Here is a 59,873-nt window from a genome sequence, read left to right on the forward strand (position 1 = left end):
CAAGAAACTCCTCGGAGGCACAAAGGTTGGCTGACAAAAACTGTAACATAGGCCGTCAACTCTGGGCCTGGTCACGTGCCTGCTCACGTACATACATAATATAAATAGTGAGCGAAAGCCTAGTGAATAATAAAGAGTAAAGATTTTATTGAATGATGTCCATACATAAACAGATTCATAGGCATAGTTACATTTGTATTCAAAGCTCGTACATATATCAAATCATAGCACGTGGCACATCCATTAGCATTAACAAATTTGATGACCCACAAGGGACGGTCGTGAAGGCTTTCTGATGACTCATGTGCACAGAGACGTTTCTGATGACCCATAAAGGGACGCATATCATATGATGCTAAGAATGCCACGAATACATTTCAAAATCTGGGACAATCATTCATTTATTTCAAACATAGCGTAGCATTTCAGGAAACTAATCATTTCATGTCATAATGTTCAGAAAATATTTAACATTGAACATAACTTTATAAAGTTATTACTCACAGATAATCAGTAGCTCCAAATAGATAGCAGAGTGAGCAATTCACTTATCTTGAGGCACGTGACCTACATAACATGGCAGATTCATACATTGAAACATATGCTCGATTGTACATAACTTATTTCATTTGTTCTTAGTGTGTCTCTAGCCTTTAACCTCATTATGGAGTCTTAATCATGGCGTAGGAGTGCTTAGGATGGAATGAGGATGCTAAAATGTACTTGGAACACTTAACAAAAACTTTGCTGAAACAGGGGTCTTGCTCGAGCGTGGCTTCCTTCGCTCGAGCGGACATGCCAAATGTAAGTGGTTGCTCGAGCACGCACTCTTTCGCTCGAGCTGTCCACAAAGTATGAAAAAGTTTTGGTTGCATGCAATCTCCGCTCGACGGTCGTTCGAGCGTGAGACCCAAGTCCTCGCTCTAGCACAACTTTTGTCGCTCGAGCGGACTGCAAAACACGCAAACTTCTGAGAGCATGCAATTTACGCTCGAGCCACACTTTTGTCGCTCAAGTAGAAATGTGAAAATAAAAGTGGTCGCTCGAGCGTGGGAACCTTCGCTCGAGCATGGAAGCAAAATTCTGGATTTTCCATATTTGCTTCCAAAGTTCAAAACAAGAATTTAACACTTCAAAACTCATCCTTTTGGGTCAAAATTTTGGAAAACATTTAAAAACTCACAAAATATCATGCTTTAAAGATCATTTCATGAAATCAAGGCCCAAAAACATGCCAATCGCTCACAAATTCAACTTAAACTTCATGAATACTCCAAGAACATAACATCCATGGAATGATTTGAGCTACAAGTTTTCAAATCATAATAAAATGAAATGAAATGATGTAAAACATGATAAATTCCTACAACTAAGCTCAATTTATGACATACATGAGAGAATTCCTAGCAAACATGCTCCAAATGTAATGAAATGTACATGCATGTATGAATTGATCTTCCTTCCTACTTCTTAAGCTTGATTCTTACATCTCCTAGCTCGATTCACTTAAATTCATGGATGAGTCAACTCAACTTCTAGACTGAAGGTTTGGTTTCTTACCTACAGTCTTCAATTCTTTGAACTCTTGGTGAATCCTAACTCAATTCTCCAATTCTCCTTTAATTCCTAGCAATTCTTCCCTTGCTTCTTGAGATCAACTCTCACTCTCCAATTCTCTCTTCCTCTCACGTTTATGAGCTCAAGGGGTAGGAAATGAGGGTGTAAAGTAAAATAAAGGAGTCAAAGTAGCCTTATATATGCTTAATTAAAGTAGCTTAATTAAAATTGACTTAGGTTAATCACATTGACATTAATTATTCTAATTTAATCGTTTCAAATCGAATTTCAATTGAACCTACCATAAAATTCTAAAAATCTCACATAACACATATACCAAGTCAACTTCTGAATCAGATACCGATAAGGCCTTCAATTCACAAAATATAGCAGAATCTCAAATAGATATTCTTACAATAAACAGATAGGAACACAAATAATGCAATACATATGTAATAAATCCAAAATTTGATCTTAGTAATTTATTAGGCACATGAAATCATTGATTAACGTTAATCATGGGTTGGGGTTGTTACAATCTTCCCCTCTTAACAGAGTTTGGTCCTCCAAACTCGAATTACCTTCATTCTGGAAGAACATCGGGTCCAAAGGGAACAGTTCAGGATATCTTTTCATTATGTCTTCTTCCGTTTCCCAAGTTGCATAAGTCCCTCCACGGTTTTGCCAATCAACTTTTACTAATGATATTTCTTTGTTTCTCAATCTTTTGATCCTTCAGTTGACAATTTGAATTGGCCGTTCTTCGTACGTATAATCATCTTTCAAGAGTACATGAGTCGGTTCAATGACATGGAATGGATCTCTCAAATACTCTCGAAGCATAGATACGTGAAAAACATTGTCCATGTGTTCCATTACTGGGGATAAGGCCACTCGGTACGTTACCGGGTTGATCCTTTCGAGAATCTCATATGGCCCAACATACCTTGGGGCCAACTTGCCCTTAACACCAAACCGAGTTTGTCCTTTTATAGGGGTCACTTTTATGAACATGTGGTCCCCGACTTCATATTCTCTGTCTCTTCTTCGAACTTCTACATAGCTCTTCTGACGACTCTGTGCAATTTTCAACCTTTGCTGAATCAATTTCACATTTTCGGTTGTTTCTTGAACAAGTTTCGGTCCAACAAAGGTCTATCACCTACCTCAGCCCAATATATCGGAGATCGGCATTTTCTCCCATACAAAGCTTCGTAAGGAGCCATTCCAATGCTTCAATGGTAGCTGTTGTTGTACACAAACTTAGTCAATGGCAAATAGGTCTCCCAATTTCCTTGGAAATCTAACACGCACATTCTGAGCATAACTTCCAAGGTTTGATTGGTTTGTTCAGTTTGACAATCTGTCTGTGGGTGATAAGCACTACTCAACCTCAGTTCTGTCCCCAAAGCCTGTTATAAACTCTGCTAGAACCTTGATGTAAACTTCGAATCTCTGTCAGACACAATAGATACTAGTACACCATGTAATGTCACAATTTCATTCACATACATATTGGCTAACTTATCCGCATTATAAATAGTTTTCACAGGTAGAAAATGGACAGATTTAGTCAAACGATCAACTATAACCCAGATAGAATCCATACCTCGAGAAAAGCAAGGCAATCCCACAATAAAGTCCATGGTAATGTGCTCCCATTTTCATTCCGGTATTGGAAGCGACTGTAACAAACCAGCGGGTCGTTGATGTTCAGCTTTAACTTGTTGGCAATGTAAACATCTAGTCACAAAATCTGCAATGCACTTTTTCATTCCAGGCCACAAAAAATTCTGTTTCAAAGCATGATACAAATTCTTTTTCTCTCTCATCTCTCATTTTCAATCATTTTTTCTCTCACACACACATCTATTCAAGTACAACAAAATATTAAATCATTCCAAACTCCCAAACTCTAAAACTATTTTCAAAATATACAACCAAACAAACTAAAAAAATTTATAAACTCTTTTCCCAATTATTATTATTATTTTTTAAAATTTATCTCAAAATACAAACCAAACACACCCATAGGCATCGAACTCAATATATAGGTAGGTTGGTCATTTTGCAAAAAATGTCCTTATAAATATACTGGGCTTGCTTGGTTTGTATCTCAAAATATAATTTTTGAGAATTTTTTTTTAAATTTTGTTTAGTTCAAATTTTTTGAATTTTTTTTTCAAAATCACTTTCTCTCTCCTATATATTAATTAATCACTTTTTCTCTCTCATCTTTCCTTCTCAATCACTTTTTCTCTTACATGCATCTACTCAACTACAACAAAATATCAAATTATCTTAAACTCCTAAATTCCAAAACTATTTTCAAAATATACAATCAAACAAACTTTTTTTTTTATTTTTAAATTCTCTTCCCAAAATTTTTTTAAAAAATTTATCTCAAAACACAAACCAAACACACCCACTATTTTCATGCATAGACTTTTTGGGTAATAAAAAATTCAAATTTAAATTTATGGTATGAGAGCCTAAATTTAAAAACATGTGAGAGAAAAAATGTGAATTGATTTAAAAATTGAAGAACTGCAAACGGAAACGGCAAACAGAGGTTGCTTGGTGACAAGGATGCGTTGGGATCCTCTAGAGTGATCCTCCTAAAGTGATCTCCTCGAGTGAATGTGATGGACCCGACACGTGTCCTACTAATGGAATCAAGGGTTGAGATTAATCCTCACCAAAACGACGTCGTTTTGGTGGGAGAAATTAAAAAAATAAAATAAAAGGAAAGAACAACTCGAAGGAGGTCTTTCAGATCTGATTCAGAATCTATTGAGGAACTCTAAAATTTTTCATCAATGTAAACTTAAAAGAAAAGAAAGAGAAAAGAGGGAATCCAAGTGAAAGAACAACTCGATCAATACAAAATTTCTAAGAATATTACAACTCCAGCCAAAACCCAAAAACCTTATTTATACACAAAACCCATAAGAGATAACTGATCTAGAATTTAACATTAACCATCACAATATCAAAGACAAGAAAAGAAACCATGATATTGAAATGAAACAAGGGTTTAAAAAGACTTACATAGAAATAATGATGATCACTAATAATGATGATCACTAATATTCCATAGAAATTTTAGAGTTCCTCAATAGCAACATAATTAGCAGATCTGGTCAATGAACATGGAGATCGGCGGATGAGGTCTTTCAAATCTCCGCAGTAGCGGCGAAGCCACGCCTGTAACAGGGCTGACTTAAACAAGGGCTGTTTTAATCATCATCATCATCATCAAGGGCTGACTTGAACAGATCTACCCCCTTCAAGGCCTTATCAGAAAACCAACTATCACTACTATTCAACTGTGAGATTTCAAGAGGACATGAAAGAACAAGGAAAGAACAAAACAAAATCAAAACTTTGGTCCCTTCTCTCTGTCTAACCCTCTTCAGAACAGAGTAAAAGTGAACCCAGATATTTGATTTTTTTTTTGTATTGAAATTCCCCCACCAAAACGACGTCGTTTTGGTGAGGGATTAATCTTAACCCTTAGTTCTATTAGTGGGACACATGTCGAGTCCACCTCACTCACTTTAGGTGATCACTCTAGTGAGATCACTCGAGAGGATCCTAACGCGACAAGGATGCCAACTAGTCTATTATTGAATTTTGATTGGTGGGTTACACCATATCATTATTGTGACATGGATTACCACTTTTTCTCCTCAAGCCCTACTCTTGTCTAGCTTCCCTCCTTTTCGTCCCTGCCTCTCTATTCCCTCTGGTTTTATCTCTCTCTAAACCCTAAACCCTTTGGATCTCTCTATCTTGGATCCAAGCCAGACTGGACACACAATTGAAGTGATTTAGGGTTTTAAGGATTTCCAGAACCAATATTTGCAACGATGGAGGTTGATATGGAGATTTCTCCCAGCTACTTCGACCCCGAAGATCTCAGCACCAGAGAGCGCTATCGTTGTTATGGGTATTCTATTTACCATACCATACGCTTTCCATTTCAGTACTAGTCACGTTTTTCCCTCTATTTCTGCTTCATTATCATAACAAGCCCTTTGTAGTTTGTATCTTTCATTTTTATTTAAAATGCCCAATTTTAACCAGAATCATTTGGGTTGTTCACATTTATTTCCATCAATTTGGTCTAACCACATTTATATACAAATACCATGTTTACATCTGCTAGTGGAGTTACACCCATATAATTGGACACTGTTGGTAACCAATTGCACTTTAGTTATATTTCATATTTTACAACCACTGTAAATATTCATTATTTAATTGAGTGTTTTAAGGAGATACATACATGTAGGCTTGATGTTGCAAGTGTCTTTTACCCAGATCAGTAAGTAATCTGTTTCTATTTCAAGTTCATGACTTGTGGTATAGAGCCCCCTTTCCTGCTATTCAATACTTGTTTTGGTAGTGCTATAGAGATATTTGTTACATTACCTTGTTACACTGTACATTGGCAAAAATCTGTGACATTCTTTAGATCCTTGTAAATGTCAACTTACTGGGTTTAACTCACTAGGAAAACATGGGGAAATGCACGGTTTTATTTTTTTGTCACAAGTCACAGTAGCTTGAAAACATTTGTTTTCCATTCTACACTTTTTTCCCCCCGTAGTATTAGTGCATTGTGCTCTCAAGCAGCGTTGGTGAAAAATGAATTGGTGAAAGCGTTATGCACACTTGAATGCAAAGGCCTCTTGAAGCCTAGGTGCAAAGCTCAAAGAAAATAATATATAATGATAATGATTCATAATATAATAAAAAGTTCAAAAGTCAAATAGCAATATATTTAGCCTTTTAACCGACACTGACACTAACACTCGTTGGATACTTTCCGACATGTGTCCGACTGTTGTCAAAACGTGTCATATTTTTTTAAAAGATTTTTAGATCCAGACACTGTTCGAACACTTGGAGGACACATGTGTCCATTGCTTAAACACAAGTGTCCACCAATTAGACACATATGAAACTAATTATAAGTTTGAACTAAATCAGTGTTTTAAAAGACTCTAGGCGCACCGAGGCGATACGGTCTGCTATAGCCTATGCGCGAGGCGAAGCGTGTGCCTCACCAAAGCGAAGCGCAAGTAGTAGAAGAAAAGCAAAATTATAAAATAGACAAATTTTCAACATAACAAATATATATATATATATAATATTTAAAAAATCACAACCATTTTCGATAATTTTTAAACATAACATTCAATCTTTTAAAAATTAGAAATATAATATCCAACAAAAGATATAAAGTATAACATTCAATCTTTTATCACTTTTTGCTCTCTTTTGACTACATTTGGTCATTTTATATTGAATAGTTTTGAATCCCTGTGGGTATGTCCACAAAAAAAGCACTTAATCAACAATTGGAGTAGAAAAATGGGTAAAGCCCATGAAGCCCACGCCTTGCGCCTCAAAAAAAGCCCTCGCCTCAGCTGCGCCTCGCGTGTTGCGCCTTGCCTCGATCTGTTCGAAGCGCAAGGTTGCACCTCATTGTGCCTTGCGCTTAGGTGCGCGCCTAAGCGCGCCTTTTAAAATACTGAACTAAATAACTTAGGATACAATAATAAAAGAAAAAATGAAGTAAATTTATAAAATAAGTGTTATATTGCATTTTTTATTATCTTTGAATGACATATTCATATATGTGACGTATAATAAATATATTAAATTATATATTTCGTGTGTGTCCCCCGCGTGTCCTACATATTTTGAAAGTTGGTATGTCCGCATGCTTGTATAGTATGTGTCGTGTCGCGTGTCCGTGTTTGTGTTTCTTAGTACATAGGTTTTGATTGCATCACACAATCCATAAGAAAGCTTCAAAGCTCCTGAAATTCTCTAATATCAACTCTGTTAACTTAGAAGCATTACACGACTTTATATAAGCTTTAGAGATTTCCTATTCCAACTAGAACTAAAAAAGAAAACTACTAAAAATATTTTAACTTCCAAAACTAATTTAAAGCCAAATAAGAAACATAAATTAAAACTAATTAAATTACTTGATCCCCAAGACAACCCATGGGTAACCCCTATAGCCCATGTTAGCAAATATAAAAATTACCAAAATACCCCTATGCTAAAAATTCTAGGAAACTTAAAAATAATAATAAAATAACACTCTAATAATACTAGAGACATGATTACATATGGTTCCTATTGGTTTTTCTTTGAAATCATGCAATTTTTCTTTGAAATCATGCAAACTTTCAAATATCATCACTTCTTTGAATTTATGCTTCCTTGAGCTTCTTATACTTTGCATCACTTGCCAATATCTTTAAATTTGAAAACAATTATTGGTGGATAATATAACAAAGTGTCCAACTAATCATATACCATTTAAGCAAGTCTTTTTATATAATTTCTCATGTGCTTTACCAAATAATCACAATTACAAAATATTTACAATAATGATACTTGATAGTCATGATCAAAATGAAGTATGTGGTTGAATAAAAATATATCTAAAAGTCAAAATCGAAAAACACTAGTGGTCCATGCCTAACATAAGCAACGCAATACGATCCTCAAGTGTATAATGATCATTCTCATTAAGCATACGACCATCATCATTGTAATCTAAAGGTAGAGCTAATAAATTATATATGTTAAAATATAAAAAAAAGCTCGATTTAAGCTTATCAAATAGAATGTTTTTAGTGTAGTGTTGTAAATATGCTTCGTTTTACCTACTAAACGCTCTTCTGTTATTGCACTTTAAGTGCGTTTTTACCAGCTCTGCTTTAACGAATTACAGAATTTACTGTATTTCGCTTGTGCATACCTGCACTAAATGATTATGCAATGTGTAGGAAAAGGCACTCAACTTCCAATCACGACAATTCAGTTTCTAAGTTCAGTGGAACCAGGATTTTGTATGATGGGCAGAGCATTGAAAGGCGGCCAAACGCTGCACTTTTTCTTGAAGATATCAAACAAGAGGTTGAGAGCTTTGATGTTGATCAATTAGAAGGAACACCTGCAAAGACACAATCTGGTTTGTGGAGAAAATCATTGGCTGGCAGTCGTGGTGTATCTGAGGTAGATGTTGCTGCTGATTCGATACATCGACCTGGAAGTTATTCATTAAAATCTTGCAAGCATGAGGATGATGCATTGTCAGATGGTGGAGATACAACTTTTACTTTATTTGCTTCTCTACTTGATTCTGCTCTCCAAGGTGTTGGAAGTAAAATTTCTTAATTAAAATCACAATTTTCTCACTGTTTTTGCTTATGGATTGGTCTCTTGCATCAATGGTTATAGATTTTGACCAGGTTCGAAGGATGTGTTTAAGTTGCATTTATTCATCTAACCTATGCCAGTTTTTGTAGGTGCGAGATCACAAGATGTTTTATTGAATCTAATTAATGTTTATCAATTTTGGAGCTGTGTGGATCATTTAAAAAACAAAATTGAACTTTAATTATTGTGGATTCATTGACATCAAAGAGGGCAATTCATCAAGTGCATTAATCTTTTGGAGTTTCATGAACTATTTGATTATGCTTTTGTATATGTGATGCCTCTATGTTTTTGTGTTTAATTATGTGTAAATCCAAGTTCACCCCTTTTAAATATATATATATATATATATATGTGGAGTTTTTCTGTTTGTGTCATTTATAGCGACCCCGGTCTTTTCTCTTTAAATTATTGTATCCGGACTTAGGTTCCGTGGATCCTGTCATTACTTATTGGTTGTTGTTGTCCTTTAATCTCTTTGTATTTGAAGTATAGGTTGTGTTGGACGGGTCTGTTACAGGTTGGTTGATTTTAGATGCCGATAGGTGATGCCCAGATTTTGGCCTTCACGCTCGAGCGGAAGTTTTAACGCTCGAGCGGTCCCTTCGTTGTTGCTTCTCCGCTCGAGCGGGATTTTTGACGCTCGAGCGGGATTTTCCATCTCCCAGTATTTTGCTCTGCAGTTCTTCCGCTCGAGCGGTAGTTTTTGTTTTCGCTCCTCCGCTCGAGCGGGGAGTTTGACGCTCGAGCGGGTGCAGCGCCTGCAAAACTTCTGGAAGGGTGCAATCGACGCTCGAGCGGCTTTCTTCACGCTCGAGCATGATTCTGTGTCTTACGCTCGAGCGGGGCTTTCTACGCTCGAGCGTAGAGTCGATTGTATCAGTCCGTGATTTCACTTTTTGACCTACTTTTCCTTCATAACCTTCTAAAAACCGCCCCTGGAGTGTTTTTATCTCTCTCTCTCCCTCTACACACCTTCTCTCTTACGATTGATCTACTTAGAGTGAGTTTCTACCTTAGATCCTTTATTAAAAAGTTAGAGTAAGTTGAGGGCTTCGTTTTAATCTGAGAAACTTGGGATTTGGAGCACGTTGGTCTTTGGTCTTCATCTCCATCTTCTCTATACGGATTATTTTCTTCGAGGTAGGGATTTTCCTACTCCATTTTATATGCTTTGTTCTAAGTTTGGTATTTTGATAGGTTGGGGACACTTTGAAAATTTTGAAAACAAACCCTAGTTGAATTACTAAATTGATTTGAGTAATTAATTTAAGGAAATTGGGGAATTTGGTTAAATCCATGAAATTGGGGAATTTATTGATTAAATGGTGTAGTTGGATAATATAAATCACTCGCCTATTGAATTGTTGGTATATTTATTTTTTCGAGTCTAGAAATAACTGTTTTGGGCTATCGGTGGAGGATAGTCGTGCTTGTTGTAAACATTGCATGCGGATTAGGGAAAATTGAAACTAATCAATTTGTTAAGTCATAATTTTAGACTATTGAATTAATACAGAAATTACATGTATTGATTGAGCATTGCATATGCATATTGTTTGGGAGGAGATAGGGGATGTACTCCACGGTTTAGGGGAAGATAGGGGATGGACCTCTAAACCGGATTTTTGTTTGGGAGGAGATAGGGGATGGACTCCATTAGCACCATTTTTATGTGTGCTTATTATATTGAAGTGTTTTTACATGATTATTGATACAGCACTAAAATGTGTATCAAATGGGAAGTATGAAGTGTTTTGATATGAGCATGAGTCTCGTTTGTTTTGTTGATATTGGAAGTAATGTGAATATGATATACAAATTCACTGTTGTAAGTTTGGCCAGGTTCTGAGCCATGTTGATAATAATGGAAAGTGAAATGTGTCTTAGACATTAGTGTCATGAGACTGTTTAATGATAAAATTGATTATCTTAGTTAACCATCTATTGAATGCTATAGCTTTATTCAATGCTTATATTTGGTTTAGTATTTTTCTACTGGGCTGTGGCTCACCCTTTATGGGAACATCATTTTCAGGTTCAGGTGATAAGCTACCTCCACGGACTTAGCCTGGAAGGATTTGATGTTTGGGATTTTGAAGACTTGTCTTTAGTTATATGTTTTATTTTGTTATTTTTGAGATTTCATGTAAACATTCAAGCCTAGGGCTTAACTTGTAAATGAGTTAGTACTCATCCTTTTTGTGTCCAAGTGTTAGCTTGGAAAGATGTAAGCCCTTAGGGCATTTATTTTGATGTTGCAGGATGTTACATGTGATGTCTTTCAATAAGAATACTCTGATGAATAACTCAAATGATTCATTTTCTTTTATAAATGCATGTTAATGTTATGGTTATTATGGGTTTATTTTGAGGGCGTGACATCATTCATTATGGTATATATCCATTTAGGATTGCATGATGATGAAATAGTGCAATGCTACTTGGTTTTTCGTTGTTTCACCGATAAACATTTAATTACTTGCTAAAATTGGCATGGAAACTTTTCAAATTGCTTGATGCTTATGATCTTATGTAGAAATGAAATTTGATTTTGACCTCAAAGCTTTGTAGTTCATTTTGAGTCAACTTTGCTATCCTCTAGTTAAATTGTTATTTTACATATTGCCAAATCTTAAAATTTTGATGTGCTTATGTTATTCTGACCCATGTTGGATGCTGATCTAGTAACTGTTTGGTGCTAACCTAATAAATATTTCCATTCCATAACTCTTGGAGAATGTTTTGGAGGATTTTGGACCTAAGATGGTAAACTTGAGAAGCTTACAAAGATTATTGATTTGCTTCTTTGAAAGTTGAATGAATGTTTTATCTTGTTGCACATTTTAAATTACTACACTGGTGTTCATAATTTCCTTTCTGTGCTCAAGTTTCTTCTGCCACAAAACTTATTATGAATAACATTTATGATTCCCTTGTGTATCTTACAGTTGACATTTTGTGTATCACAGGGTTGATGCCTATCCCTGATCTGATATTGCAATTTGAGAGATCTTGCCGCAATGTATCGGAGTCAATAAGGTGGGTCTCACACTTCTCATGTATTTGTATTTCTGTTGAAGAGTCTTCTTTTGGAATATGTGTGCACATGTACCACTGTAGCATGCTGAGTATTGTGAATATTATTGTAGTATTTTACTGTGCATGCACGGGAAACATTTCTTTATTAGGATGAAAATAGGAGGTGGGCAGATAAGGGAGGAGGAAGTCTCATTTCTAGTTTATAAAGAAAGAAGCAATGAGAAAGGTCTTTGCCTAAAATATTTTGTACAGTGCACCTTTTTTGTGTGTAAATACTGGCTTTGAATCATGCTGAATGAGGTTCTTAGGATGCAATTATCATGAATATTTTGTTTTGATTTTTTCATATTAAATTTGGTAATGCTCAGCATCTTGGTTGGTTGTTTTACTGTGTCCCTGTGCTCTACTTCTGTTGGTATGGATCCAATGAAAGACATAGAATTGTGGAGGACAAGTTGATGAGGCAGAAGGCTCGACTCTTACTTGATGAGGCTGCTTCTTGGTCTCTTTTGTGGTACCTATATGGGAAAGGAAATAAATCTCTACCATTAATGTTCCTATCATAGAATTGATGTTTTATATAGATAAAGTGGACTCTACAGTGTCACTACAACAATGTTGAAACTTCTTGAATGCATGCTCATTGAAGTTTGGCAAGTTCATACTTAATGATTTATGTACTGAGGAGTGAAGTATTTGTGTAATTTATCCATTCTTTGTTGGTATCAAATTATTTAGTTGTGCTTAAGAAGAAATAACATTGTGACATTCAAAAATTATTTTAAAGTAGTTCCATGTTATTAGATTAAAGCACACTTGAAGTTTATATTTGTCAATTACATCCCTGCTGAATATGAGCATATAAGTGATCTGACCGTTCTCTTAGACATTTATGATTAATTCTTCTCTCTTGGTCAATGTAATATTTGCCCACTCCTCTCTGCACCTCACCTTTTAATCCATTGTTTCAATTCGGCTGGTTATGCGGACTTCTGAGTATCTTGTTGGTTCATGGTGTAATGATCTTGATGAGACAACATTGGTATATGCTACAATATCAGATCATGAATCAGCTAGTATTAGAAATCTTGGAAGATTTTTATTCCTGATTGTTGGTGCATGTCATACCTGATACCATGTCTAATTGAATACTTAGAAAGCTTTACAAAGTGTTATCATTTGCCTTATTAAACAAATTTCTATTTGATGGTGAAATCGGTCATTCTTTTATATACATTTCTCATCTCGTAACTTCCTCCAAATTACATATTTGCTCACATAGTTTCCTGGTTAGGAATAATGATGCATATTGAAGTTACTTAATGTACTTGAATGTTTAGACAAGGTATTCTTGTTGGCTCCTGCATGTTTATGTTGGCTTGTTTGTGAAAATTATTTTTTTCATCTTCTTGCAGGAAATGAAGAACTCCCAGAAGATATGATGCTGGTGACGCATCTACTATTGTTAACTCTCTAGTTTTCCATTATGTTTTCTTGCTCTTATATTGTGAGTTTCATCTAATGCCTTATGACAGTCCCCAACAACTTCGCATTTGGAGGCTTGCCAGTTTGTTGTTGCAGATCATACAGCGCAATTAGGCCTCCGGATTGTTCAGTGGCTTGAAGCATTAGCCTCCAAAGTTCTTGATTTGGATAATGAGGTGATGAGTCTGCTACTTTCTCCTGTTTTGACGGTCTAATGCTTATCCATGGTTTGTTGTTTCTTTAACTTTTAAAATTTAATTTTGATTTTGAATGCCTTTCTTGTTGCATTTCAACAGATAGTCTGAAGTTGCCAACTATTGTGAATTGATACCATTATCCACCATATACTTGAATTATTTTTTCCTTTTTCGATTAGAGAAATTATCATAGTTGAAGGTGGCAACTATTGAATTGATACCATAATCAGCCATTGTTATTTTTAGTTTATTTGAGATCTATTTTTGTAAACAAATGATTTAGGTAGTGAAAATTAACATCTTTTTTCTTTAACATGCACATCAATGAGGTGTAAGGCTTGGAGTGCTGTGCCTTCTCCCAAATTAGCAGACAACTTAGTGATCAAAGACTTTTTTCCTGGAGAGATTTCAGTGTTTGATAATAAATCAAATATAATATCAAGATATTGGGTGGCAAAGAAGATAAAATATGCAATAGGTTTTATGTGCTGAAATTTGAAAGCAAAACATTTAAAACTTTTATTTTGTATTAGTAAAAGGAGAATGTGATTTGGTAGAAGAATCAGTGACTTGCAAAATGAGTTGTCTGGTTGTGTTAGGAGAGTATTGATGATGGGCCCTTGGAGGGTTGAACAGGAGCAATTGTAAATTGTATTCTGAAAGCAAAATTTTGTTTTAATACATTGTAGTTCAGAAGGCAGTTTGGTGGGAAGGTTACAAAGCATGATATGGTCCTGGAAAAGGGAGAACTTCAGTTGATAATTATATTTAAATGGTGACTAGTAAGTCTAAGATATATATATAAATTCACTTGATGATCCATATTGTAAGTTTACAACTTCGGTGTGTGGTGATCAAGACATGCATGTACTTACTAGAATAAGTCATTTGGAAACTAGAGATGGATTACATTACATGCATCATGGGTGAGGATCAAATGCTTGTGTCATGAAGAAATTAAAGGATGTGGAACAGTGACAACTTTACATTCATTATTTACCCAATAAACCACATAGGGGAACACATTACAGCAAAAATTATTAACTTCCCTGTTTTTAGGAACCGTATCTATTTTTTATTTTATTTTATTTTTGGGAGCAATTTACAGATATGGGCAAGTCATTGGGGTTTTAATTGAGGGCTTTGAAGGTAAGAAATTAGAATAGTCTCATTGTAAGATGAAGCGTAACAAAACTGAGGCTTGCACCTATTACAGTGGAACAAATTATATTCAACTGGGGAGTATTTATTTAATTGTTTTTGATAAGTAAAAGAATTGATGATAGCTGCATGTGGAATAAAGGAGGTATTTTATATGATGAGAGAAAAGAGAAGGAATAAAGAGGGATATAAATGCTGCATCAACTACTATGTGAAAAATTTATGAGGTGTGCTGTGAAACTAAGAGGGTGACTGAGCAAAGTTCAAGAAATGAGACAAGAATAGTAGTATATTATTTGGTTTAGTATTATGTTGGTTACCCATGGAAGTTATTGTTATGTTATGCAACTGAAGGAAAGATGAGCATCTTCATATTGTTTTGTGGCTTTTGATGGAGTCATGGGGGGTGTGAAGTGATTATTAATTACAATAGGTTAAGGTTGCATTGGGAAGGTCTTCTTTTGGATTGATTATGGTTGGATTGGTCAGGCCACTTCAGGGAAGAGATCCCATGTTGTATGCCATTTGTGATCACTAGTTTGACTAGTACCGACTGTGATAGTTTAGAGCTTGATTGCCTTGATTTAAGTTGAGATGCTTTAGAGTTCAATGGGTATATATGAGAAGCAAGACTAGAGTTGGTAAAAGGATTTTGTAGAACTGGGGGCAGGTGGTGAGGGTGTAATGATAATGGATAGCCACTGTCCAACAAATTACTAAGACTACTGATTTTATCTATCAATCGTTAGATAAAAAACAGCGTAGATGTAAGGAAATATCCATAAATTAATTGCATGATGAAAGTAGAAACATTGTTGTGTGGGATCAAGCATATGTATCGAATTGGAAAGAAAGTCAAGTAGGACAATGGGTGTGCTTTATTGATGGACAAGATCCAGGAAGTGACGGAATAACACACTCATAAGGGCGAGCTTTAATTAAAACAGAGGAGGCTGAAATGGATGATTGATTGGTATGGATGGATGCTGGAGATTTCATTAATACCACCAGTTGTGGGATGGGTAAGCAAATGTTGACTAAGCTTTCTGGTCATGCAAAATGAAAATGGAGAGGTCTTAATGAAAACATAGATTATGGGATGACAATTTTGTGGCTATCATTCACATTGTTTTTTTCAGCCCAGTTGACTTCCGGTTTTCATATTTGAACATGTGGTTGGCCCGAAGCAGAAGGATCAAGCTATGTTGGGTCCTATTATCAATATCTAGACAGAATACCAAAGAACCATTTGGCAGCCATTTAGTCATTTATTTTCTTTGAAGAAGATTGTATTTAACAATAATTGTTTGATTTCCTTGGTTCTTCCCTGATAGTTTAAACTTCACAATAATTTGACTGAAATTGTATTAGGAGTTCTGTGGTATGGTTGGCATAACTGTTGGTTGTCTTCGCAGGTGAGAGGTTCTCATGTTGGTACTTATCTCCCCAGCTCTGGGGTCTGGCATCATACCCAACGTGCTCTAAAGAAAGGTGTCTCAAAACCAAAAACTGTTCATCACTTGGATTTTGATGCTCCAACGTGTGAACATGCTGAACAACTACCTGATGATAAAGTACTTTTCGATGAACAACTGTCTCAATATGTATAATTTTATTTCACCCATGAACTGCTTGTGGTCTGTTGTAGTACATTTTGAATATAATTTTGATTACATTTCAATATATTAAAGTCCTTTTCACATCTGTTCAGCTTTGCAACCACGCATTGTATCTGCATCCTATGCCGTTCATCTTGTTGGATTCAATTTTGCTGAAACTAGTAGATCTAGAAGATTTTTAACATTTTTTGAAATATATTATTTGTCTATTTATTTTTTATTTGTTAGAATTATGTAAACTTATTTTTTAATGAACAGAAACAAGATGAATCTCTTCTGGAAGATATCTGGAGTTTGTTAAGGGCTGGCAGACTATAGGAGGCCTGTGATCTTTGCCGGTCTGCTGGACAGGTATGCAAAATTTTTTTGGGGTAGTAGTTGTAAACTTCCTGCCCCATTGTGATATTAAATTCCCTTTGGGCAGCCATGGAGAGCTGCAACTCTATGCCCATTTGGAGGGTTGGACCTATGTCCATCAGTTGAAGCGCTGGTAAAAAATGGAAAGAATAGAACTCTGCAAGCTATTGAACTCGAACGTGGCATTGGTCACCAATGGCGCCTTTGGAAATGGGCTGCCTATTGTGTGTCAGAGGTACGGGAAAAAATATTTAATCATAGTACTTTCTGTGAGCGAACTTTCTTATGCAGTTACAATGATTTCTATAAATGTCGCACACATTCCTTGTGCTCCCTTTTTCTCAATATTTTGTGGTTCTAATTTTTCTCTTCGGCAACTCCCATTGATTGATAAATCAAATCTTGTTCACTTTCTCTTGTAAGATTGGTAGACAATTGACGTTATTGTAAATTGTTTTCTGCTCTTCTTGTTTGGAGATTCTCAATATTCGTAGCTTAATAAGATGCTGCCATTTCTCCATTAAAAAATGGTCGTTCAATTAAGTGATTTCATTTCTTCTATGCCTTCTTGTATTGAAGAGAATTGCTGAGCAAGATGGTGGGAAATATGAAACAGCAGTATATGCAGCCCAGTGTAGTAACTTGAAGCGTATTCTTCCTATTTGTACAGACTGGGAGGTAATTTTTTGCTCCTTAATGATGCTACCTTCTAATTTTTTATCAGTTTTTTTTGGGTGAATAAATTTTTTTTTATCAGTTTTTGTTCACCCATAATTCGCTTTGATACATCTTTTGAGCTTTTTGTAAGAACAATCAACCACTTATTCCTCCTACCTATTACCTGGTATAAAATGCATATGAGCACATGTAGAAGCTCTCCTAGTTGTGGTTTTGATTCTAAGCATGTCTATTTAGCTTCTACAACATGGATTGCAACATATATATATGTATAATATATATTGAGGAGGCTGTTTGGTTAGGTTGATTTCGAAAAAGCTCAATGGGGTTTCCACAAATAGAAGTATGTGTGATTTCGATTCCTTTATAAGAGAGTGTGAGTTGATTGGTCTACCCTTGAGTAGTGCTCCGTTTACTTGGTCTAATCTTCAGGAGAATAGTGTTTACCGTAGGTTAGATAGATTTCTTCATACTTTGTGTTGTGAGGAGTTGTTTCTTGATTTAAGGCAAGAGGTTGTGCCAAGAGTTGTTTCAGACCATTGCCAGGTGATTTTTGAGAGTTGTCCCTTTAAATGGGGTCCAACCTCCTTTAGATTCGAGAACATATGGCTGAAAAATCGCTCTTTTAAAACTGATTTCGAGGAGTGGTGGGAGAGTGGAAGAGTCCATGGGTGGGGAGGGTTTCAAGTTTATGTGAAAGTTGAGAGGGGTCAAGGAGAATTTAACGATTTGGAAGCATAAGTTTTTGGTGATCTAAATGAGTTGAAAGCAGAGTTAGTTTGAGGTATTGAAGATTTGGATGCAAAGGAGTCTAGGGAGGGTTTATCTAGGACTTCGAGAGATGAGAGATCATTGCTCAAATTAAAGTTGGAAGAGCTTGTTTTTTGGGAGCAGATTTTTTGGGGACAGAGCTAAGTTGAAATGGGCAAAAGATGGCGACATCGATTCAAGATTTTTTCATAGGGTTGTGTCGGGGAAAAGGAAGAAGAATTTCATTAAAAATTTGGAAATTGGGCAAGGATTGGTTGGTGAATAAGGAAAGAGCAAATCGTTAATGAGATTTTCTATTTTTACTCAATTCTCTATTCTAATGGAGTGGACCGTCTAGGGATCAAAGGTATTTTTTGGGCTCCTATAGATACCTTGAAAATCAGTTGGCTCAAGAGACCCTTTGAAGAATGTGAGGTGCAGTAGGCTGTGTTTGAATGCGAGAGAGATAAGGCTCTAGGCCCGGATGGTTTCTCAATGGCAGTGTTTCAAGATTGTTGGGAGATCGTGAAAAGGAATCTTATGAAAGTGTTTGGTCAGTTTTTTGAGAGTGGGGGAGGTTAACTTATGCACCAATGCATCCTTCATTTGTCTGATTCCCAAGAAAGAGAAGTGGGTTAAGATTGGAGATTTCAGGCCCGTTAGTTTGGTTACGCTACTTTACAAAATTTTGGAAAAGATGCTCCTTAAAAGGGGCTGTCCTTGGGAAAACCATTTCTCCTTCAAAAGGGGCCTTTGTGCATGGACGGCAAATCCTGGATGTGGTCCTAGTGGCCAATGAGAATGTTGACACTTTCGGGGACACACGAACACGGCGGAAACATGTATGGGACACACCACATGGCGTGTCTCCTTATTTATTTAATTTATTTTCGGGGGACACACTGGAAACACTTCGAGACACACTAGGGACATGCCAAGTTGTCTTTTTTTTTTTTTTCCTTTTTATTTAGTGTTTTTGATGAATGTTAACTGTTTATTATTATTTTTTTCCTTAGATTTAAATACTTAATAGATCATCTATAAAAAAAAGATGTGTTAATTTAAAAGTGTTTATTTTATTTATTATTATAAAAAAAAGGAAAAAGAATTAGAGTTAGTTTTTGTTAATATTAATTGTTTGTGGATGTAATAGTAAATGAAAATATATAAAAACATATTTTATTGTCGTGTTCCCGTTGTGTCCGTGGCCCCATATTTTGGAAATCGCCATGTCTCATGTCCGTATCCATGCTTCTTAGTTAAGTAATATAGGGGATTGCATAAATAGGGCATTGTTTTTAACGTGGACTTCGAGAAAGCATACGATCATGTGGATTAGGGCTTTTTGGATTTTGTGTTGGAAAAGAAGGTGTCACGACCCAAACCCGCTCCTAAAGGTTTACGCCATGACTGGCCTGTAATCAGGCCTTAAAGACAAAATTTCGAAAATATTTAATTAATATCGAGGCTTGAAGCGGAGGTAAAACAAAATGAATAATGTCCATTGCGATGTGCATACATGATGAACTAAAATATTTAAAACATTCAAACATACTTTTATCATATACATATTTAAATCTTAATACATCTCACACACATATATATAAGACTTAAAAAAAAAAAATACAAAGCTTAGCAAGCTTGACAAAATAAAACTAAAGCCTCATCATGGAGGCACTGCTTGGGTGGCTTGACAAGGGGCGGACTTCGAGGCAAACTTTAATGCTGATATTCCACTTGCTCACTTACATATATATAAGGGGAGAGGGGTGAGTTAGAGCCCAGCGAGTAATACCAAAATAAAGAGGTTAATGAATGAAGTCCATAACAATTTATAACAATTTAAAAGTATGTCTTACAATTTTCAAAGTGAATCTTATATCATTTTCAAAACAAAGTATTTGCCATATTTTTACATTTCCAAATATCATATAACATCATTTTCAAAGCGAACATTTATCGTATCGAAATCCATGCTTTTTCAAATGAAACATATATCTGGATCAAACAAAGCATTTTCCATATTGAATCCATTAACAAAACATTATACGTGGTACATCTAGTCGAATACGAAGGGCCCAAAAGCATACTCAAAGGGACCATGAAGGTCAACAAAGGAATCACATGAGTCTAAACGACAGGACCATCTATGTCAAGCAAAAGGACCACTCGGGCCAACATTAGAAATCTTTGTAACCAAATAATGAAGGGCCTTGGTATTATTTCCCCCAGGCAAGGGCCTCATCAACACAGGGCCATGGTATTGTTTCCCCCCAGGCGAGGGCATATTTCGTTAATCAAAGGGCGATGGTATTGTTTCTCCCAGGCGAGGGCCTTTTAATGGATGCCACGATTACATTTTAAAATGGGACATTCATTTGTTCATATAAAATAACATTACATAAACATGATTCATATAACAATTTACAGAACACTTTTCGAACATATCTTTATAGAGATATTAATTACAGTGGGCTTGACTCGAATATAACTCCTTGGACACCCAACCTACATAGAGCACACAAACGAACATATCGAAACACAATATTACTCTCTTGATCACATATAACTTCTCTTATTCTTTTCTTCCCTAATAAACCGAATTCTTGTTTCATGTATTCTTACTTATTCTTTCTTTTCAAATAAACTGATTTCTTACTTTGCTTCATAATCAATTAACTTTTGTTGGTTCTTAACTTATTAATCCTCAATGAGTCATAATTTATGCCTAAGAATGCTTGGGAAGAGATGAGAATGAAAATATGAGAAAGATGTAATTTTTCAAAACATGTTGAAACTGCCTAACCGCTCGAGTCACCTCTTGGTCGCTCAAGCGGACTGCACAGTCTGCAGAAATACTGGATGGGTCAAAAGTGCGCTCGAGCTTACACTTTTTTGCTCGAGCGACTAGCAAACATAAGGTGGGTTCGCTCGAGCCACCAATTGGTCGCTCAAGCGGTCTGGAAAGACTGCAAAAGTTTTGGAAGCTTGTAATGTTCGCTCGAGCCACTAATTGGTTGCTCAAGCGGTTTGTAAATTTTCTGGGTTTTCAAACTGAAGATTTAGCTTCCAAACTTCATTTCAAAACTTGGGGTCATCCATGGCTTGTTTGAAATCATGAAAATACTTTGGAAAAATACCAATACATGACCCTTCAGGAATTATTTACTTAAAACCTCAATAATTTGCAAAAACTTGAATTAAATCTTTATGCATGTAAAGATTTTCCATACTTCTTTTCTTTAGAGAACAAAACATGAAATTGAATATGGAAACTTAATTTTTTGAAATAAATGCAATACAAAAGCTTTCATGTAACAGTATTTCAAAATCCAAACCCAAAATCAAACTCATAAACTTAAAAACATGACATAAAATTTCATGGGGAAGAAAACATTTGTTTAGAAGGACTTTACAAATTAATTAAGTTAAGATATAATTCAAATGTTCGTCTTAGTTCTCTTCAAAACATAGAATCGATTCTTCAAAATTCTTGAAATCTAAAATGCATGTAAATTTAAGGTATCAAAACTTATAGCATTTGTTCATGTATGTGAAAATGAAATTCTATATCATGCAAGCCAATATAAATCAAATCCAAAATGATTAATTTCCAAATAACTTCCAAAACCATGAACCTAGCTCAATTTCCTTCATTTTCTTCTTAATTTCTTCCAATTGCATGATGTTGATTCCAAACTCATCTTTAATTTCAAGTGTAATACAAAGATTCTACAAAAATCAAGCATGATTCCCATACCTTAAGCTCTAATTTCAGAAATTAAAGTTGATTCCCCCCTTGGGTCTTCTTCTTCTCTTCCAATCTTGAACTTCTCTTGCTAAAGGTGAGCTCTCTCTCTCTCTCTCTCTAAAATTGCCCAGCAGAAAACATGAGTAATGAAGTTACACCCTTGAACTCATCAGCAATACATGTATACACACCCTACTTTTTCATTAGGGAACACGTGCACACACACACACACTGGAATTCTTCCAGCACATCACTCACACACACACACACACACACAGATTTCTCAGCGCGCACACAGAATTCTCAGCACACCCACACCCACACCCACACCCACATACACCCTCAAATTCTAGACCATTCCACAATTCTATTTATGATTAAGATTAACTTAATTAAGCAACACAGAGTCTTAATAATTCTTGATTAGCACATAATTTAATTAATCATAATTAATTACAAATCCCACATAATTTAATTAGTCGAATTAACTTTAATTAAGTCTCGATTAAATATATTTAATTTTTACCAATCTGAATCAGATTTTTAATCAAACTCCCAAAAGGCTCCAAATATCAAATTAAACTTATTGCCATCATCAATTTTGGTTTCTCAAATCTCTAAGGCCTTCAATTTCAGATTAAACTCAAAATCTCTGTCAATAAATTACATATTCAAATTGTACACCTCATAAGTAAATTTAATTCATAATAATCATAATTCCCAATCCTCATAACTTAATTAACTTCAATTCGGACCCAATTAATCAAATCTTAATTTTACTAAACTGAATCGAATATTTATTGAACTCCCAAATGGGTTAATACTTGAAATTAAACTGATTCAACTCGTCAATTTCACCTCCTAGGTTTTCAATTTCTAATTCCAAAATAAATCCTTAATAGAATCATATAAAAATCAGGCTCCATAATTCTTATAAATCCCAAACTAAATCAGAATAATAACTAATTAAAATCCAAATCTCCTTAATTAATTAAATGCAAGATATTATACGTGGTGGGTCATCACAGAAGGGCTTTGGGTCTAGGTGGAGGAGGTGGGTTTCGGGGGGTGTGTCGTCATGCAATATGGCCATCATTGTGAATGGTAAGGCTGGGAATTCTTTTAGGTCATTGTGAATGTCGTCATGCAATATGTCACCATTTTGCTTATTTTAGTAGTTGATGTGTTGGGTAGAATCATCGTTCTAGCTAAAGAAAAGGATATTATCAAAGGATTTGTGGTGGGCTATGTAGCACGGGTGCGGGTACGGATATTGGTACGGGTACGATACGGGTATGCCAATATGGCAAGACTTAAAAAAAACAGGATACGGGTACGGCTGGGGTACGCCAATAAGTTTTTTATTTTTTTATAATTTATAGTTTGAGATCCAATCTATAAATTAAAGTTCAATACCAAAACTAAAAGGAGAAATTATAAAACCAAAAGAGAAATCATGGTTCAACAATACCAATACCAAAAACAAAGTCTATAAGCTATTTTAATGCCATTAAATGGGAGAAATTACAAAATAAAGTTTCATTTCAAAATCAAGCTAAGCAAAATTTAAAAACTTGAAGCTTTGGTTTTCACTTTTATCAACTTCATCATTCAATAATATATCTTTCATCTCTAGCATATTATGTAAAGGATTTACAATTTCAAGTAAATAAGAACTCTCTAATAAATTAAACGTATCCCCACCAATGTCTCATAGCTTGATGTACTCCTGATGTACCCATGAAGTACCTATCTAGTACCCAACTATCAAAGAATGTATAAAAAGTACCCGGTATGTATTTCGAGTACTCGGTACGCATGCAGTCCTATCGGTACGAGTATAACAATATTTTCGGAGTACCCATGCTTCATAAGTGGTGGGTAGGGATAGGATTGGTGTCACCCATTACAATTTGCGGATGACACTATCTTTTTTTCATCAAAGGAGGAGGGTAAGGTTGGCAATTTGCGAATGTTTTTGAGAATCTTTGAAATTGTGTCGGGGCTCAAGGTTAATCTTAGTAAGAGTAGTGTTGTGGGCATTAATTTGAAGTCTACCTATGAGCAAAGGATGGCAGATATGTTGGGATGTCCCATTGAGCAGTTTCCTCTCAAATATTTTGGGCTTCGATTGGGAGGAGATCCTAGATCGGCATCTTTTTGGGAGCCTGTACTTGTCAAAATTGGGAAAAGATTAGAGGGTTGGAAGCAATCCTTGTTATTTCCCCCGGGGAGGGGGGGGGGTATACTTTGGTACAGTCCGTGTTGCCATGTTCCTATTTACTTCTTATCCTTGTTCAAGATTCCGGTCAACATTGCGAGGAAAATAAATTGATAAGAGATTTTCTTTGGAAAGGGTGCGATGAGGGTAAAAGGGATCATCTAGTTAAGTGGGAGGTTGTTTCTCTTCCTAGGGATAAAGGGGCATTGCTATAGGAAACATTGTTACTAGGAACATGTCCTCTTGAGTAAGTGGTTATGGAGATTTCCTGTTGAAAGAATGTCACTATGGTATTCTATCATTAAAAGCAAGTATGAAGTTCAGGCCAATGGTAGAGATTCTAATGTGGTTACTACAGGCAATTGTCGTTCTCCTTGGAAGTCGATCTCTCTTTTGTATCCACAAATGTCCAATTTCTTATCATTGAAAGTGGGGAATGGGGTGAGTATCCGATTTTCGGAGGATGTTTGGTTTAGGGGATTCCTCATTCAATTGAGCTTTTCCTCTCCTTTACAGATTGGTTTGTACTCGGGATGTTTCAATAGCATCAGTGGCATGTTCTAATGTGGCACCTATTTCTTGGAATCTTGGTTTTCGTAGGAATTTAAATGATAGGGAGGTTGGCGAGTTGGCTTCTTTGTTGTCATTGATTGATGGGGTTTCTCTTTCTTCCTCTTGTGATAGTAGGGTTTGAAATATCAATTCTTCAGGGGTCTTTTCTTGTAAATCTCTGTTCAATAAATTCATTGATGATCCCTCTGCCCCTTTGTTTCCTCTTCATAAGAAAATTTGGAAAGCGACTGTTCCTCATAAAGTGAAGTTTTCATGTGGTCCTTATCTCAAAAGGGTGTCACAGCCAATGACCTTTTCCAAATGAGAAGGTCCAATCACTTTCTTTGTCCTCAATGGTGTGATGTGCAAGAGGAACTTGGAATTGGCAGATCATCTATTTTTGGACTGCCCGGTGGCTTTTGCTTTATGGCAGCATTTGTTTGGCCTACATGATGTTTAGTGGGTTGCTCCATGGGACTGCATTCATATGCTTCGTGTTAGGTTTGAAGGGTTTGGCAGCAACAAGAGAGCCCAAACAATGTGGTCCTATATTGTGTTTGTTATTTTCTGGACTATTTGGTTGGAGAAAATGCACGAATCTTTCACAATAAAAAATCAGATGAGGAGGCTTTGTGGAATAGGGCGGGATATTCGTCTTTATTTGGCTTCATATTTGGCTTTGTGGAATTTTTGGCTTCCTTTTGAAGGAGTTTCATTTGTCTTGATTTCTAGAGATTGGGCCGCTGTTTGCCATCTCTAGTGCTAGGAGTTTAGTGAAATTTGTTTTGATTGTTCTGCCTTTTCTTTCTCTATTTGTTTGAGGGCTTCTTGTCCTCTCCTCTCATTTTTCTTTTTTAATAAAATTCTTTGTTGATGCTCAAAAAAATGTTTCTGGAAACTATCGCCACTCTGTGTTTCATTCTTCAACTATTAATTTTATTTAGGATAAATTACAGATACACCCCTTGAGATTTAAGTTAAAATACGAACTGCCTCCCATAGTTTTGAAAATTACAAATATCCCCTTGCCAAATTTTTTATTAACAAAATTAATAGAAAAAATAAAATTCTAAACTACTCTCCCATACTAAAAACAGTTAACTGACTTGATGATTTATTAATAAAAGTGGTCATTGGTTATGCAATTAGAAACTTGAAGGGGCGGGATGTAATTTCCAGAAGATAAGGGGTAATTTGTATTTTAAGCAAATCTCAGGGGGTGTATTTGTAAGTTACCCTTTATTTTTATTTAGTCCCTAAAGATATTAATTTCTACTAAAGTAGTCAAATTGAATGTTAAAACCTAATTTGATGGGCAAAAAGTCATTTTAATATTTGAACAATTTAAACCACATGACCAAACAATCATTTTTTTGTTTGCTAATTTGAAATGAGGGTTATAGAAGAAGATGGGTGTATGGTTGTAGAGTGTAAGTTGTCTAATATAGTAGTTGTATGATTTAGGCTATGTTTGGCAATAGCTAACAAAGCTACATTTTTTTGCAGAGCTTTTTTTTTTTTTTTTTTTTTTCTCTCTTCAGTATTTTTTTAAAAAAATTTGTGCCAAAACGTTTTACTTTTTAGGTTTGTCAAGTCTAAATGGATCTTAAAAGTAGGAAAAATTCCAAGAAAAGTTCACTAGAGAAAAAAACTCAAAAAAGTCAATTTTAATGTTTTTTTTTAAAGTTGCTTTTCAAGTATATCTAGTCTAGTAGGACTTAAAAGTGAACTTTTTGAATTTTTCTTTTTATAAAAGTTCACTAAAGACCAAAAAAACCAATAAAAAAAACTACTAAAAAAGCAATTGCCAAACCCACTATTAGGTTGTCCAAACTGTGAAATTATCTTTTTGCCTAGTAGATTAGCTTTTCCTCATTATTGATTTGGATAGGCCATCTCTAATTGAACCATATAAACTGAAATCAAAATTTTAGGGATTAACTAGATAAATTGATAGTTTGGGGATGAAATAGAAAAAAAAAGACAATAGTTTGGGGGATAAAACTGAAATTAACCCTGAAAAATATTTAGTAAACTGATACAAGAGGTGGTTGATATTGCAAATAATTAATCTTTGTAATTTAGTTTTCTTGAATTGCTGCAATGAAAGGAGAATTAGTTGTTGACTTGTCGTATTGTTATCTAGTTGAATAACTGTTTAAATGTAGCTGTGGAAGGGCAATGAAGTAGCAGAATGGTGAGATCACTTTGTCTATTTTTTGATGTCACATTTACGGGGTAAAGTCCGTTTTCTTTGAGGAGACAATTATATATTATTATCTTATACAAGACTACTGTAGGTACCTATACCACGCCCGACACGTGGCGAGCCCTTCGGGCACCGCATCATTGTCATCACACCCCCACATGGGAAACCTCTAAGGCACCACTGTCAATTGAGATTGCATGCCTAGCCTAAGTCGAGGCATGCACACCGTCAAGTATGGAGAGCTCCAAGACAAATGAGCTGGGCTGTCAGCTTGCCTACGCGCTCATTGAGGACCTAGACTCACTTGCATGCCCATTTGGGTTCTTACTTACCCACGCTCTCTTGGAGGCCTAAAGTTGAGCCCTTGGCTGCCTATTTAGTCCTTTGGCCAGCATATGCTTGCATAGCAGCCTAAGGCTTGCCTTAATGTCACTCATTCTACTCAACCACTTGGCTTTCTAGGCTGGGAGTTGGGCCTAGGCAACCTCGCTTGGGGACCATCGAAGGACTGTGGACTGTGGACTGGAGGCTAAGACCATGGTACCGTCAAGGTTTTGCTTGGCTATCTCCTTAGAGAGAGGCAATGTGGACCTTATATCCATGCCTCTACATGCATGATGCGTTGCCTTTGAAGATATCAGACCTATCACCCCAGATGACAGCCAAGTTTATATCAGCTTCTTGAGGTGAGGGGAGCCCGCCACCTGCCCCTAAAGTTGCTTAGGCTCCTCCAATACTAGAGGAGCTTATATAACGTATCATACATGCAACGACCACGATCATCATACAACAACACTACTATAACTACACAAACCCTCAGAGCACGTTTGGTACGATGGAATGGGCTAAAATAGGATGTCCATTCTAACTTTGCATTCCATTTCCCATGTTTGGTATGTCTTATCTAAGTGAGAATAGTCATTTCAATGGAATTGCTATTCTAACATGTGAGAATGCCCATTCCTTTCTCTAACCCAAGGAATAGCCATTCCATTCTATCATAGAATCACCATAAAACATTATCAGTTATCTACGACCACCATTCCCTTCTACTACCACTCCCTCCCACCATTGCCACCATCGTTACTACTATTGCCATCGCCACAATCACCACCACCACCACCCTATTGCCGCCACCATCACTACCACTACTACCGTTACTACATTATCACCACCACCATCGCCGCCACAACTGCATCACCACCTCCACAACCACTACCACTACCTCCACGACCACCGCCACCGCCACCCTACTACGCCATTGCTGCCACCACCACCAATACCACCATCACCACAACTACCATTGCTACAACCGCCACCTCCACAATTACTACCACCATCGTTAGAATCACTACCCTACTAGCTCCGTTTTTACCATCACCACTGCCTTTGCTGCTAGAACCATTACCTTACCACCACGTTAACAAAAAGCACACCACCGCCACCATTATCGCAATAACCACCACTCTACTACTGCTACCCACCAACACCACCATCGTCACTGCCACAACCATTACCTTCCCACTACTATCACCATTTTTACAAAACTCACACCACCATTATCATAAGAACCACCACTCTACTACCGCTACTTGCCATCATCACTGTCGCCGCCACAACCACCACCACAACCACCACAACACTAGCTTACCACCACCACCATCATAGTGACCTACCACCACCACCATCCTAATACCACTACTATCACGACCACCGATGCCGCCACCAATACCACCACTCACACCATCGCTTCACAACTATCATAATCTGTATGAATTTTTAACTTGTTTGTTACTAGCTTGTTAAAAAAAATAATAAAAATAATAAATAAATAAAATATAAAAAATATTCCATTCCATTAATTTAAAGGCATAACCAAACATGAGAATAAGAATTATCATTCTATTTCTATGTCATTCCATGTTGACAACCAAATAATGGAATGGGAATGAACATTCCATTCCATTCCATTCCCATATTGATTCCATTCCTTCGTACCAAACATGTTCTAAGTGTTCAAGTTCTCTCACTACGCTCCCCCATCTCTAAGCCTGCTTTGGTCTTCTATTTCTCCACCTCCGGTGCTCTCAAACCACTAAAGTGCTCTTCATTTTCCCAGAGGTCTGCAACCGACCACCTCTAACCTTACTTACCCACAACTACCAAGCACACAAAATGCTATTTGAAACTTCCAAGTTTTCATTGTGGTTGTATTCACCAATTTTCGCAATGACAGCTTGGTTCACAGCCTCAAGGCTCAACCTATGCACATTGATATTATACAAAAAAGATAAAAGCTCAGCCATACAACATCTAAGGCACCTTTTTATACTGTAGTTCTTCCCAATTCTATTTAATACTGCTTGACCAACATCTTATCTAATCCCAATCTTCCAACCACGTTGAGCTTTTCAATAATTTTCAACAAGGCACGATTTTATTTAACTTCTGCTTTGGTTGTAGGCAGATACTTCAGTCCTAGAAGCTTACACTTTACAAGAAGCACCTCCTGCGAAGGGGTAATAAACTTTCAAGGCCCTCTCTTAACAAGTTGTATTTGGCCGTGATTGGATAATAGAGTTGGGCCCTATTTGGGAAAAAGGATTGGGGCTAAAATAGCCTATAAAGACAAAAAAGGCTAAAATAGGCAATAAGACAAAATGTCACATCCTACACATCAATCAATCACTTTTCTCTCACAACCATATATTCAACTACTAAAAAATTCACGAATCATCACAAACACGACTTTTTTTCATCTCATAAAATAGCCAAAAAACCATAAAAGCCAACTAAAATAACCAAGTTCCCTAATGAGGCCTTAGTGGTATTTTAGCCATTATGAGGTCAATAGAGTATCATTCCAATAAACCCCCACCTTTTGAAGGGAGAAAAATAACGATCAAGCCACATATTTGCCTTCACAACAACCACATTGTATTGTTGTTTATGCTCGTCGCTTTCCATTGTCAAGAATACTTTCTCATATTATACTAGTAGACAACTTAATCAAGTTCTGTGAATAAGCAATGTGTTAAGTTTAGAGCTTGAGGCAGTGAATTCTGATTCGTAGTTTAAATACGTAATTTGTTTAAATTGCTCAAATCTTGAGGTTTAGCTGCTTCCTTTGCAATATTTCTAGGCAGTTTTAGTTGCGTTGATCTTCATTTCTTCTCATTTTCTTGCCCTGTTACTTATGTAGTTTATAGTTATCTGGGAAATTAAATTCCAAGGCTTTTGCAGTCAGCATCTTGGGCGATGGCCAAGTCATGGCTTGATGTTCAGGTGGATCTTGAACTAGCCCGCTTGCAACCAGGTGGAATGGATCAATTTAAAACTTATGAAGATGCAATTGACAGAAGTCATGGACAAGGAGACGGTGTTTCTCCATCTACAGTTGGACCAGAAAATTGGCCACTACAAGTTCTGAATCAGCAACCTTGGCATCTGTCTGCGCTTCTTCAGAAACTCCATTCAAGGTATACGTCGTCAATTTATTACGGTTTTCTAGTGGGGTATATTAGTATTTGATAATTCTATTTTTTTGCATGATTTAGCAACTCAGTACATGAAGCTATTACTCAAGAATGCAAGGAGCAGCACCAGCAAATTGAAGTAAGAGCATCTTCTTAGCAAAAGACTTCAGCATACTTGAATATTCAAATGCCACTTCTTTATACGGATTGATTTTGAACTCTAAAATAAAGTCTCACGAGCCACCTGTTCCACTATAAATAAGGGTGGTTATGACTTGCTGGAAATGATATCTTGTTGATAGTTAACTTGTTTGATGGACTGCCTAAAAGCGGATTGTTTTGCAATAATGTAAGGATCAAGCCACCTATTGCTGGTTTCAATCATCAAAGTTTATTTTAGGCTGTGTTTGGATCATAGATTTAGGTAGGGATTTGGAAACGTAAAGGGAAAAGGTACAAGTTAGTGAATTGTGAATGAAATATAGCTACATTTCACCAACATTTCCTTTTCCTTTTCCTTTTCCTTTTCCAAACTCTTACCCAAATCTATGATCCAAACACAAGCTTAAGGAATTTAACTCTGCTTTACTGGTTCTCACATCCTAAGCATGCATGAAAACTAATACATTGCACAATTACATAGTAATAACCGAAGTAGCAATATTTAGACCATTCAATATCTCTATGTAGGAACAATATTTAGCCATGTTGAGTAGTAGATTATGAGTTCCAAAGTTAATTGGATATAAAGAAACTTCACGGTCGTTGCTGACTAGGTGACCAAACATGTTACGACACATTTGATGTTCAACATGCGTGAGATAGTATGCAAATGATATCATTTAGTTGACAAATAAGGGGGGCAAACTTTTAGGTTAAAATTGTGGGGACACTACTAAATCTAAAGGTTTTAGGTTAAATACGACCAAAACAAATTATGTGGAATGCAATTTTAGCGAACTTAGAAATAAACGTAAAGATCGAGTAAAACTTGAGGAGGGGTAAGTGGTGTAACGCCCTCAAAATAAACCCATTATATATATATATATATATCATTGACATGCATTATTTAATGAAAACATTTAATTAAATCGTTCATCAGAGTATTACTAAATAAAAGCATCACATGTAACATCGAATAAAATGCCCTACAGGCTTACATCTTTCCAAGCCAACACTTGGATACAAAAATACGAGTTCTAACTCAATACAAGAAAAGCCCTAAGCTTGAATGTTTACATGTATTAATAAATAAAGACAATTAACTAAAGATAGTCTTCTTCAAAATCCAGAAGCCAAACCCTTCCAAGCTAAGTCCTTGGAGGTAGCTTATCACCTGAACCTGAAAATGATATTCCCATAAAGGGTGAGCCACAGCCCAGTAGAAATATACTAAACCACATATAAGCAATGAATAAAGCGATAGCATTCAACAGATGGTTAACCAAGATAATCAATTACTTCATTTTACAGTCTCCTGACACTATGGTCTAAGATACGTTTTACTTTCCAATTTTATCAACATGGCTCAGAACCTGGCCAAACTTACAACAGTGAATTACACATATCATATTCACATCCTTCCAATATCGATAAACAAATGAGACTCAAGCTCAAATCAAAACACTTCATACTTCCAGATTGATACACATTTTAGTGCTGTATCAATAAAACACTTCTATATAAATAAGCACACATAAAAGTGATGCTAATGGAGTCCATCCCCTATCTCCTCCCAAACAAAATCCGGTTTAGAGGTTCATCCCCTATCTTCCCCTAAACCGTGGAGTACATCCCCTATCTCCTCCCACACAAAACAATGTATGCAAATGCAATGCTCAATCAATACACGTATTTTCTGTATCAATGTAATAGTCAAAATTAATGACTTAATCAATGTGATTAGTTTCAGTTATTCCTAATCCACATGCAATGTCTACAACAATCACGACTATCCTCCACCGATAGCCCAAAAACAGTTATTTCTAAACTGAAAATAACTATGTCAACAATTCAATAAACAAATGATTCAAATTATCCAACTACGCCATTTAACCAATGAATTCCCCAATTCCATGAATTTAACCATCTTTTCCCGATTCCATGAATTAATTATACAAATTAATTTAATAGTACAACTAGGGTTTTTCCCAAAAATCTACCAAAGTATCCCCAACATATCAAAATACCAAAGCTTAGAACAAAACCTATAAAATGGAGTAGGAAATCCCTACCTCGAAGAAATAACCCCAAAAGAGAAGATGGAGATGAATGCCCAAACTCCAAAGTGCTCCAAACTACCAACAATTCAGATTAAATGGAAGCCCTCGACCCACTCTATCTTTTTAATGAAGGATCTAGGGTAGAAACACACCCTAAGTGGATCAAATCTAAGAGAGAAGGTGAGTAGGGAGAGAGAGAAGTCGAACCTAGGGTTTAGAACCAAAAAGAATAAGAAAAAGACTGATCAAATCCCGCTGCTGCGAATATATACTGGACAGGCTCGCTCGAGCGAAGACTTGGTCGCTCGAGCGACCAGACACAAAGAAAATACGCTCGAGCCAAGGAAGCCTTGCTCGAGCCAACAACTCAAAAGCTCGCTCGAGCGAAAGAAAGCTCGATCGAGCGAAGAACTCAAACCCTCAGGTCTGCAACAAGACACACGCTCGAGCGAAGGAACTATTGCTCGAGCGAAGAACGAACTAACTCGCTCGAGCGAAGAAAAGCTCGCTCGAGCCAAGAATGCACAGCTACAGGTCCAAATCAGACACAACCTCTCGCTCGAGCGAACAACTCCTTGCTCGAGCGAAGAACCAAAAACCTGGACAGCAACACTTGGTTTCTAAACCCAACCAACCTGAAACAAACCTGCCCAACACATCCTATAATTCCAAAAGAGAAAATAAAGGACAACAACAACAATTATACAACGACAGAATCTACGGAACCTAAGTCCGGATACAATAATCAAATGGGAAAAGACCGGGGTCGCTATAAGTGGTACCCAAGAGTGGTCAATTTCTGATGTTTTGAGTCAATTATTCATAAAGATTGAGGAAAATGTGGCTCATAGAAAGAATTAGAGTTGGTTGGATTGCTACAACTTATAAGGCATTTTGAGAAAAAATGAATTTTGCTCGATGTCCGACTCAAATTCAAATAAATTTTGAGATTCTCAACCATTGCCGACAGTAGGATTGGTGAAACCATTTGTAATGTGATCAGATTGGACGGGTTGGGTGATTCGGCGTTTTGAACACCCCTAAGTTAAAAGTGGCACCATCTCATGATAAAATGGAAGAAGGCCGTTTGCGATGGTATGACTATGAAGCACAGTCCCACATTGCATGGGTATGAAACTAGTGTGCATTATATAAGCATGTGCAACCTGGACCAACATGTGCACATGTAAGGAGGACTCATTTGATCCACATTGAGTGGTAAAAGAAGTAAAAGGCCCAGGAGGAGGAGGAGATGGATTGAGATGATAAGAAAAGAGATAATTGATTTGGAATTATTTGAGGATATGACTTAAAATATTGCCAGCTAAGGGAAATGACCATATATCCAACCACATGTAATAGGGAAAAAGTTTGTTTAGGTGAGTTGAGTAATTGGGTGCAGAAAGAACACAATTCTAACATGTGTTATTTGGTCTTGTCATTTATGAGGTGTTTTGTACTCTGTTGCTTAATATAATTCAGCTCCCTCTTTGGATGAGAAAAAGCAAAGGGTTTACAATATTTTGGTGATGAACCTATTGCTAGCAACTCATTAGTATCATATTGCCTTTACAATACTTTGCTGATTATTTGTTTAGCACAGCAGGTCTATTGTGCATTCATTGGATTACTTGTGTATCTCCTTTCTCACCTTTGTATGTATTTCCATGTAGAATGGAAGAATTTCACGCCTTATCTTACTTTTGGCAGTTTTTTATTTTTTATTTAAAAAAAAAAACCTAATGTAGGTCCCTATACACCATGTCATGAATCATGACATCCGTGTAACCTGTTGATGAATTACATATATTTTTCTACTGCTTGTGTGTATTGTGTTGGGACACAAGGCTTACTTCGGTTTGGTTCTTGTGTATATTGTTCCAAGAAACAAGTTTGGAGCACCACTATTTGTTTTATTGTTTTTCTCTTCCTGACTTCTCTTTTTTCAAAGTCCTTGCATTGTATGTTTGCTTGCTCTGTTTAATTTTAATAAAAACAAAGTATCTATGCTTGGTCATTTTTGCTTTCCTACTATGGAAAGAATTTTTTGCTTTTCTGTATACATAAGCAAATGTGGCAATTGTTTTAGTTTCCTTGGTTTGAATATGTCATTGGCCAGTCTTCTCTTACTGAACATTGATGTCCAGATGAATCTTATGATGGGGGATATACCGCATCTGCTAGACGTTATGTGGTCATGGATATCACCATCCGAAGATGGGGAAAACGTCTTCAGGTGATTTTTTACTTTTTATCTGCATTTAAAGTTAACCTTTGTTGTCTTTTAGATGTTCATGTGCCTATAACTTGTTATGGTCCCTCCAATTTGTGGCCACCTTTTATATTAGTTCTATTCTTTTTGTGATTAATGAAATAGATATAAAATCCAAGCGTCATTCACAGCTTTGTGTTGATCTATTTGAAAGCTAGACCATGATAGGTGGCTGAAATATACTGCCAAATGCTTAAAAGGAAAACATCTTAAAATAACTCTGTTGATGTTTCTTACAGGCATTCCAAGTAGCATTCTGTTTCACTATGGGCCATGTTTGGAAATTTTTCTTCCATTTAAAAAAAATAAATAAATGAAAGTGAAAAGAACATACCGTGCACATGCATGCATGCATCCGTGTTTGCTTAAACACTATTTGTTATTATAAACATTCATCCACCTGAGCATGGGATACACATGTCATTGAGCTGGCTGTGCTTTTTGCTTTCTCTCAGGCCTCATGGTGATCCTCAGATGATTCGTTTTGGTGCACACTTGGTTCTTGTGCTTAGATACTTACTTGTGGAACAAATGAAGGGTGCTTTCAAAGAGAAGATCATGACTGTTGGTGACCTCATTTTTCATATGTAAGCGTTTCTGAGCCGTGCTTATTAATCATTCATTCTTACAAATCAATAGATTGTCATACCTAAAATAATTGTCACAGTGGAGTTATCTTTTTAACATGGTTAGAGTTGGACAATAGTGTTTTACATAAAAAAACAAAGCCCAATTAGTACACATTAATGTGTTTGGGAGGAGAAAGATTAGGTACACACCTAACTTTTGGCATAGTGTTCAAAGTGGTTGCCCCGTGACTTGAACCCGTAACCTCAAGGTTATTAGGTCAAGGTTTTACCATTGAACCAATGGTCACCCCTGGACAATAGTATTTTACATGTGTCTATTATTTTTATTTGTGCCTTTTGTTTTGTTGTTTGTCCTCAGAGTTATCAAGGTAGAGAGTCCAGCTATGTCATGTTCATTTGCAATTATCATTTGAAAGAACATATAAAGATGATACAGTAGAACAATTCGTCTTCATATTCGTTTTTGATAAGTAAGATAGTTGCACGGGTGGCAGGAGAAAGCACTCTAACAAGTAACAACTGATGGTAATTATTTATTAAAAATGAAAGAGTTACAGTTTTAAAGCATAGAATCAAGTTGGTTTCTTTAGAGAGAGTAACTGTATTAAAGCTAATTAGCGTTATCGAACACAAGTTACAACTGACATGTGACGTATTGTATAGAAAACCAAATCTCAATTGTTGTAATGGATTTCAGTTAGAAATTTTCTGGTCTGTATTTGCTTTTTGGTTTGTAAGACCTTGGTCTTTAGATTCTATAATTTGTACCAGTAATTTTCTTCTTGTCCATTGTATAAAGGACATGATGGCATCGATGTGGTCAAGTTGATTCATTTGAGAATCTCTTGGATAAGACTTGGCTTCATACCCCTGAAATGTGTGCCATCCGTAGATAGGATGGCTTACTTGCCTTGTGAAGAATGACGAAGGTTATGTTTTTTTTCCATTATATGATTTGGTAATATGTTAAACAAAGTCAGATACAATTGTCTACATTAGCTTGGTATTGCCATGCATTGGGAGACATTATGTGCAACCATTAACTGGGAAATGCAATTTCTAATTTTCCAGGTATGCGATATTTCTATTTTCAAAGCACCATGAAGAGTTGGTTGGCATCTATGCTTCTCAACTTGCACATCATCGTTGCATTGACCTCTTTGTGCACATGATGGAGTTAAGGCTGAACAGCAGGTGTTTTTTCAAGGCAGAACTGAAATTTGTTTCATCTTTTTAATAGTTTTGGAAAAATGCTATCCAAACTAACAAATCACAAATTTTTCTTGCTAACTGTACAATAATGAAACTTTGGAAACTGGACTCACTTCATTGATATAAGAGTTAAAAAGTTTGTATGATTTGTTTTGTGTATAGCATTACTCATTCTTTTGTTCTCCAACTTGTTCATTCCTTTTCCTTTATGTTTGATTTATTTAGTCTTTTTTTTTTTTTGCATATTTTTTTGGCTGGGCTGGAGTTGATGCTTCTTTAGGCTTGTGCACAATTTACAGGTGCCTCAATTGTGATTCACTATTTATTATTGGGGGAATCACCGAACAGTGGGACAGGAAAAAAAAAATTTACACAAAATGGAGGGGTGCAACTCCCCAGTGTTTGAGTTGCAGCCCATCAGAAAATCAGTTGCACCCTCCCATGTTTTGTTAATTTTTTTTTTTTTTTTAGTCCTACACCCTGTATTGTAATTCACCCTAAAATAAAACTGAAGACGGCCATATAGTTGGAGGTGGTAATTTCAATCCAGGATTGAGTATTTTTTACAGATATGTTACTGAAAGAAGAGAATTTCTAGAAAATACTATAGTTCGGAAGAAAACAGTATTGGTCTTTGTAATGGTCCTATGTCCTCTCTATATATTAACAAAATGGGAAATTTATTATTTTTTTTTTTTGTGTGTGCATACGGTTAGATATTTTTTTGTTTCTAAACATGCTCATTATGTTTGTATTGTATAAATGTACACTATTTTGCAAACATAATGAGCATGTTTATTCTGTGAATGCAGTGATAATGTTACTGTGCCCAGGTTTTCTCAGCTAAACTATGTTAGCAAGATTATCCGTGTTGTCATTAAGGAGGTGTATGGTTGTTTCTTTTGAAAAGAGGAGCCTTGGCTTCTTTATTTCGTTGGCCTATGGGTACTGTACTGTGAACAGTTTCATAGCTGTTCTCTTTGTTCATGCTGTAAAATATCCCACTAGCTGTGTGATAAACATGCTTCTAATTTCCCTTTTCAACAAATTGTGTGTAGAACTGGGTGGGAAAATGCTTTGCTACCAACTATCCTGGATACACAGAAAGATTATAAGATTCTTAAATATGAAGTTGTGAGTTTGTTTTTAATGTGGTAACATGTTGCTTTTTCTTTGGCCAGTGTGCATGTCAAATATAAAATCTTTGTTTCTGCTATTGAGTACTTACCATTTTCTCCTAGAGATGATTCGAAAGGCAGTTTCAAAGAAATTGTTGAGAGGTTTTTATCTATTTCCTTGACCTTAGTTTTATTATTTGAGACAGGGTGAATTGAATAGTATTATTTTTATAACTGGGGAGTTCATTTACAACCTACTCTGACAGGGTTCTGTCAAGATCTCGGGAAATCAAAGCTGGAAAATATGATAAATCATCTGATATTGCTGAGCAACATCAGTTGCAGAGTCTTCAAAAGGCTATGGTTGTACAATGGCTCTGCTTTACACCTCCCTCCACTATTAATGATGCTCAGGCTTGTAGTGCCAAACTTCTCCTCCGAGCACTGTTACACAGGTATATATATATATTTGTACTTCTATTTGTATTTGGTCCCATAAAAATTGCAACAGGTCTCTTCTATTTACACGGACAGTTTTCCACACGCACAAAAATCGGAAAAGTGGGAGGATTATCTCAAATGTTAGAGAGGTCAATCAATATATATCTACCAACTCAAGTCTGTAGGTATTAGGTATCAGGTATCAGAGGTGGTGATGCAGAGTATAAGAGGCTCAAGGAAGGCTAAATTCAAAGAATCGATGATATTTAGACATTGGCATGATTTCAAAAAGAAAGTCATAGGAATTTTATATAATTATGTTTATAGTATTATTAGAGTCTAATTTTATGATTATTTTTTTTTTGTTTTCTAGTCTTTTTAAGTCAAAGGTATTTTAGTAGTTTCAAATTTGTTGACATGGGCTGCAGCGGTTGCCCATGAGTTGTCTTATGGGTCTAGTTATTTAATTGGTTTTTATTTATACTTTTTATTTGGTCTTAAGTTGGTTTTGGAAGTCAAAAATAGTTTTAGTAGTTTTTTTTTTTATTCTAGTTGGTTTAGGAAGTCTCCTAGTTCTATATAAAGCCATCTAATGCTTATAATTTAATGGAATCGATATATTGAAAATATTTCAATGCTTTGAAGCTTTCTTATGGACTGTGAAAGCTCCAAACTCCATTAGGGTTTGATAATAACTAAGAAAGCTTTCTTAGTCCCAATAATAACCAAGGGATTTTAGGATTGATTCCTAAACCTATCTTCTTCTTCTCACATACCCTAGTTATTAATATTGGGTTACTATTCACAGCCCTCAAAAAGTGCACTTTTCAACCTCAAAGCCCTATCCATTCACCCCCAAATCAACTTTAATCCCTTCTTATACCTATTAGCTCTTAATTTAACTGTTAAAGCTTAAATTACTCACTGTTTAGGTCATCATAGGAGTTGCATGGGTAGGTATGATATCTTGGGAGGTGTATCAAGGCATGTAACAGGCGAGAGTGAAAGGTCAATGTCCCCTCTCATTAAGCCTAGTCAAGGTGGAGTTATTTTCTTAGGGTGGCCAGTTATCCTTGACAAACCCTTGATCCTAGCCTCCAATCTATAATCCTTAAATGATCTCGAGTAGTGAATGCCTAGGGAGACATAGGGAGTGCATAAGGGAGACATAGGCAAGCTGAGGACCAGGTTATGTTGATTGAGTCGAGATAGTCATTCTCGAGTGTTCCTAGAAAGAATGAGGTACAAAGAACAATGGGAAACATAGGCTCTAGGCAAGTTGGGTGCTCTAGAGCCATGGTGTTATTGAATAGGTTATGGCTAAGCAGTGAACTCGGCTTTGCCACATATGCTCCCAACCATGCATTGTGCTCTTCATACTTTGACTCAATTCACTTTGGAGTGCTTGCCTGTTAGGGCAGCACCTGCTTTAGTGAGCTAAGCATCCATACTTGGTGTGTATACTTAAGCTAGGCATACAACCTCAATTTGTCTTGTGAGGACATCGTCGGGTCTCCGAGCTTTGTCATGTAGAGGCATGGTGATAATATCGTGGTGCTCGTAGGGCTCACCACATGTCGGGGCGGTATAAGTACTCACAGCGTCAAAATCCTTTTGTGGTATTGCTTGACCAAAATTTCAAGTCCCATAATCGATGACTAGTGGAATTGTGAGTCTTCTTTTGTCCCCTGTACGCATGCTATATTAACTGCAAGTGTTCACGAGTTGAGTCGGGTCGGGTTTACCCTTAATCCGCCGGCCGAACCGAACCATCAGGTGAAGAAATCAATCACCCCGTTATTGATCGATATACTGTTCAAAATCAACCGAATCATAGACCTCGGTTTAATAGTCAGTTCAATCAATTTTGAAGATCCAGCAAAGGTAGAGAAAGAGTAGAAAAAAATTTATAAAAAATGAAATTCAAATTTCAAAACAATACACCTTAAAACTTATATATATATATATATATATGCACATATTTACAGATCTGTGCAAGAGAGAGTGGAGGAAGAAAATGAGGAGGGAAAAGAGAGAGAGAGAGAGAGAGAATCGCAACCGCATCTGCAACCACCATGACCGCCAATGCTTGCCGTCTCGATCACCCTTGTCTGCCACTGTCACTGTCACTGTCACCACCACCATTAAAGAGGGGAGGAAGATTGAAGATGGGAGGGAAAAGAGAGAAAAGCAGAGATGAGAGAGGGAGAGTGAGAGGTAGAATATTTCTTAAGACTCCATGGAGAGAAGAAAAAACAGAGTGTGAGTGACCTATAGAGTGAAGAGAGACTGAGAGATAGAGAGTCTTCTTAGTTTTCTAGAAAAGACTTAGGGTTTATGAAAGTGAAAAACATTGAATGGCTATGAAGAAAAATAGGAGAAAGTGAGAGATAGTGAGAGATAGAAAGTATCTTTGTTTTTTGGGAAAGTCTTTGGGTTTATGAGAGAAAGATATTGAATGGTTATGAGAAAGTGTAACAGTCTGTCATAGAGAACGCAGACTGGCACAAGTGTACTTCCAAGGCCACCAGTATAAAATGCTATATAATTATATTTATTTGGTCAGGTGTGTATTTTTTGTATCCCTTTCCGACCGCAAACTGGTGAAATAATATATTAGAAAACCGGAGCCAATCATTCACTTGCTCAAAATTGTCTCTAACATCATGAGGCAGTCTGTGTCGGACGATTTATGCGGGTTAGTAGGTATAATGAACAACCCTACTATTAACCCAAACATCCCATCCTTAATAATAACTTCTACACCTAGGTATTTCTCAACTCGTTTTCAACTTGCCAGTGTAATGGATGCTAATCTTTTTTTTCAACTTGCCAGTGTGCGATCTGCCTTTTACCTTTTGGAATGATCAGGTTTTCCAGATCATAGGAGAAATGTGGTGGTTTGTTGGAAGTTGATCGAAGAACCATAGCTTTGGATAATCTTTTTGAGGCTAGGTTGAAAGTCAGAGGCTTCGACTCTGGTTTTCTACCGGCGTTCATGGAGGTGAAGGTGGAAGGACGATCGTCAATGGTTTGTCTGAAATCTTTGTCCAAGACAGTGCGCCGCCAAGTGGAAACGTGGCCAAAGGTTTTTCGACCAGCACCTTCAAGCGATCCCATCGCCGATGACATGGAAGCTGATGGGTCAGGGAGGACACGTGGAAGCTTGGTTAGGGGAAGTCGAAGGGGCGAAGGAGTTGAAGGGTCTGGGGACAGATTCGGTGATGTAGTGGAGGTAGGGGGAAGACCAAGAGATAGGGGGATCAAAATGATATTGAATGGGCCACAGATGGAACATGATGGGCCGAGTAAAATTTTGGGTTCAAGTGATTTACTACATGTGGGCCAGGAGTTTAATTATCAAAAGCCCATTTCTGTTTTTCCAAGGGATGGGCCATTTTCTAAACAATACAAGGAATATAATGGTGGGCCTAATAGAAGTGACGAGCTCAATTCAAATGAATTGGGCCCAGTGGGTTATATGAATGGGGCTCATATCTTGGAGGAGGGAATTAGGGCTAAGTCTCAACCATTGGGAGCTGAAGTTCGACCTGATTTGATCGAAGACGAAGGACAACCACTTGGAGCGAGAGAGATCCAATGACGGCTGTCGTTTGGCACGAAAGGAGGTGTCGATGGCGAAGGTGATGGGTATTTACAGAGGGACAGTCAGGATTGACTAACGCAGGAGGAGATTCAGCTTGGTTTAGCTGATAGGGTGGACGACTCTGTTGAAGGAGAGCAGAGACTAGCGGCGGAAGTGGATGAATGGGTCGATGAAAGAATCGAAGAAGAGAATGATGCTGAATTGTTGAGTCAAAAGGTGGATGAAGGGTGTTTCGAGCCTACTGAAGTGTTGCAAGCCTTGAATATTTATGGGTCTGGGTCTGAGAAGAGTTCAGAGTATGAATCTGGTTCAGGTTGTGAAGAAGAAGATCAAGAAGAATCTGATCTCGAGCTTATTAATCTTTTTACTGAGAAGGACAATGTTGAGGAGGACGAAACTGAGAATGGCATTATCAAGGAGGATGAAATTGAGGTCTCCGAAACAATGGATCATGTCAGTGACTCTGTTCATCATGACTATACAGAACTGTCATCACAGAGGGGTCACATTGTTATTCCTGACTCTTTCTCTTAGGGATGGGATAGGGGTATCTCAGTGTCTTGGTCTCAAGTGTTCTGTTAGGGGAAGGGATGATAGAGGAGTCACTCCAGATATCTCGGGAGCCATGAGGGATGTTCCTATCACTAACCCTGTATCCTATAATGCAAATATAAATGCAGGCCAAGTAAATGACGCTCAAGAGGGAGCTTCTGTAATGAATTTGCACAGAAGAGGCTGTGTTTTTAGTAGTTTGAGGGATAGTGAGGTAGAGACAGAGCGTTGGTTGATGGAGTTGAGCAAGTATGCGTCATGTCCAATTGAGGAGAATGAAGTACCCCATTTCAAGCATTTGCTTCAAGTTATGGGGCTGCCCCTAGTAAGTTTAAATGGTAAAGGGTGATGGTAGTGGAGTGGATAATAGTGTCACTAGAGGAGAGAGTACTAGATGAGGAGGGGTTTCGGTTAGAAAGGGGGCCAGGGAGTTAAGGAATTTGGTGAGTACAATTAATTACGACAGAAGGCATGTGGAGGTTAGGGGTGACAATGATTATCAATGAAGATTGTTAGTTGGAATGTGAGGGGTTTGGGATCCCGAAAGAAAAGGGGGATCGTTAGGGGTTTTTTGAGGACACATCAACCTGACATAGTCATTTTTCAAGAAACTAAAGTAGAGGCTTGTGATAAGATTTTTATTAAAAGTATTTGGGGAACTAGACATAAAAGGTGGGCTTTTGTACCGTCAGTGGGAAGGTCAGGAGGTATTTTAAGTATTTGGGATGAGAGGGTTGTGTCGGAGTCTGAATCAGTAGTCGGGGAGTTTTCACTATCAATTAGGTTTAGGAATCTAGATCTCAGTGAGTGGTGGCTGTCGGGGGTATATGGTCCAAATGGCCCTTCTAGGAGAAAGGATTGGTGGGATGAGTTATTTGGTTTATTTGGGTTATGCTCTCCTAATTGATGTTTAGGGGGGGATTTTAATGTGGTTAGGAAGGTTTCGGAAAAGCTTAATGGAAACAGAATCAATAGGAGTATGAGAGATTTTGATGGTTTTATTAGAGGGTGCGAGTTGGTTGACCCTCCTCTATTTAATGCTAGGTTCACATGGTCTAATTTAAGGGAAAGGCGGGTATGTTGTCGATTGGATAGATTTTTATTTTCTTTGGGGTGGGAAGGGGTTTTTCCCAATGTTAGGCAGGAGGCATTACCAAGATTGGTATCTGATCACTGTCCAATGGTGTTTGAGAGTTGTCCTTTTAGGTGGGGTCCGGCTCCATTTAGATTTGAGAGTATGTGGTTGGAACATCATTCATTTAAAGAGGCCTTTGAGGAGTGGTGGAATTCTGCTACTTGTCAGGGGTGGGAGGGTTATAGATTCATGAGAAAGTTGAAAGTGATTAAAGAGAATGTGAAACAGTGGAATAGGGAGGTTTTCGGGAACTTGGAATCAACTAAATGTCAGGTTTTACGCAGGATTGAGGAGATAGATACTTTGGAGATGCAAGGGAGTGAGATTGAGGCCTTGAGGGGAGAGAGGAGGGAGTTAGGTTTGAAATTGGAAGAGTTGAATCTTAGGGAGCAGATTATTTGGGCACAAAAAGCAAAGGTGAATTGGCTAAAGGAAGGGGATGTTAGTTCAAAATTTTTTCATAGAATTGCGGATGGGAAAAGGAAGAAGAAACTCATTAAGCGATTGGAAGTAAGGCCAGGTGCAGTGGTGGATAGAGGAGCAAATAGTTCGGGGGATTTTTTTATTTTTATTCTAATTTGTTTTCGGCGGATGATATTGTTAGGCTTGGGATAGACGGGCTTGAGTGGCAGCCTATTGATCAGGAAATTGCGATGTGGTTAGAGCGACCTTTTGAGGAAAACAAGATTAGGGAAGCAGTTTTTGAGTGTGAAAGGGATAAGGCTCCGGGTCCAGACGGATTTTCCATGGTCGTTTTTTCAAGACTGCTGGGAGGTGGTGAAGGAGGATTTGGTAAGAGTTTTCATGGAGTTTTACGAGACAGGGGTGGCTAATTTATGTACAAATGCCACTTTTATCTGTTTGATTCCTAAGAGGTAGGGAGCCATTAGAATGGGAGAATTTAGACCCATTAGTTTGATTACATCACTCTACAAGATTTTGGGTAAGATATTGTCAAAAAGGCTGAGATGTTCCGTAGGGGACACAATTTCTCAGACACATGGGGCTTTTGTGCAAGGTAGACAGATTCTAGATGTGGTTCTGGTGGCAAACGAGGTGGTAGAGGAGTGTCGGAAGTCGGGAAAGGTAGGCATTGTGTTCAAGGCAGATTTTGAGAAAGCGTATAATCATGTAGATTGGCGTTTTTTAGATTTCGTGATGAATAAGAAACGGTACGGTGTGAGATGGAGATCTTGGATTAGGGGTTGTTTGGGGTCTTGTAATATGTCGGTGATAGTTAATGGTAAGCCAGGGAAGTGTTTTAAGGCCTCACAAGGGTTGAGACAAGGAGACCCTTTATGGTAGTGGATGTGTTAGGTAGGATGATTGACAGAGCTAAAGAGGTAGGCCTGTTCGAAGGCTTACAAGTTGGTAGAGATAGAATTAGTGTGTCACATTTGCAATTTGCGGATGACACTATTTTCTTCTCTACGGGGGACGAGTGCCAAGTGGCAAACCTTTTTTCTGTGGTAAGGCTCTTTGGGGTGATTTCAGGGCTTAAGGTTAACCTAGAAAAGAGTAGGGTGGCGGGTATTAATGCCGATCCTAGACTGATTCAAAGTGTGGCCGATTTGCTTGGTTGCGCAATTGAGACTTTTCCTATGAAGTATTTAGGCCTCCCACTGGGAGGTAACCCAAGAGGTGACAGTTTTTGGAATCCAGTGGTAGAAAGGATAGGTAAGAGGTTAGAAGGGTGGAGTAGGGCCTTATTGTCCCGTGGGAGTAGGTACACTTTGGTTCAGACAGTGCTGAGTGGGATTCCTATTTATTTCTTGTCTTTGTTCAAGATTCCGGTCAAGGTAGCAAAAACCATAGAAAAGCTAATGAGAGATTTTCTGTAGGAAGGGAAGGATGAAGGAAGGAAGGATCATTTGGTGAAATGGAAAACGGTGTCATTACCAAAGGAGAAGGGGGGCTTGGCAGTTGGTAATATACTGGCTAGAAATATGGCTTTATTGGGCAAGTGGTTATGGAGATTCCCAATTGAGCGTGATTCATTATGGCATGCAGTTATCAAAAGTAAATATGGGTTGCATGTTAATGGTAGGGACTCTCGGGTGGTTTCTAGGGGTAATAGGCGTGCTCCGTGGAAGTCTATCTCTCATATTTATCCAATTTGGTCCCAATTCATTTCTGTGAGGGTGGGTAAGGGGGACACGGTAAGATTTTGGGAAGATGTTTGGGTGGGTTCTTTGTCCTTTGCTGAATCCTATCCGCTTCTGTATAGAGTTTCTCAATCTCATAATTGTTTTGTTTCGTCCGTGGCTGTTTCTTCGCTGGCTCCTTGTTCGTGGAATTTTAATTTTTCCCGTCATCTTCATGATAGGGAAGTTCCCGAGTTGATATCTTTATTGTCAAGGCTTGAAAATGTTTCTTTGTCTCCAATTTTAGAGGATCGATGGTTTTGGAATATTCATTCGTTAGGATCTTTTACTTGCAAATCCTTTCTGGATAAAATCATTGATATTCCGCATGTACCTCAGTTTTTGTTTCACAAAAAGATTTGGAAGGCATGTGCTCCTCTTAAGGTGAAAGTTTTCATGTGGATCTTGGTGCATGGGGGCACTTTGACAAATGATTCATTGCAAAAGAGAAGACCTTCATGGTATCTTAATCCTCAATGGTGCATAATGTGTTGCAAAAGTGGAGAATCTTTGGATCATCTTTTTTTGTATTGTTCGGTGGCAGGGCTTTTGTGGAATAGGGCATTTGGTTTGGACAATGTAGATTGGGTGGCTCCTAAAGGAGTTGCTCAAATACTATTATTTGATTTTCAAGTTTTTGGAAGGTCAAAAAGGGCTAAAGTTCTTTGGAGTTGTGTAGTCTTTGCAATCTCCTCGGTCATTTGGCTGGAGAGGAATGGGCGTATTTTCGAAGGAGGAAATAGTGATATAGATTATTTATGGGACAGAGTGAGATACTTGGCATCTTTTTGGACTTTGGCGAGTCCTGTGTTCCGCAGGATCCCTTTGTTTTTGATTGCTTCAGATTGGGTGTCGGTTTGCTTTGAATAATATGTAGTTGGTGGTCTTTTGGTTTTGTTTGTCTTCTTTGGATGTATTTTTTCTTTTTCCTTGTTGAGGATGCCTCATCCTCTCTTTCTTTTTGGCCTTGTGCCTTAATAAAAATTTTCTTTTCTGTTGCTGATCAAAAAAAAAAAAAAAAAAAAAAACATTGCCAACTTCTCAATAACCATGTTTGGAATTGATGGTATTTGAAATGTTTTGGTTGTAGTTTTCTCTATAGTGGATCCATTATTATCTATAAAGGAATTTCATGATTTTATATGTCAAGACTGTAGGTTTTATGAGAAATTTGTATATTCAATTGTATATATAGTTACATCAAAACCTCAGTATATGTAACCCGTTACCTAAAACTAAAGAGGAAATACAAAGATTACATGATCACAATCATACCTAGTATAACATAATTACAATCGTGCCTAAATCAAGCCTACTATATACAATCAGAACTATGCCTAATATAGAATATATACAATATATTCTCACAAAGACATTTCAATAGCAGCTTTAAACTAAAGGCCTTGCAATATGTGAAAGAAAATTCTTTGGTTGGAAAAATATTTTATATGTGAAACACCTGGCAACAACTCTAGAAAGTGAAGTTTGTAAAGGCAGATCCTTCTATGAGGCTTTGAATCCCCTTGAAATGTAGAAAAATTGTCTCATGAAGACTCATTCTAATACAAACAGTAAAGAAAAAGTCAAAAAAGAATAGCCCCCTTCCACAACTTGATGTCAGGCATATATTGTGACCGGAAAATGTTTCTTGAGAAAATGGTTCGACATAAAGGAAAGGAAAATAAAATAGAAATAATTTGTTTTCTCGTTATTTATTCAGTTTAAAAGAAAATTTATGTAAAAAAATAATTTCAACTTTTCCGTGATGCTGAATCCTGTACTTTTTATAGGAAAGGATTTGAGGAAAACTAGTTCCTTAAAGAAAATAGTTATGCTGGAACCTACATTTTCTTGTAACAACTGAACACGTGTACATGACAATAAAAGAAAATGATTTTCCTTTCCTTTCCTTTCCTTTCCTTTCCTTTCCTGTCCTGTCTTGTCCTGTCACTTGAAGCAGCCTAGGCGTTCTTGAGTCTTCAGAGGATGTGTCCATTAGAGTGGAATTTTTATTTTTTTTTCCCCTCCTATTGGTGCTTTGTTGGCTGCAACTGGAAGTTGAGTTCAAAAATAAAACACCTTGCTCAAAAAGAGGCTTTTCTGCATACCTCCAGATTCAACTTGGAAACAAGTGGTCCATAAGCCCATGTACTCACGTAATTATTGAAGCTTTAAATGAATTGTAAATACTTCAGAATGATCCCTACCATTTATTTTTGTTTATATGCTTAATTGCACTCTTAAGAAGCATGAACATGGACACAGGGTACGGTGATCTCAAAAAATGCAACACGGACCCGGTGGTGACACAACAATAAAATATTTTTTCATATATTTTTATTTGCTATGTAGATTAATATTACATCTACAAACAATCAAAATTAACAAAATCTAACACTAATTCTTTGAAAAAAAAAAAAAAGAACTTTTAAATTAACACTTATCATTTATGTCTTCTTTTTTTTTTCTTTTTTTTTTATAGATGATCTATTAATTATTTAAATCTAAGAAAAAAAAGAATAAACATCCAGTGTTTTAAAAGGCGCGCTTAGGCGCGCGCCTAAGCGCGAGGCGCAATGAGGTGCAGCCATGCGCTTTGAACAGATCGAGGCGAGGCGCAACATGCGAGGCGCAACTTAGGCGCTGAGGCGAGGGATTTTTTTGAGGCGCAAGGCGTGGGCTTCATGGGCTTTACCCATTTTTCTACTCCAATTGTTGATTAAGTTCTTTTTTTGTGGACATACCCACAGGGATTCAAAACTATTCAATATAAAATGACCAAATGTAGTCAAAAGAGAGCAAAAAGTGATAAAAAATTGAATGTTATTCTTTATATCTTTTGTTGGATATTATATTTCTAATTTTTAGAAAATTGAATGTTATGTTCAGAAATTATCGAAAATGGTTATGATTTTTTAAATATTATATATATATATATTTGTTATGTTGAAAAATTTGCCTATTTTATAATTTTGCTTTTCTTCTACTACTTGAGATTCGCTTTGGTGAGGCACGCGCTTCGCCTCGCGCCTCGTGCTTAGGCTATAGCAGACCGTATCGCCTCGGTGCGCCTAGAGCCTTTTAGAACACTGTAAACATCCAACATTCACCAAAAGCACTTGTTTTGAAAATAAATAAGGGGACACGCCGTGTGTCCTATATGTGTCCCCGAAGTGGTGCCACGTGTCCCCTAAAAATGAATTAATTAAATAAGGGGACACGACATGTGGCATGTCCTATACGTGTCCCCACAATGCCTGCGTGTCCAATACGGCTATGACACTCGTTTTGAAGTGTCGATGCTTCATAGATTGCACTAACATAATCAATGTGAATGGCTCTACCAAATTATGGATAAATGTGGGTTATCAAGTGTGAGTATGAAGGTTTGGGCATGAAGATAGTCACTTTGTTGAAAAATTACAAAAGGTTTTGTTTGTACCTACGCCAAATGTGAGGTTTGTTCCTAGTTTGATTTGTTCCCCATATTGGAGAAATCAACACTAGGTAATTTCCTTCTCACCCATATAGTTATGTTTAAATTTGACTTTCTCCTAATACTTTCAATAGGTCGAACCAACACTACCTAATTGGCTTTGGCCTCACCTGGTTATAAATTTCTTTACCCATCTGATGTCTACCAAGTTACAGGAGTGTATTTAGTACAAGGGTAATGGAACTTAGATGAATACAAATATGAGTCATTTTCCCCGTGTCTTGAATTGTGGGGTTTTCCATATCATACATTTGGTTCTAGTACTGACATTCGATACTTGTATACATGTCCACAAATCATGTAAAAAATGTTTTTTTTCAGTGAATGATGAGAGCTTAGTGATTTTTATTTTTATTTTTGTTCTTTACATGATTTAAAATTGGAAGCAATTACATTTGTGATATTGTCTTTAATGCTAGTGCTTCTGGGTTCTGAACTATGTTACCTGGGACATGGATCGTTCCAGTACGTGGAACGGGAACGAGAACGGGCACGTGGTATGCCACATGCTCTAAAATGTGGTATGATAGGGGTAGACTTGCATATATTGTACTTAAAAATTTAAGGTACTTCTAAAATAATTTTTTTAAAACTATTAGACATCCAATAAATGTAATATTTTCTATTAGCATTATGACCCATTTTTTTTTGTTGATATTTTTGTCTTGTCAAAACTTAACTCACCTTAGATTTTAGTTCATTATATTTGATATTTTTCCTCCTAAGGTAACATTTAAGGAAATATATTGAAAAAAACTTTTGGAATCGCTTTGGATCACTAAATTTATCATTTTGGAACGGAAGTGTACCATGTTTTGGAACGTGCATACCGATACGTAATTTGTTAGGGTATTAGCGTTTTCTGGTAACCCAGGTTTTGAACATGTTTTTCTTGTTCCTTTGATTAAGCTCTACCATCTATTTGTTATAGCGATCCCGGGTTTACCCTTGTTGTATAGTGATTCGGACATGTGTCCGTGGATGTTGGTAGTTGATTATTATCTTGTTTACATCCTTTTTACTACGTATTTGAGTTATAGGATGTGTTGGGCGGATTTGTTTCAAGTTGGTTGAGTTTAGAAACCAAAACTAGTTGCCCAGATTTTGGCCTGTACGCTCGAGCGGGGGTATTGGCGCTCGAGCGGAGATTACACCCTTTCAGTATTTTCCTGTGCAGCGTTGTACGCTCGAGCGTAGGGTTGGGAGCTCGAGCGGGGGTCTGGCTCTGCAAAAGTGCTGAGCGAGTGCATTCTGCGCTCGAGCGGGAGGTTGGCCGCTCGAGCGGAAGTCTGTGAGTGGCCGCTCGAGCGGGGTGTTTTACGCTCGAGCGGAGACCTGGGTTTAAAGTCCCGAAATTGTGACTTTTCAAATCACTTTTTCACTTTCTCTTCTCTCTCTTACTTTTCCTAAATCACCATTGTTGAGCCTCTCACTCTAGACTCTACCTTCTCTCTAGGTTTTGATCTAGTAGGAGTGATTTACTCACCTTTGGCCTTTACAAAAAGGTTGTTGATCGTCGAGGGCTTCGTTTTAATCTGAAAATCTCGGGTTTTGGAGCACGTTGGGTTTTGTCGTCTTCTCCTTTGGGACTCCGAATTTGAGGTAGGGATAACCTACTCCTCTCTATGGGTTTTGTCTTTAAATTTTGGTATTTTGAGATGTTGGGCTTGGTTTGGTAATTTTGTGAAAGTTTGGGGCTTTTGTGCAATTATACAAAAGTTGGGGTTTCATTCATAATAAACCTAGATGCATGTTTGGCATGAAAAAAAATGGAATGATTGTTGAATCATTGATGAAAATGGGACCTAAGGGTTGAAATGGTAATTATGGAAACTGGCCTAATTACATTGTTTAATTGATTGGGATAATTAATTGGTGAGAAATGAGGAAATGAAATGTTGATTGAATATCCATTTGTGCATTTATTTTCTGTTTTAGAAATAACTGCTTTGGGCTATCGGTGGAGGATAGTCGAGATTGTTGTAGACAATGCATGATGATTAGGTAAACGGAAACTAATCAATGGAATGTGTCATGGAACTTGACGGTTGATAGAATACATTAATTGTATGTATTGTGTGATTGTATATAGAACCAATGTGTTTATATACGTTATGTGTAGAGGAGGAGATAGGGGATGTACTCCGCGGTTTAGGGGAAGATAGGGGATGTACCTCTAAACCGGATAGGTATTGGGAGGAGATAGGGGATGAACTCCGTAGACAGAGCTCATATGCTTGTCTAGAGAAGTGAAGATAGAGCTCATATGCTTATCTTTGTGAAGTGTGGATACAGCTTGTATGCTTATCTGTGGATATTGTTGATATACATATCTGTTGTAGAGTGTGGATACAGCTTGTATGCTTATCTGTGGATATTGTTGATATACATATCTGTTGAGAATGTGGATATAGCTTTTATGCATATCTGAATGTGAGATATAGCTTTTATACATATCTGCGGAAATGATGATAGAGCTAGCATGCTTATCTGTTGAAAAGGGAAAATGAAAAGTAATTGGGACTTGTAAGTCGTTGACATAAATATGTAATTTATGTAATTGTATCAGTGTTGACCAACTATCAAATGCTAATGTTTTAGTCATTGTCCATGGTTGGTTTAGTGTATTTCTACTGGGCTGTGGCTCACCCTATATGGGAATATCATTTTCAGGTACAGGAAGCATGCCACCTCCAAGGACATAGCTTGGGAGGCTAGAGGCGGACATAGTGTAGTTGTTTTACTTTTGATGTATTACATGTAACTTCAAGCCAAGGGCTTAATGTGTAAACGAGTTAGTACTCTTTTGTTGAAACCAAGTGTTGACTTGGAAAGCTGTAAGCCCGTAGGGCATTTTGTTTTGATGTTAACATGTAATACTTATGTAATGAAACTCAATGAAATAAAGGAATGTGGTTAGTTTATATGTAAATGCTTGTCTTATCTGATGGGTTTAATGTTATTATTTTGAGGGTGTTACATTTGTGGTTTGAATTTGTCTAGTTTCTCTCATTGTCTGCTACTGTGGTCTCTTCTTGCATTATTCTTATACATGCTTGACTAATTACTTTACTATTTTTCTTACCTAACTATTTTCTTGTTCTCATCTTGTTGGCTTGCTATATACTGATCTTTCATTGTTATTGTAGCAACATACTGTTCAGGGAGTTTGCTCTTATTTCCATGTGGAGGGTGCCTGCAATTCCCATAGGTGCCCACACATTGCTAAGTTTTCTAGCTGAGCCTTTGAAACAGCCAACTGAAACTCTTCTTTCTACTGAGGATCATGATGTTTCTGAGAACCTAAGAGAGTTCCAGGACTGGGTATGGTTTTATTTAGATCTGTTTTTGTTCATTGCACTCAATGTTGTTTATGCTTTTTTTTGGCCTCGATACATTATCACTTCTAAGACTGCAAGTTTGTACAATGTTTCATTAAATCAGAGCGAGTACTACTCTTGTGATGCAACTTATCGCAACTGGCTGAAAGTTGAGTTAGAGAATGTGGAAGTTTCTCCCCTTGAATTGTCAGTCGAGGAAAAGCAAAGAGCGATTGCCGCAGCTAAGGAAACACTAAATTCATCATTTTCACTGCTCTTGAGTGAGTTGATTTGACTATATGCTACAAACATTGCATGTAGAGATCATTGGATTAGCCAGGATGTTTATTTGTGTAGTTTTTATTACGGATCGTTGACTTGGTCACATCATTTTATGTTCTTCCACTTCTGAGCTTTCAGGTTTGAATTAATTGATATATTTTATTTTTTAGGAAAAGAAAATCCATTGTTGGTTCCCGCTGAAGATCGTGTTTATGAATCAGTAGAACCTTTGTTCCTAGAATTGCATGCCATTGCAATGCTCTGTCTGCCTTCTGGTGAATGTATGTGCCCAGATGCCACCTTGTGTGCAACACTAATGAGTGCCCTTTATTCTTCAGTAAGTGAGGAAGTTGTCTTAAATCGCCAGCTCATGGTATGTTGCTTCCTTTTGTCCTGTCATATGATTCAGAGGGATAGGAGCCAAATGAAATGGTATATTAGTTTTTGGTAATTTGAGGATAGCTTTACACTTTTGTGCTTCATTGTGCCTTAAGGATCTATATGCCAAATTTGATTGCATTATTTTAAGTGGGATGGTCTGGTAATGTGTTAAGGTGCACTTTTTTCCAAAGGTCACTGCTACTTTATCCATGATTAGGTCCATCTATTACACAGACACTTGACACGTGACAAATATACAACATGATTCGGATTTGCCAACACAACGATTTTCAAAAAAGCAAGACACGACATGTCTATGGACGCGTGAAAAGACATTTTTATATATTTTATATGCCATATATATTACAATATTCATGAATTTCGAAAATACTAAATTAATATTGAGTTTTATGCTTTTTTCTTTTTTATTGGACATGTTTTTATCTAATAATAAACTAGTTTATTTATTTATTTTTTCGTTTGCAATATTTCTTTTCCACGTATCTTCTTTTGAAATGATGGGCTTGATGATATCCAAATTTTAGTAGCAGAAAACTTCTATTGAGGCGGCGCTTCTTATTGAGAAACGTGTTTCTGTGCTTCCAAGTAAGAAACTTGTAAGAAACTCCCTTCCGTTAAGGAAGAAACTAGCTCTCAACTGAGATAGAAACGAAAAACATACAAATATTAAAGAAACAAAAGAATAACAACTTAAACTAATGATAGTACTTTCTATTTATATAATATGTGTATTCATACTTGACAAAACAATTTAGAATTGACATCAATCACAAATTCTTATTCATATTTTAATACATATTTTATGTCTACGTAGAAAATTAATTGTTAGAATATATTTATACATTTAATATATGCAATATATACACGCTTCCATAGGCATTCCCAACCTTGAAAACTTCTATATGCTCTCTCTCCCCCACCCCTGCTTCGTGCAACTAAGATCCAAATACAAAGCCTTGTATAATGAATTGGATCGATGGAAATGTAGAATAAAACACCCAACAAATCCCATAACAGGTGTACAACATACCAACAAAAAAGAGAGTATTACAGCCTAGCCCATTTGGTGAGATGTAAAGGTTACAAACCCTAATAAAAAAGTAAAGATTTGCTGAAGAAGACTAAGCTGAACTTAGGTAAGTACGTTTCTTTTTCTTTTGCCTTTTCTTTTTTTAACATTAATTGTGGTTATGCTGGCATGATTAGTTCTACTTTTTCTTTGAATCGTAGATCTAGGGTTCCTGCAGGCTGCGTGAACAAAATCAGTGATTTTTTTTTTTTGAGGCCATCATCGTGTCCAAGGATTGTTCCAGAAAGGGACACACATGTCCGGAGAATGTCAGAGGTGTGTCCAACAACCAAAAAAAGTGACAAAAATGGGACACAAGAGAGGGTGTGTCCAACACATATCTGCCGCGTCTCCGAACATATTTGTGTCCTAGACGTGTTGGACACTGATATGTTACGTCAGATGAAGTGTCCGTGCTTCATAGAATATGATGTATAAAGTATGAACATGTGGTTTTTTGAAAAGTTCAAAGAACAATTAGCAGTATGGATTTATATATTTATCAATCATTTGGGTTTTTTAATATTTAGAACCCTGAACTTTTACAACTTCAAAATTGTTCGTCAATTGTGACTTCTAAAAGCAAAACATTAAGTTGTCTTCCTAATTCTTTTCAACATTTATATATAGAACATGAAGTATTTGTTATTATTTCATATAGTAAATAGAAATTTTTCTATGTAAAAAAAATCAATAATTTATTTTTAATTTCATATTAAATAGACAATTAGCCATGACTCAACTGTGGTTGTATTTGGAACTTGCTGTGTTGTCTGTATCCTTACTTCTTGGGTTTCATACCACAACCAAAGTATTAAAAGGTTTTACTGAGGCTCGCCCTAATGTTCACCTTGCCTCAAGGCTAAGGAAAAACATATCAAGGCTTTGATTTTTAGACTATGTTTCCCAAAGGGTTGCGCATCATAGTCAAGCCTTGTACATTTTTTGCGCAGAAGCATATGAGGGCATATGAAGAAGTTCCCCTAGGCTCCTGTTAAACTTAGTCTAGTAGATGAAACAAACATAAAAAAAGCAAAAAATAAAAAGAACCATTTTTGCAACTATATTCTATAAGAGGAAATGATCAATCAAGAAAAAACACAGTTAATGGTCAAGTGAGAAGTTCAATCACTAAAGCTAATGATTTCACTTTTAATGAAGGCAAGTTTCCTTCTCTACAGTGAAAATGTTTAATCTAAGGAGAAAAATATTTACACTTTTATATTTTAGTAATTTTTTTTATTTATCTAGTAATTTAAAATATTTGATTTGATAACTAAATATTAAAATATAAATTTTGAAGGCTTATGCCTCAACGCATTAAGGCTTACGCCTCCCCTCGAGTTAAACCCCAAGGGGTTGGCCTGGAGGCAAAGCCTTGGGTCTTGGGGGTGTGTTCCCTCCAAGGTTCAGGGATCGAAACCTCTGAGGTGCTAACAATTTCTTGGAGCTATCAGATTGGGGGAAAACCCTTGAATTAACCGTGGTCCACTTGTGGAAAGCTCCTTGCCGAGGGCTTGTGCACCCTTGGGAATTAGTCAGACTGTGATCCGGACACCCGGTGCCAATAAAAAATAAAAAAAAATCCTCGAGTTACGCATTCGCCTTTAAAAACTTTTGACCGCAACTCAAATTAAACCTTTTAGTTCCTGAAACAATAACATTACATATCAGTTGATTTGTTTATGAATCACTTGATATTTAAGTCCTGTATAATCTACATATTTTGATGAGGTGTAGGATATAATTATGTAATATGTAAAATTTGCTTCTTCCAAACTAGTTTTCATCTAGTTCAAAAAAAAAAAAAAAAAAAAACTAGTTTTCGTCACATAAGCTTTTTAAGTTAGGTCTCTATCTCTCTCTCTATATATATATATACACACATCTTTTGTCTCTGACATTTTTACTTGATGGCAAGGTGAGCGTCTCTATCTCATCAACAGACAATTACTGCATTGAGGTTGTTCTTCGCGGCTTGGCAACAGACGGTGATGGACTTGGTCCACATGAACTTAATGATGGTGGTATTCTTGCTACAGTGATTGCTGCTGGCTTTAAAGGTAAGGACTGGTTGTAACTGCATTACTTTGGAACCTAAATCAGATAACTGGAATTGGTTGAAGACTCCTATTTTACTTGATGGCTCGATTTTTTAGGTGATCAACTTTTACTTCAGATTCCACATGATGTGCAATAGAACTAATCAAATTTGAGGGGACATCCAAATACACCTTGAAAAAATAGAAGCTTGTTATATGTATATATGAACATGTATACAGAGTTGCAAGCTTGTGGCTTTAATTAAATGCTTTTTTGTTTCCAAAAAAATCATGCCATGTTTATGTGTTGAATAGAATTTACAACTAAAATACAAAGGTTGACGGGATAATTTGAAAGTCAACAAAAGTTTCTTGGCCCTTTCTGCACGTTGCTTGAAAAAAGGATATTGGCAGTTGGATTGTTGGCTCTTCTGTCACAAATTGGCCAATACCTTCAGGTCCTTGTCTAAATTTGCTGAAATACGATTTGGTTCTATATGTCGGATTGGTTAAAGTCTAATACAAGGCATCCAACAGGAATTACTAGGAGCTGTTTGACATCATATGTCCTGTCCTACATGGTATTTAGTAAATGGAGATGTAAACACAATGAACAACCTGGATGTGAGCCGCTAGTTATAAGTTGTATATTGTTTAAAACAACATTGACTTTCTTCGGGGTTATATAATGTATGAATGCAGGAGAGCTTGTTCGATTTCAAGCTGGTATAACAATGGAGATCTCACGATTAGATGCCTGGTATTCAAGCAAAGATGGTTCCCTGGAAGGCCCAGTTGCATACATTGTGCGGGGCCTTTGTCGAAGGTGTTGCATTCCAGAAGTTATTCTTAGATGTATGCAGGTAAAGTTGTTTTCAAGAAGCCAGAAGTCCTTTTGTGTTTCTTCAAATTAGTTGGCTTACCATGTAACATTCTACCATTTTGCCAATTTCTTCCTTTTAATAATGTCTTTTTTCTTTGCAATCTCAAGTAAATTTGTAAGAGGAACAAATGATCTATGGTAAAGAATAGTAGTTTTTAGTTTTGCTTCTTGCTAAATTCACAGATTTCTGTATCGCTCGTGGAGTCGGGAAATCCACACGAAAGCCATGATGAGCTGATTGAACTAGTTGCATTGCCTGAAACTGGGTTTCGCCATTTATTTAGTCAGCAGCAATTGCAGGTAATCTAATTATCTGGATAACGAGTCTTTACTTGCTTGGGGTGGCTATTATCAAATTTTCTCTTTTCATTCTTCTCAGTCAGCGTTGACTTCCCTAACAGGAGAATTGACTTGGATGGCAGTTTTGTCAATTCAACATAATTTTTTCCTTGGCAATAGTGTTGCCCTCCTAAATTTTGCCCATCCACCTTTTTATTTATTTATTTATTATTATTATTATTATTTTAATTTTTTTGGTTTCTGGTAAAGTTGCCAAGATTAGGGCCCTACCATAATCCTAGGCTTAATTACATTTTTGGTTTCCAAAGTATGAGTGTTGTGTCATTTTGGTCCTCAATATTTAAGTTGTGTCAATTTGGTCCCTAATGTATGAAAGTGTTTCAATTTGGTCCTCAATGTTTAAATTGTGTCAATCGTTTGCCCAATGTATAAAAACTATTCCAATTTAGTCATATTTTGGGAACTAAAAATGTAATTAACCCATAATCTTACTATGTTAGAAATTTGCCTGAAAGATAAAAGGTATATAATTTTTCATCCGTTTGAGAATTTTAGGGGGATTTACGTTTAGGTCCTAATAGGTGGATTTATTGTTAAATAGGTCATATGATAATTAATGGCGTTTTTTATCAAACACTATTAAAATCGTCAATAATTGTTAATTTTTATCGATAGTTTGAAAATTGTTACAAAAAATGTCACTAATTATAAGTTTTAGCAATGGTTTAAAAAATCATCACAAAAAAAGTCACTAATTTTCAACTTATAGTGAGTTTAAAAAATTTATCATAGAAAAACGTCACTAATTGTAAGCTTTAGTGACAATTTATGAAAATTGTGACAAAAAATCACAAATTGTCAATTTTTAGCGAAATGCAAAAAGTTGTTACAAAAAATTATTTTTAGCGACTGTTTTATTAGGATTTGTTTTCAATAGGATTTGATGGAGATTAAATCCAACTATTAGGATCTATTTGATAATTTATTCAGAATTTTATAGGTATCACGAACAATCCATTTTTGCATTGTAACTTGCCGTTGTTTTGGTTGATACAACAATTAAATACCATTGATTGTGCTGATAATTTGGTTTTGTTTTGTCCAGGAATTTTTATTATTAGAGAGAGAATACTGGATATGCAAATTGGAGCTTGGAGACGACCTCCTTGTTGATTTGTATGAAATTATGAGGTGCTGATTTAGGGTTTAATTATGAGGTGCTGATCTAGTAGTAGCGTTGTATAATGCTCTGCTGGTATCATGGTATTTTTTTGGAATGGATGAAGGGTTGAAGTGTTTTTTTCATTTTTTTTTAATTTTAATTAAAATAGCTTGAGATGATCAAAACTGGTAAGTGGCATGTTTTGGATAGTTCTTTCTACGCAATAGGTAGAGCCTGTATTTGTTCTTTTTTACGCAAGGGGAATACCATTTTAATGAAAAGTTGAAAAAAATAATATTAATTTGGTGGAAACTTTGCAATATCGAAAGAAAATTGAATTAACTTTAACCACTAAATTGGAAATATTTTTTTTACTAACATCGAAATGAAATTCGCCGTTTAAGCTACTGATTATTATTTTTTAATTTAAAAAAAATTAATTCATCGAAAGCTAATTATTTTTTAGCATAATTATTTAGTAAAATTCTCGCTTTTATTCCATTAAAAGTTTTCAAGTCCATGTTTTTATCATTTTCATTAGTTATAAAAAGAGCCGGTTTGTCCTGTAAAACATGCCCATATCTTGTGATTTTTGTTAAAATTTTATTTTGATCTTCAAAAGATTAAATTAAATGCGCATCCCAACCATGAATTACATATACAAATTGAAACACATAAATAAAAATATATAAATAGGTCATTGCTTTAGATTAGACATCGAAGACTAATTAACATATTATAATTGACAATAACAAAATAAAAGGGCTCAGTACCAAGTCATCTCTCGGTCTATTAATTATAATTATCAAATGTTTTTGGCGATTATAATTAGTAGACCGAGAAATGATTATACTTAAGTCTTTTTAATCAAGAACTTATAGCCAAACATGTGTGGAGGATTTTGACTGACCCTAAATCCCTATTCTCCAAGGCTCTATTGGGGAAATATTGTTCATCTCAATATTTTGTTATGGATATGCTTCATGGGGATGGAAAGGAATTTTATGAGGAAGAGACTTATTAAAATCAGAGAAAAGATGGGTGGTAGGGGATGGTAAGTTAATTAATCCTCTTTGTAGGATCAATGGATTCCAACTATTCGCAATTCTTTAACATGCTTGAATCTATCTCACTTCATTGGTACTCAAAATCATGCTTAATCTTCTACGAGTATTCTTTCCACTGGAGTGCATAGATTATATTTGGGGTATTTATTTATCAGTGGTGCCTTTGCGAGATCAAATTATTTGGGGCTTTACTAAATTTGGCCAATACACCATTGAGGCGGGTTATTTATATGCAACAAGCTCAGGCC

At 36.5% G+C, this 59,873-nt stretch overlaps 1 protein-coding gene across 1 annotated transcript; it reads left to right on the top strand.

Annotated features, from left to right (window-relative positions):
* Positions 1-5,293: 5,293 nt before the first annotated feature.
* Positions 5,294-58,743, top strand: LOC114317660 (nuclear pore complex protein NUP107). The gene is given in 24 exon segments (XM_082915330.1): positions 5,294-5,509; positions 8,379-8,746; positions 11,784-11,852; positions 12,268-12,382; positions 13,267-13,300; positions 13,389-13,514; positions 16,112-16,270; positions 16,574-16,666; positions 16,740-16,907; positions 17,252-17,350; positions 30,077-30,312; positions 30,391-30,448; positions 34,679-34,767; positions 35,259-35,390; positions 36,465-36,587; positions 37,787-37,885; positions 37,990-38,178; positions 52,248-52,422; positions 52,543-52,699; positions 52,871-53,073; positions 56,093-56,234; positions 56,916-57,076; positions 57,280-57,396; positions 58,502-58,743. Coding segments are annotated over 24 exon segments (3,285 nt in total). The 5' UTR covers positions 5,294-5,429; the 3' UTR covers positions 58,595-58,743.
* Positions 58,744-59,873: the final 1,130 nt, after the last annotated feature.

The sequence above is a fragment of the Camellia sinensis genome, chromosome 2 (genome assembly GCF_055761805.1).
Source record: "Camellia sinensis isolate YWXY chromosome 2, ASM5576180v1, whole genome shotgun sequence".
Classification (NCBI taxonomy): Eukaryota; Viridiplantae; Streptophyta; class Magnoliopsida; order Ericales; family Theaceae; genus Camellia; species Camellia sinensis.